Genomic DNA, 72,089 nt, shown 5'->3' on the forward strand with positions numbered 1-72,089 from the left:
AGTTATCTCTAGGAGTGACCTAGTAGAAGTGACCAAGGCTTCTAAGAAGCCTAGAAAGGTCCTTAGGAAGGTATCTAGGGAAGTCATCCCTAGTGAGTACCTAGAGCATCCAAGGAGTACCAATAGGTTTTGGGTTCCTATGAGCATATTCTCTACACCCTAGATGGGTCTAGAGAGTGTCAACTCTAATTAGAAGGATAGTGAACCCAACCTTGATGAAGTTGGCACTTGAAGAGCATTTTCAAGGTTTTACTAACCTTTGAAAATGAGAAGGATTAAGGGTTACTCTTTGAAAGAGTAATATATGTGTCAAAATTTGAAGAGTTGAACTTAATCTAAATTGACACACTTAAGAAAAGTATAAGAAAAATCAAGTTAGAATTTTGATACTTTCTTAAGGAATTAAGAGAAAACTCATGCGTTAATTAAACGTGATTAAGCCTTGAAGAGTAACATGTGCCAAACAAAATTTTGAGGATTTAATTCTTAATCTCAATTGGCATAAATAGGAAAGGATAAACGACATGTCAAGTTGGGTTTTGGCATTTCTTCAAGAAATAGACAATCTAGGATTAGAATTTAAAGGCTTAGCTAAGGGATTAAGGATACTTAGATAGTCTATCTAGGTATATTTTATCTATGCTAAAGTGCCTTGATTGATTGCCTATCACATGTCATGGCATCATATGTTGCATTCATTTTTATTATGAAAAACACAAAAATACCATGTCATGTCATACATACATCATGTAGCAGTAGCATGTCTTTCTTTTGAAAAATTACTCATCTTGATGTATGCCATTTAACATAATGCATTATGTTAATTTCCTTGTAATTAAGGACAAAAAATATTTATCATGAATGGTAAATATCTCAACAAGTGGGATGACACCAAGTGACATCCAGGTGGATGATCACAAGTTTCATAATGTCTAGATAGTTATGCATGATCCCTTAGTTTAGGGCAAAATCAAATATACATCTCACAAAGAATCATAAGGTGACTCGTATGTGTTTTAGTACACATTAGATACAAGTGAGATGTTAAGATGGTGAACAAAACTCAAGATGTTGATTTAGTGCATCTTGTTGAGTTTTAGGTTCATCAAAAAACATAGTTATGTGTTTTCCAATCATTGGGAAACCTAATGTACAAGTCATGTGCATTGAGCCCAAAGAACATGATTGGATATTGGTTTTTAAAATGTTTTTAAAATCCTTTTGAAAACCTTGGTGAAGACTATCTTTTGATAGTATTCATCATTGAAAAGTTAGACACAAACTAAGAGAAAACATTGAAGTTTTCAAGAGTTTTTAAATTTGTGTCAATCTTTGAAAATAGAAAGTATTTTCATAGAAAACTATTTTTTCTTGATAGAATATATCCTAAATAATGTCTACATGAATTTTCATGATTTTTAGAATTTTTGGAGAGTTTTTGAATTTCGCTGAAATTGAATTTCAGGAAATTAGAAACCCAATCGATTAGTCGATCGATTGGGAAGCTAATTCCCGCAAATAGAAGGTCAGTGAATTGATTAGCCGATCGATTGACCTAGGCTGGATCGATCAATCGATCAATTCAGAGGGAATTTTTGCGAGCAGTAGCTTGTGGAATCGATCAATGGATCGATTGAAGTAGCTTAAATCAATTGAGTCCCAACTTCAATCGATTGGGAAGTCTAATTATGGCTGGAAAAGCCTGATTTCAACACATTAAGCCACTTCAAGTTCCAATAACCATATCAAATCCCTTGGAATATATTTGTATACATTTAGGGGGAGTTTTCTTGATGAAAACAGGTATGGTTTGGTTAAGATAAATCAAAGTGAAGTTTAGGATGGGGTTTAGTTTCAATTCCGAATTTTGGAACCTCAAAACTTCAAGTTTTGGTTTCAATGGCCATTAATCATTCCTAACCCTTTGGAATACACTTGTATATATTTAGGGGGAGCTTTCATGCTGAAAACAAGTATGTATTGGTTAAGGTAGAGTTAGGTGAAGTTTAGGTTGGGATTTAGTTTCATTATTGAATTTTGAACCTCAAAACTTCAAGTTTTGATTTTTCTAATTGTTTAGGAACTCCAAGTCATTGTTGGTGCAATGACAGAAGTTTGACCATGTTTTTAGGGGGAGCTACTCCTTGAATGCATGAAAATTTATCTTCAAGGACCTTGGAAGGGGGTTAAACCTTCGTGATGGATAATACTCAGGGTCGAGTATTGGGAGACAATGGAAGATTGGTTATCTTCATTGCTAGGATGATAAATGCTCTCGGATGAGCATTGTGGAGTAGGTTACTGCTCAAGGGGGAGTATTGGATTAATGAAGGGGATCGGACCTTCATTGGTAAAGTGAAAAATGCTCTTGGATGAGTATTGTGAAGACGATTACTGCTCAAGGGGGAGCATTAAATACAATGAACGGGAGTTTCATTGGGAAGTTGATGTATGCTCTAGGATGAGCATTGTGAAGTGAAGTAGAGCTCAAGGGGGAGCTTTGGCGGCAATGAATAATATGAGATCTTCATTGTAGGGTTGTTAACAACATATGAGGTTGTAAACAACGTAGAGTTTAACTCTTATGGAGAAGAGTTTGTTTTCTGGTTTGATGTGTGACAAAGGGAGAGAATGAAAGGTTAAGTTAGGCATTCATCCCAAGTAGGGGAGTTTGCCCTCTAGGAAAGGGAGAGAATGAAGGAAACCTTCATTCATGCCTTATCATGAAAGGGTTAAGGCTATGAGATTTAGCCTTGTGATAAAGAAGATGTTAAGACTATGAGATTTAGCCTTGTGATAAAGAAGAAGTTAAGACTATGAGATTTATCCTTGGTGTAAAGAAGATGTTAAGCCTATGAGATTTAGCCTTAGTGTAAAGAAGCGATTAAGGCTATGGGATTTAGCCTTGTGATGAAGAGGACGTTAAGGCTATGAAATTTAGCCTAACTTAGAGGTATTGTCAAACATCAAAAAGGGGGAGATTGTTGGGGTAATTTCCCTAGGTCAAGGTTGACCAGTTTGACTAAGCTTGAGTTGAGTCAAGCTTGAGTCAGGATTTGAGTTTTGATGTTTGACAATACAAGGAGATTGCTGGAGCAATCGCTCGGTTATGGAGATGGTCAAAAGGTTGACCAGGTTGATGAGAATACAAGTCAAGTAGGTCAAGATTGACAGGAGACTTGACTGGGAAAGTCCTAACTAGATGTTAGGCATTTGAAAAGTCCTGGTGAGGAGCCAGGCAAGGAAAGTCCTGGTGAGGAGCCAAGTAGTTGGAAAGTACAAGTGTGATCTTGGCAAAGGAGAAAGTCCTGGTGAGGAGCCAGGCAATTAGAAAGTCCAAGTGTGATCTTAACAAAGGATGTAAGTCCAAGCATGTGGTCTTGGCAAGGTAAGTCCTGGTATGATTTGGCAAGGAAGCCCCAACAACTAGGATGAGGCCGAAGGAAGCTCCTGAAGGCAAGGCGTGAAGGATGGAGAGATATCCGAGGGACGCAATGCTGATAGAGGAGGTTGGAAGGCTAGTTCGAGGTTGGTCGGGTGTGGCCAAATGCTAGGCATGGAGACCTAACAGGTCACGGTTGACCGAAAGTTGGGTTTGGGACTTTGGACTTGAGTTTGAGTCAAGTTCAGAGTGTTCAATCGATCGGGCGATCTATTGAACAGGGTTCAAATCGATCGGTCGATCAATTTGGACTGTGCTGCGATTGTGGGAAGGCCCAATCGATCGACTGATCGATTGGGATGTGAAATCGTGAGCACAGAGACTTTCCCAATCGATCGGGCGATCGATTGGGAGCTGCCAATCAATCGGTCGATCGATTGGGCAGCAGAAGTTCTCGCGCAATCGCGAGAGCACAGAAAGGCGCTGAATCGATCGGCCGATCGATTCATGCAGTCCCAATCGATCGGTCAATCGATTGGGAAGTGACCGTTGCGCAGGATGCAGGTGATGGACGACTGCGATGGAGCGGTGTTGACGTGGCAATCGATTGGGGATGAATTCGATCGATTGGGAGCACTGTTTAAAGCCTGGGCGGAGCGTTTTCTCGGCAGAACTTTGCGTTCTTTCCTGCAATTTCTCTCCGACTTTCACAGCGATTTCTCCAGATCTTCACAGCCAATTCTTGAAGGCTCTTGGGTTACATCCCCAAGGTTCAAGAGACTACTACAAGCAACAAGTAAGCTTGAGGAAGAGTGTATTGATTTGTATTTGTCTTTCTTCTTTTTGTGGAAGTGTTGTGTTATAGTGTGAGTTTGTACGAGGCTTCTCCGCCTCTGGCTGCAACCGAGAAGGAGTGTTTCATTAGTGGAGATAACGTCGTGTGTGGATTCTTGGATTAGTCACCTCTTCTTGAGGTGGATACCAAGTAAATCCTAGGTGTTAGCGTTGTGTGAGTCTTGTATTTTATTTCCGCTGCATATCATCATCAAGACGAAGCAAACCGACGCAAGTGCGATGAAATGCTATTCACCCCCCTCTAGCGGGCACATCGGTCCCAACATGAGTATCCACCGACCAAATTCAGAAGTCAAAATCGACGATTCCAAAGTCATTGGTTTAAAAAAAAATTACTTGGTTAGAGTATTCTCCTTTGAAAGATGCTACATTTTTTTTCCATGCTTCTTGATTGATCATAAGCATCCTCGTAATCCTGCATTTACAATTGATGGATTCAAATATTACAAGTGAGTAAATGATGGTGATAGATGTGCATTTTTTATGCATATAGGATGCAATACTTCACCACAAAATAATGCTATGGAATATTTTGATAATTTGATGAATATACCTCATCATATTGATAAAGTGATGAATGCACAATCTTCAGAAGAAAAGAAGAAGAACAAATTGTTGCTTATAGTAACTATTGAATGCATTCGATGGCTCACTTAATAAGCATGCGCATTTAGAGGGCATGATGAATCTCTATCTTCTAATAATCACGAAAATTTTATTGAGATGATAAAATTTATGAGAAAAATGAATGAGAATATTGGAGGCATCGTCTTAGAGAAAGCTCCAAAAAAAATATAAAGTATACTTCACTAGATATTTAGAAAGATATTTTGAATATTCTTGCCAATCAAGTGAGAACTAAGATTCGTAAAGAAATCGAGGATACAAAATTCTATATTTTAGTTGATGAAGCAAGAGATATATCTAACAAAAAGCAAATGGTTATTATATTATGAGAGTGGTTCTTTGCCATTGTACATGTGACTGATACAACGGCTGCAACACTTAAGAAAGAAATATCTGATAGTCTTGGTTGTTATGACTTGCATATCCACAGCATACCTGGACAAGGATATGATGGTGCTAGCAATATACGTGGCTCTTGGAATGGATTACAAGCTCTTTTCTTAAAAGATTGTTTATGTGCATATTATGTACATTATTTTGCTCATCGACTTCAACTAGCATTAACTGTAACAGCTGAAAAAGAGGTATCCATTTGGTTATTCTTTTCAAAATTGAATTCCATTTGTAATCTCTTTAATGCATCTCCTAAACGTCATGTTAAGTTACTTTCCGCTCAAAGAGTTGAAGTTGTGCATATGGTAGCTATTGGTGAATGTGATACTAGTAGAGGATGTAATCAAATTAGAAATTTACTACGTCCTGGAAAGACTCATTGGAGTTCTAATTGTTGGGCTGATTAGGCCGGCTGGAGAGAGTTGAGTTACCTGAAACACTAAAACAAAAACTCCTTTCTTGTCTTTCGACTTAGATTAACAAAGCAATTAAAATATAAATAATAACTTAAATAAAATAAGTAAAAGGCCAAGAATTATTTGGTTACAACCTAGATGATTGTTAATCCAAGGTAGATGAAAGTTCACTAAGAAACTCCTTCGTTGAAGGCGGAGAAGCCTTTTACACATAATGAAAGCTCAGAAAAGACTAGGAAAGTGAATACAAAAGTTGTTACATTTTTTCTAGGTCCAGGGGTCTTTTTATAGTCCCTGAAAAAATTTATCCGCGGGCTGAAGGTGCCTTCCATAGGGCTAGAAGGCACCTCCAGCGAGGCCAAAGGATAAAACTTTATCCTTTTCACAAACAACCAAATTACCTGATCGAAGGCGCTTTCCATGGCTGGTTGAAGACACTTTCAGCCATTGAAGGCGCCTTCTACCTGAAGGTCATGGAGGCGCCTTCAACTCCTGTTGAAGGCACCTCTAGTAGCTCCATAGCTCCATTTTAGCTCTTCCGCTGCTTCGATCATCTGGGTGATTTTGATCAATCGAAATAGGGCTCATCCGAATCCAATTTTGGTCTTCTCCTCGAGCATTCTCCCCCCCTGATTTCTCATCCCTCGGACTGTCTCATGTGTTCTTCTTGTCCATCGGTGTACTCTTCTACAGCACCTCGTCCCTCAGATGCACCGAGTCTGTCAGCTCTCTCCCGTGTCGTTCTTATCGCTAGTTGCGTCTTCCGCTCGATTTTCTGTGCTCCTAAGCTCTTGCACACTTAGACACAGGGATCAAAACATAATAGGATCTAACCTAACTTGGTTGATCACACCAAAAATAATCTTAGGGTTCCAACAATCTCCCCATTTTTTGATGTGAGCAACCCAAGTTAAGTTACGGTAAACTAATCATAAAGTAAAGATAATAAAATTACAATACCAAGTAAAGATAATAAAATTATAATTATGCAATAAAGTGTAAAAATATTTTCAAATTTAAAATAAGCCAGAAGATGGGTTCAGCTGAGCCCAATTTTAGATGAACGGAATCACCCAGGTGATCGAAGCAATGGAAGAGCCAAAGGGGAGCTACGGAGCTGCTAGAGGCACCCTCAATGTGGCTGAAGGCACCTCCGTACCTTTCTATGGGAAGGCGCCTTCAACCCTGTTGAAGGTGCTTTCAACCATCCATGGAAGACACCTTCAACCTTTTGAAGGTACCTTAGAATGGGCAAAATGCAACCGTTGGTGAAGATAAAACTTTATTTTCGCTTACCTCGCTGGAGGCGCCTTCCAACTTATTGGAGGCATCTTCCAGCCTCAGATAAGATTTTTCAGGGGCTATAAAAAGACCCTTGGACTTAATATAATTGATCACAGGGAAGGTTATGTGCCTCACTTATCATATCGGACTCGTAGTTCGATGCTTGCCCTTCATCGTTGCTCTTAATGATCATCTCGGACGAGCTTTCCTTGTCTTCTTCTTGATGACTTGCATTAGTACGTAGACCTCGATCTCGGACTCTGATAATAACTCGCCCCATATAACTTTTAGATTCTTGTGCTTCATCGTCTTGACTCTTTGTCCTTTTCTTTCTTCTTTCTTTTCAATTTCAGGTAGTTATCCTTAATGTGCCCTTCTTTTTGGCAATTGTATCATCTAACTTTCCTTTTTCTCAGGAGAACCTTATTGGTATGTTTCTTATCAAAATTGTTAGACTTAAAGAACTTTAAAAAATTTCTTACCATATAACTTTTTTCATTTTCGTTGAGCGATGATTCTGACTCCATCTTGATCTTCTTAGCTTTAAGTGCTAGGTTCTAAGTTGACTTCTCTTCTTTATTTCTTAAACATGTACATCTCGACTCGTGTAATTTAAAAGTAGAAAATAAATTTTCTAAACTACTTACCTTGAGATCCTTAGAAATGTAATAGGATCGAGTCCACTATAGACATCGATTCAGGTATTCTCAAGAAAGCATTTAAAGTATATCTTTGCGAATCCCGATTTGTCATCGTTTCTCTAAGGTTCATGAGTTTAATGATCAACTTCTTAATCCTTGCGTGTAGATGAGCTACCATTTCTTCCTTTTCCATCCGGAGGTTACTGATTTGGTTTCGGAGCAAGGCCCATCTTGTGAGTTTTGCCTCTGAGGTTCCTTCATGTAGTTCTTGGAATTTCTTCTAGAGCTCTTTAGCAGAGTTATAGGCGTCGATCCTATTGACTTCTTGCGGTGGTAGAATACTTAGCATATAAAATTCTGCTTTGTCATTGGCCACAAAATCAACAGAATCCTTTTTCATCCATGGATGCTCTTCTTTTTCTTCTTCGTGCTGATCTCTGGGGACACAAAACCATATTTAATAGTTAGTAAAATTTTAAAATTAGTTTAAAAAAGTACCTCTATTTCCATTTTCCATATCACAAAATCTCTTTCGAATTTCAGTGGATGAATGTTTGATCCGACCATCGTATTATTGTTTTAATAGGTGGTTAATCCTTCTGAAGTGGTTAGAGTCTAATACCAATTGCATGCCCTCGTAGGCCGGCTAGAGGGGGGTGAATGAGGCAAATCAAGTTAGAATTTTTCTCTTACTATCGATCTTAGTAAGGACACACTTAATTAGTTAAAAACAATAAAAACATTAATTAAAGGAAAAGGCAAATATTTACTTGGTTTACAACTGGGGAGATTGCTAATCTAAGGCAGTGAAAACTCCAAAAAAAGATCTCCTTCGAAACAGCCAGATTAGTCTCTTTATAGATGTTTTTTTTCGTTACAACATGTCTTTACAAACGTTGAAAGCTAGAACAACAAAAACATAATTACAAAATGAAAGTATAAGTTGTGTTATACAAACTTCAAGCACTAGAACTCTATTTATTGTTCACTGGTTGCAACTAGCAGTTTGCTGACGTGGTGCTTCCCAAGTGTTTGGACCCAGTCCGGGTGCCTAGACTTGGCCGACTTGATCCACTCTACAATACCTTCTTTCCAATAGATCAAGGCTTCTCGAGCGCTTGGAGTTGGTCCGGGCACTTTGAGTCGGCTGACTTGGACTCTGTGTTGATCCTCTTCGACCAACGACTCGTTAACATGACTAAACACTCCAAGCGCCTAGATCCAGTCAGGGCGCCTAGACACGATCAACTCCAAAGTTGACTATTTTCTTGTCCGATTATTGGGTGATACTCTGGCCGTCTAGAGTTGAGCTCACCTGAACCCAACTCTAGCCTTCTCCTCAAGCAGTCTTCTTCCCCGACTTCTTGTCCCTCAGAATACCGCGTGAATCCTTCTTATCCACTGGTATATTCTTTCATCTCTCGGATGCATTGATCTTATCAACTCGCTTCCCGTGTCATCATTCTCGTTCTTTGTATCTTCCGCTCAACTTCTTATGTTCTTAATGTTGGGTAGCCCGATGCGCATGCATGCTAAAACACATTTTGTAAACATGCGCAGCGGAAAATAAAAATAATAATAATTCCTAATTATTACATCACACACATCACATGCATACAAGGATACAACATGTCAGACATGATTGCATAATTAAAATTTTACGAAAAGTAAATTTACACTAAGTATACCTGACGGATGATGCGTAGAAGATTCCATCGGATGATCTGGAGTGAGAAGGAGATCAACCAAGAGAGACTTGGAAGCCTCACCTCTACTCGTATCCACACAGAGCTATCTTCAAAATGACTTCAATAAGTCCAAGTCGTGTCTCCGCTTCGGTACTAGTCGAAAGTGGGAGACGGTTCGATCTGAGAGAGGGATCACGGTCCGATTTGTATCCGACAGCAATTGCAACCAAGCGGCAGAAATCAACTAGTGATAACAACCATTATTACCATTGTTCGGAAGCAAAACCCCACTGCCTAAAATGGGAAAGTGGGTCCGGCATCAGCTCTATTCCGGAAGTAATAGTTGTTGGTTGAAACGGTGCTTCCGGCGAGGAGCGGCAATTCTGGTTGGCTAAACAAATTTCATCCTTTGCTGGAATTTTCGGCAGCAACTATTACTGATCCAGTAACCCCACATCAAGTCCAGTAGAAACTCTTCAAGTCTGGTAGCAGCAGCCTCTGCTAGGCGGCGGAGCAGATCCATAGCCAATGGGAGCATAGAGGAGTAGCAACCTTTGATGTCCCCTTTGGCGGGAAAGGTTGCAAGTGCCGATGAGGCTAGGTAGAAACCACGGATCCGACGACGTTAGAGCTGCCAGCAGCATGCGGGAAGCAATGGCGTCGTGTGGCAGCAAACAGGTTCAATCGGCGTCAGGGCGCCTGGTGGTTTGCTGGAAGCCGCTAGCTGGCATCGGACATTAACCGGCGGAGTTGAGCGGCAGCAGCGACGCATAAAGGCAAAATCTTCCCTTTTGTCGGCGGCAATATATATATATATATATATATATCGAATCTTCTTATCAGATTTAGATCAAATCCAAACCCGTATCCTTTAACTCGCAATCCATACCAATAGCCTTTAGTTTGGTTCAAGACTAAACCATCTTAGTTCAAAACCAAACCTCTTTTAATTAAAGAACCAAACCAATTTAGTTCATTAATTAAACTAAAGAGTGTTCAACTAGTCTACAAAAGACGTGGTTCATCTGCACTTCTGTTGCACTATTCTGATTTCATATTTGCCCTTCGTCTGGTCCAACAAGACTTAATCTCTCTCGATCTGAAAATCTAATTTTCAAACTCATTTTATGTCTTTTAGATAAACTCATAGTGTGTGTGACCTTATAGGTTCCCAGTTATGTTGGTTGTCTATAATTAACCATTAATTATGGAACGATCATGAGCGACACCTAGTAGTACATCATGATCCCCAATTAACCATAAAATTATAGGTTGATCTCAGAATCACTTCCAAACCTTTCAGCAGCTACAATAAGTCGTGTCTCATTTTTTTCACTCGTCTTATACCCACTTGGTTCAGGACATGGTCTATGTGTCAGTCCCCACTAGGCTAACTATGTCACACCTAACCCAAGTAATATTTCCTCGTTCTGCGGATTCAAATTACTCTGACATGTGTCTAAGACTTGTACTCTTAACATGTAATGCTTTGGCCAAAGATTTTGAGTAATAATCCTAACAAGGGGCCATAGGGTATATGCCTCCTCGCAAGGAGTGATGAATCCTCTGTGGGTTATCCAAACACCTTCGGACATTTTGACTTATACTCAATCATCCCGGGTCTACATCTCCAAGGAGATTCTTACTTAAGATGTAAAAGTATAAACCTCTATAACTAAGGTGACTTGTATACCTTAAGTTGAATGAAACTTGCACTCGAGCTGTAAAGAGAGCTTCATTGACATATCTATATATGTAGAGAAACATATGAAGTCTTACAGTAGGTCACTCTAATGAACTAGTTACCATAACTAGCATCCACGTTTAACTTTTGACATCCCAATGTCTCTAGCTTAGTAGCTTGTGAGAAAATAGCTGCTTGGCCGAACCAAGGAGTATAACCTGTGTCAGTCTATCAGAATTGATGATGTCTGAACTCATCAATTCATCGACTAGGGAATATTTCAATACATTCATAATTTTACATGTAGAGATACTCACAAGTTGTGATCCAATCACAAGTTCTCTTATGCTATGAATCGTATCGTGGATATTCAATGCGCGAGTTTAAAATCCAATCATACACATAGAGAATGTGCACCCAAATAGTGAATTTATATTTATTAAATAAATAGTAAAAACTATCAGGTGATTGCCTTAGGACATCCTTTAAAATCTAACACCTAAGTCCTTGCACACTTTGACACAAAGGATCAAAATCATAGAGCCTAACTTAACTTGGTTGATCACATCAAAACTAATCTGGGGTACTTACACAAAATGTATCGTGGGGTCACTTGACCTCCCATGTAAAGGGTCACTATGTTGGGTGAAGCCTCTCGTAATTTACCTCCCTTTAGATTGCATGAGGCAGTTCTATATGTTGGGGTTTCAAGGTTACAAATATAGTTTCACATTGAAAATACATAGGAAAGATTATGAGTTTATAAGAAAAAAATATCTCCATTGGTATGAGGTATTTTGGGAAGAGATCAAGAGCAAAACTATGAGAGCTTAGGCCCAAAGTGGACAGTATCATGCTATTATGGAGATATCTAAAATCTTTTAGTCCTAATACTATAGGGGCCACCGAGGTGAGGTTTATTACCTTTTACTGCAATTATATATTATATTATTGCCCTAGGAAATTATGTAGTAGTAGGGTGTCTTTTCAGTTTCCCAAGCATCTAAGGATCAAGTCTCAGGTTTGACAAATTAATGGATGAATTTTATTTAATGAGTGGTTGACCTAAAACACTAGGTTGATGGGTAGTCCACTGTCAATGTTTCTCGATTTACCTTGGTGGCCAGTTTTACTCTCAAGGCTTAACTTAGTCCTGGTCTACTCTAAGATCAGACCCAACGTAGTCATAGATTCCAAGAGACCAAGCCTAAGCATGCTAGCTAAAAGTTAGCGTAATATTGAAGCACCTCTATGTTGGAGTGTATACTGAAAGCCTAAGCTTTGTAAACATTCATTATGAATAAAGAATCACATTTGGTCTAATTATCTACATTTGTTTGTAGTTGTTCATTTAATTTATATTGTAGATAACATAGTATGTGGTGTCACATACAGAAGATGATGTTATCAGTACCTTATAAATTATAAACAGTAGCTCACGACCAGAATGGAAAGGAACAAACCATTAGAAGGTCGTAGTGTAATTAGGTATTAGTTTATCTTGACTATATAATTACACTAGTACACTCAGAGTGTATTGAGTAGGACCATTTGAGGTCGTTTCTTTTATACTGACTTTATAAAGGAACAAAGACCTCGGTTATTATGGAAGTGTGTGCTCTTAATCCTAATATAATAACAAGCACATATATTTGATATTTATTTCTTTAATTTATCAATGGGTGAGATTTAGTTCGATGAATCAATAAGCCCGATAAATTGGGAAATGATATCACTTATAGTGTGTGTTGTTGATTATAGAAGGAAACTGTGTCCTAGAGATACTAGGTTGATAATGTCCCCAAGAGGAGCTCATAAGGATTGTCATGTTAAACCCTGCAGGTGGACTTAGTCCGACATGACGATAAGGTTGAGTGGTACTACTCTTGGACTTAGACATCAATTAAATAAGTTGTCAGTAACTCACTTAATTAGTGGACATTCGATATCTTAAACACAGGGAGATTAACACACTCATAATAAGAAGGAGCCCAAAAATGTAATTTGGGATTGGTGCGGTAGTTCAATGATAGTTCTCTAGTGGAATGAATTATCATTGATAAAATTAAGTTGTGTGTTAGGGCGAACACGGGATGCTTAATTTTATCGGAGACCAAAACCAATTCCTCCTCTCGGTCCCTATCGTAGCCTCTTATTTATAGAGTTCTATACCCACCTATACCCACCTTCTATACCCACCCATAGGGGGCCGCCAAGCTAGCTTGGGAACAAGCTAGGGCCGGCCTAGGTATAAGGCCGGCCCTAGCTTGAACCCAAGCTAGTAGGGCCGGCCAAATAAATTAAAAAAGAAATTTAATTTTAATTTTAATTATTATGTGGAAGATATATTTTAAAGAGAATTAAAATTAAAATATCTCTCTTGTAAAAGATCTACAAAGATTAAAGAAAGAGATTAGATCTCTTTCCTTATTTGTAGATTGGAGAGATGTTTTATTTTTCTTTAAAAATTATTCACATGTTGATAAAATTAAAATTATAGAAATTTCCTTTTATCAACCATGAAGAGATTTTAAAGAGAAATTTTATTTTTAAAATTTCGGAAACAAATTAGGAAGTTTTAATTGTTGATTAAAACTTGTCCTCTTTTTTTCCAATGATGTGGCCGGCCACTTGAAATTAATTGGGAAATTTTATTTTATTTCTCTCAATTAAATCATGTCAAGGAAATTAAGGAAAATTTATTGTAATTAAATTTCCTAATTTGCCTAGGCCAAGGAATATAAAAGAAGGGTGAGGGTGCCTTCACAAGACACAACATCTATTATTCCTCTCCCTCTTTTGTTCCTTGGTGTGGCCGGCCAACCTCTCCTTCTCTTCCTCTTGTGGTGGCCGAACCCTCCCTTCTATTAGAGCTCTTGTGGTGGCGGATACTACTCGGAGAAGAAGAAGAAGAAGGAGAGAAAGCTAGCATCTCTTGGAGCTTGGTTAGTATTTTGTTTTTCTTCCTTGGTGAAGCTTCATCTTTGTTGGCCGAACCTAGCTAGGAGGAGAAGAAGGTGATTGGTGGTTTCTCGTCTCGGAAGATCGTTGCCCACACAACGTCCGAGGTTAGAAGAGGAATACGGTAGAAGATCAAGAGGTTTTTCTACAAGGTATAACTAGTAATTTCTATTTCCGCATCATGCTAGTTATTTATGGAAATAATACCAAATACAAGAGGCTTACGTTCTAGAATTTCGAATATGTTTTTCGAAGTTGTGTTCTTTTGTTTCTTTCTTTTCCTTGTGATTTGATTGTTCCTTTTGGTTAACCTAAAGTTATTTTAGGAAATTAAATATTAGCTTTCTATTAAAGGTTTTGTCTAGTCGGTGGTGGTTGCTCCCATATCCAAGAAGGCCATGTGCCTCGCCACGTCAGTACTGGGAACCTTTTATGGAAATTAATATTTAATGGAATTAATAACTTAAGGTGACTTGGGTCGAACGTGTTAAGTTCCGCAGGAGATCCAAGTCAAAACCTAAAAGAACAAATAGATTAAGTTTTGGATCAAACGTGTTAAGTTCCGCAGGCGATCCAAAATTTAATTTAAAAGAACACATGGTAGCTAGGAAAAGGTTCAGACCTTTGTACAAAATTTTTGTACAGTGGAACCTATAGGTTTTCCGAGTAGCAACCAACACTCTAAGGAGCTCAAAATAAGTAATGGAGGATACCTTTTGGACTTCTTGCGACCTTAGAAATCCACAAGACCTAAAATGAGTGCAATATGAGCTTTCTAGGTCGATTGGTGGGCTTTGACCGAAACTCACTGATGGACCTAAGTTATTTGGATTTCTGTAAACTTGCACTAGTCGGATAGAGTTGAGTGATAGGAAGGTAGATATAGTATAAAATCTTTGTTTTGATTAAGAAACACTATGGGTCTGGTGCTTGGATGCCAAGCCCAACTTAGTCCCGGTCTGCTCCTAGAGACCAAGACCATGTTGTGCTTATATGGAAGGATCAAGATCAAGTTGGGTCTAATCTCTCCACACCAGACCCATAGTGTTCCTTGATCAGAGCTAAAGTGTAACTGTTAGTATTGGCCCTAGTACCAATTATGAGATGATTGTAAAGAGCTCATATTGTATCATATATCATTATTAATAAAAGGCAAAAGTTGGTTATTATATTTATTGCAGTTCAGTGCCGATTGAATAAATATAATAATGTCCAAGGGTAGTAGGTTCTTATCTACAGTATATCAATTGATTGAATTGATAGTGAGATATTGTAGAGAACACTACTCTTAACTATTCCTAGTCGAGCATTAATATACAAGGACAATATTAATGCATTAAGACTAGCATGTAGGTCAATGGATGACTTGATCTCACAAGTCATGGATATGAGATATCAGGTTGGTACATGAGTATATATTAGAGAATATATGTTGAATGACCCGCCATGAGAATGTTTCATGGATCGTCGTATGAGTGTCATAAACATTCTCATGTGACTATTGGTATGAATAGTTCTTATACCTGAAGTCACTACGATTTCCTACATAAGGAGTTGTATATTTTGGTATCGTCAAACGCCACCCGTAACAGGGTGGACTATAAAGTCGATCACTGGGTATGCAATGAATTATACGGAGGGATGTGAGTGATGTAGATGGGATCTATCCCTTTCATATGACAGAAGCGATATCTGTGGGCCCCTTGATTAGTAGGACACAAAAAAGCATGACCATGCGTAAATAAGTCAATATGAGATATTGAGCTTATTTGATAAGTGTGTCTACTTGGAGATCAAGAAACACAAAGATTGATAAGAGAATGACACGGTCTATGCCTCATTGATCAATCTAGATATTAAGGATAGAGGGACCAAGTCATACATGATGATATCCACGGACAGGTTAGGTCGGATCTCGATTTTCTCGTCACTTGGGTAGCAATGATGCCTTGCTAAATGTCACTCATTGTTTATGTATCGGAAATGTTGATTTGGGTACATTGCCAACGTTACGAGAGTCTATAGGGTCACACGCAAAGAACAAGTTGATATGGAGATGAGTTCATGTTATGAATCAATGGATTAAGTGTAATCCGAATTTGACTCATTGAGTTAGACTCAAAGGGATCCAATTGTTGGATTGAGTCGAGTTGCTTGAGAATCAATGGGTTGGACTCATTGGGTGAACTTGAGTTCACCAAGGAAGTTGAATGGTCAAAATTGAACCATTGGATTGAATGGTTGATTTTGAACCATTAGATTAGAAGATGAAAGGGTGGAGACTCTTGGTATACCATGGGATGGTTATAAATATCATTTGGATGATAATTTGAGTTAAAGGAACAAGTGTTGAGACCCTTGACATTCTTCTTCTTCCTCCTTCCCTTTCTTGGCCGAAATCACCATTGTGGTTGCTAGTACAACCTTGTGATTTCTTCTCCGTCTTATTGTGTTTGTGAGACAAGCGAAGACAAGGCTTGTTCGTGTGGATACCGTAGAGGCGCGGACGCTTGAACGCGCTGAGATCTGCATCTAAAGAAAGGTTGCTGTCGGGATTGCGAAGGGCACGCAACAAAGGTATAATCCTATCATGTAGCTTAGTATAGATTATGAATACAAACAGTTTCTTCCCTTCGCATGGATCTGCTGGATAGAGGATCTAGTATTTTTCCGTTGTGTTTTCGCATCTTTGGCGCGCTAGATCCCAACAGTAACATCATATCTACCTTCCTCTCACTCAATCCTACAGGATGGGTGCAAGTTTACAAAAATTCAAATAATCTAAATCTATCAATGTGTTTTAATTAAAACTTACTGATCAACCTAAAGAGCTCAGGTTGTATCCACTTTAGGTCCTGTGAGTTTCTGGGTTGTATCCACTTTAGGTCCTGTGAGTTTCTGCGATTATAAAGAGTCTAAAGGTGTCCTTCATTACTTATTGTGGGTGGCTCAGAGGTGCTCCAGTATTGTGTTAATTTTCAATTAGAATGCTTGGGTCTGGTCTCCCCAAGTGTTCTAATTGAAGACTTTTTTTTCTCCTTGGTACTTCTAGGGAAGCTGAAACATAGGAAAAGAAGTGCACATTTGGACTCCTAGACACTTCAGAAACACACAAAACTTGGAATGAATGCAATCAAATTTCTCTAATTCGATTAGTGAATTTTGATCAAAGTCCGTTGATGAATCTAGACTATTTAAATTTCTATAAATTTACAACCACATAAAAAAGTAGAGTTTGGAGAAGTTAGATTTGATGTCAAATTTTGATTTTGATTTTAGTAGATAAATTTTAAAAAATAAATCTGAGTGGTATAAATCGACATGTGAGAGGAAGGAATAAAGAGATTTGCTTTCCATGAGTAGAGAGAGAGAGAAAGACGTTAATGTTGTATACATTCAAACCATCAAAATTATTTTAAAATTTAAACGTTTCAAATGTAACTTAGATGCATGGAAAATTGATATATGAAAATCTAATGTTGGCGGGAGGAATAGAACGGGAAGACCACTCAAGTTTGTATGCCTTTTGGTTATTCTCAAAATATGATATGTGATTTAGGAATTTTTTAAATCTACATACAACTTTCATTAATTCACAAATAATTATGCATTGTTCCCAATTGAATAGAGGATGACCGATTTATTATAATGAGACAGAGATTAATTCCTGGTGGTACGCATATCTTCAGAACAAAATTCTTACTATTTTCAAATCACTTAATGCTCGATTATAAATTGATTTTATAATTTATTTTTTTTACATAATCTAAGAATGAATCGTAAAAAATGCTTGAGTTGATCGTAATCGTTTTATGTTGCTATCGAATAGTCCTGCATTGCTACAATCAAATAGTTTTGCATTGACTAAATAATTATTATAACGTATGCATGTTTTAAAATAACAAAAATTATAAATTTTGTACCTCTAACCTCTAATGCAACTCATTGCTCAGTAAACAAATAAATAGTAATAAAAATAATATTTTAATTAAAACTGGCTATAGAATAATTTACATACTTATAGTTTCCACCGTCCGATTGCTTTAATATATTAAAATGTATTATTTATTTTATGTTAGGTCAAAAGCTATGCAGTGGTAATTTATCAAAATTTAAATAGTCTAGATGTATGCGTGATTTATGAAATTTCTAAATCTATATGCGCCTTTCATAAATTTTCAAATATCTGTGCATTGCCTCTGCGTATAATAAGATAGAAATCAATTTTCGATAAATTCCTTCCAACCCTAGTTATATAAGTTAACCATATAATCACTTCCTTTCGCATGACCTGACAATTAAAAATTAAAATATTATAAATTTTGTACATCTAAAGCAAGTCGCTGTTCAGCAAATAAATAAATATTAATAAAAATAATAATTTAATTAAAACTGGCTATAGAATAATTTATATACTTATGCACTGTCTGATTACTTTAACAAATTAAAATGTATTATTTATTTATTTTTGGTCAAAAGATATACAATGAATTAAAAGAGGATGATAAGTTTAGTAATTTATCGTATATTTTACGGTTGGTTCCATGTTCTCGATCTTCAGCTGGGCACACTGAAAGGTCAAGCCATGGTCGATTGCTGTGGGTGTGATCGTCGCAATCAGGTTCGCAAGCGGGGCGTGGAAGCAATGCCATGAAAGTCGGCTGGCGAAGGAGATTAGCAACTAGGGCCTGCGAGATCTTCCTGCCCTCATCCCCATGGCGCCGTGCAATTCGCTCCCCGAGGGCAAGCCCATCTTCTTAGCAATCTACACCGCCGTCGTTGCCGGAATCGTCTTCTCTGCCCTGGTCATACTCTCCTCCCTCTCCGGCGATGGGGGGAACGGAAAGCCGTTCTACTTCTCCGGCACCTGGCTCTTTCCTTCTGCGTCGTCTGCGCCACTCTCATCCCTTCCTCCTCTTTCTCCTCCGCCAGGTAGTTTGTAAAATCACTTATATTTCTTGTTATTTATAAGTTTATAACGGTTTAATTTTTTAACTGAATGAGATAGAACCTGTGCTGTTGTGTTCTGCAGTACCAAAAAACTTTTTGACTTCATATGTCGTTCATGAGATTTTACAGTTTTTTTTTATGTTAATGTCTTGGATAGATCTTAATCTTACAGTTACTAGAACGCCAAAGCAACGAATTGAGCCTCCTAGCATGTTCACAAGAGCTATCTGGGATCTGCCACTTGATACTAAAATGCCGGACATGAAGTTGTTTCAGCTAACTAAGGATATGGTGAAGCATCGTGCAAAAGATAACATTATTATTGTGACATTTGGAAATCATGCATTCATGGATTTTATCGTGAATTGGGTCAAACACTTAACAGATCTAGATATCAGTAACCTTCTTGTTGGTGAGTTAGCTACCTTATAAAATTTCTAGTATGTTTTTGAGAATAATTTTATAATAATTGACTTTGTCTTTTCGGAACAGGTGCTATGGACATCAAACTACTGGAATCTCTTTATTGGAAAGGCATTCCTGTCTTTGACATGGGTAGTAAAATGGCAACAATTGATGTTGGCTGGGGTTCCCCTACATTCCATAAAATGGGAAGGGAAAAAGTGTTGTTGATAAATGCTCTCCTACCTTTTGGCTATGAGATACTAATGTGCGATACAGATATGGTTTGGTTAAAGGTATCTGTTTTACCATTTGTAATTTTTTATTTGCTAGGGTTTGGATGTAGCATGCTTGCAGAATTATGAAACTAGAATAAGTTAATAACGGATCAATACTTGAACTCTTCATCTACCCCAATGATACGTGCCAGATGTTCAATATCCCTATTGCCACAATGTGTAAGATCTTTTAGAAATAGCTGTCAAAGACACTTGAATGTTCACTCTTGTTGGAAATTTGCACACAAGTTTGAGTGACATAACCAATACATTAGACGAATTACATCACCAGAATGTGGCCAGTAGTCGCTCTAAAAGATAAAAAAGAGTCTGGTCTATCTTACTTTAGCTGAAAACATAGTAACCTTCCCTTTTGATCTTTTGTACAAATGTGGCAATAGAGCTAGAAATTTAAATGTAGTTAGGAAATTGGTATAAGATTTGCGGAATACTGCAGAAGCTTCTTCTTCCTGGATTTTTGCCGAGGTAAATGAAGGAGAGGCACCTGAAAACTGTGCTCTTCTCTCCTCTCCTTTCCACTAGAATACAACCTAATTTAGTGAAATGTATATTTAATCAATTTTATCATGAGATAGTAATCTCATGATGTTACACACAGTTTTATGCTTATATACTGGTTGTGCCATTTTTATATTAATCTGTACCTCCAATTGTAATCTCAATTTTGTATTAATCTCATTATGTTCTATATTGCTCATATTGAATTTCGTATGGCTTCTTATACAAATCTTAGGTACTGCCCCTATTCTTCCCTTGTACCAATCATGACATATTCTTGGAAGTTGGAACATAATTTCTCTTTTGTCTCTGTTGATAAGAAACATTTTAAATTTGTGGTTGTTGTTCATTGAAGGCATATTTTTTTTGGTTTTCTTCTCCTATTATAAACATTGTAGTATTTTCGTTCTTCATGGAACAGAATCCACTTCCATATATTGCTCGTTTTCCTGAAGCTGATATCTTAACATCAAGTGATCAGATTGTACCAACAGTCACCGATGATAGTTTGGAAGTCTGGCAGGAAGGTATGTTCTTCTAATATCAAACCAAATTCTAATTGTACCGTCTTGGACAAAACCTTGCTTTGACAACAAATGAGATGCTATACAGTGGCAAAGATAAGATTCTAGGTTGGTGGGGGCACAATTATATTTATGTCTGGTGCTATAATATTTTTCTTCACTTTATATGTATATAAATATATAAACAACTGCTATTTATAATGAAAATCTAACTTGTAAAATGATTATGCCCAACTAACATTGAATAGGTTAATTAAGCAATAAAATTCAAGGCTACTGCTATTTAAGATGAAAATCTTAACTTTTAGAAGGTCATATTAAAACAAACTTCTAACAAGCTGAATAGAGTGTTCAGTTGAAAAGAAAGCCATTGTACCTATTGGGCATTACCTAGATCAACTTATGCCCTCGTTATTTATTATTTAATTTATTCTTTAAGTCTGTTCATTTATTACTATTCTTGGTACACATAAATGCTATTTGAAGTTTGACTAGGTTTCCTTAGTCGTGGCCCATCTGCATTTAAAGTTTATGATCCCAGTAGCAAAATCAACATATGCTAGACACAATTTGATAGTTTTTTTAATATATATATATATATAATATATATGAGAAAATGAATATATGACCACCATTTCACAATTGCATTAGTCTAGTGGGAACTTATTGCAGTTGTGAAAATGTGTTTTAAAAAATATGTTGTATTTGTTCTCTAGATGTTCATGAGAAAGGTCCTCTTACGATTTTAAACGGTCATTCTGATGTCAAATTCTAACAAGAGAACTTTATAGTAACCATAAAAAGTCCGATCTGATATATACAAGGACTTGGCACCACATTGTGATTGGATAATAAAACCAGCATTTATTGTGGTGTCATGCAAAGTGTTGGTTGCTACTCGGAAAACCTAGAGGTTCCACTGTACAAAAATTTTGTACAAAGGTCTGAACCTTTTCCTAGCTACCATGTGTTCTTTTAAATTAAATTTTGGATCGCCTGCGGAACTTAACACGTTTGATCCAAAACTTAATCTATTTGTTCTTTTAGGTTTAGACTTGGATCTCCTGCGGAACTTAACACGTTCGACCCAAATCACCTTAAGTTATTAATTCCATTAAATATTAATTTCCATAATTGGTTCCCAGTACTGACGTGGCGAGGTACATGACCTTCTTGGATATGGGAGCAACCACCACCGACTAGACAAAACCTTTTATGGAAAGCTAATATTTAATTTCCTAAAATAACTTTAGGTTAACCGAAAAGAACAATCAAATCACAAGGAAAAGAAAAACAAAAGAACACTATATCGAAAACAAATTCGAAATACTAGAATCGTATGCCTCTTGTATTTAGTATTATTTCCAAAAATAACTAGTATGATGCGGAAAGAAAAATACTAGTTATACCTTTTAGAAAAACCTCTTGATCTTCTACCGTATTCCTCTTCTAATCTCGGACGTTGTGTGGGCAACGATCTTCCAAGATGAGAACCACCAAGCACCTTCTTCTTCCTTGTAAGTTTCGGCCATCAAAACTTCTTCTAGGATGAAGAGGTTCGGCCACCACCACCATGCTCCAAGGGATGCTAGAAAAGAGACTTCTTTTCTCTCCTTCTTCTCCTTCTTGGTCCACCAAAGCTATCTCCACCGAGAGAGTTTGAAGGAGAGGAGAGAAAGAAAAGGGCCGTACCGAAGAAGAAGAGGAGAAAAATAATGAGAGGCATGTGAAGTCTCCTCACCCCTCTTTTATAATCCTTGGTCTTGCGAATAAGGAAAATTTAATAAAACTTCCTTAATTCTTTTGCCGTTGAAAAGGAAAATTTATTTAATTAAAATAATTTTCTTTTCATCATGTTAATGGCCGGCCACCTTAATCCCTTTAATCGAAATTTTAATTCACACAAAATTAAAACTTCCTAATTGCTTCCAATTTATAAAAAAATTCTCAAATAATTTTTCCCTTCACGGTGGTTAATAAAAGAAAATTTTATAAATTAAAATATTTCTTTTAAACACGTGGATAAAAAAAGTTATCTCTAAAATTAAAATCTCTTTTAATCTGAATAAGGAAAGATATCAAATCTTTTCTTAATCTTTTATAGAAACTTATAAAAGAGAATATTTAATTTTAAACTCTCTTTAAATCATGAACATGATTAAAATTAAAGTTTTCTTAAAATTTAAAATCCTCCTTTAATCAACAAATAAGGAAAGATTTAATTTTAAACTCTCTTTAAACATATAGATGATAAATGATAAGGAAAGTTTTACGAAAATTAAAACCATCCTTTTAAACTACAAATAAGGAAAGAGATTAATCTCTTCTCTTAATCTTTTGTAGAAAGTTATAAAAGGAAATTTTAATTTTTAAACTCTCTTTAAAATCATGATATCCACATAAGAAATAATTTTAATAAAATCCTTTTAATATTCTAGTGGTAGGCCACCCAAGCTTGGGACCCAAGCTTTGGCCCACCTCCAACTTGGCTCATCCACTTGGGTTCCAAGCTAGCTTGGTCAACCCTTGGATGGGTAAGAAGGTGGGTATCGGTGGGTATAAATCTCTATATACTAGAGGCTACGATAGGGATGAGAGGAGGAATTGGTTTTGGTCTCCTGAAAAAATCCGTGTTCGCCCCGAACACAACTTAATTTCATCATAATAATTCATTCCACTAAAGAACTATTATTGAACTATCGCACGATCCCAATTACATTTGGGCTCCTTCTTATTATGAGTGTGTTAGTCTCCTTATGTTTAAGATAACGAATGTTAATTAAGTAACTGACAACTCACTTAATTAATATCTAGCTCTAAGAGTAGTACCACTCAACTTCATCGTTATGTCGGACTCCTGCAAACCAATCCTTATGAGCTCCTCTTGGGACATTCTCAACCTATCACTAGGACACGGTTTCCTTCTATAATCAACAACACACTATAAGTGATATCGTTTCTAACTTATCGGGCTTATTGATTCATCGAACTAAATCTCACTCGTTGATAAATTAAAGAAATAAATATCAAATATATGCTTGTTATTATATTAGGATTAAAGCACACTTCCATAATAAGCGAGGTCTTTGTTTCTTTATAAAGTCAAGTATAAAAGAACGACCTCAAATGACTCTACTCAATACACTCTTAGTGTAATTATATAGTTAAGATAAACTAATACCTAATTACACTCGACCTTCCAATGGTTTGTTCTTTCCGTTATGGTGGTGAAATCATTTATAATTTATAAAGTGCGATAACGTGATCTTACATGTGTGACACCACGTTATCTGATATAAATTAATTGAACAACTTCATTTATCATAAATGTAGACATTTGACCATGTGATTCTTATTCTAGATAAATGTTTATACAAAAGCTAGGTTTTAGTATACACTCTAACAATCTCCCACTTATACTAAAAGACTAATTAGCATATTCTGCCATACATCCGATTCCCAACCCTTCGTCCATCAAAAGCTCTCGCCTTAAGGACCTTGAGTGAAAAGATCTATAGGTCATCCTCTGATCTTGGCGAGAACAACTTCTCCTCGTTTATCGATTTCTCGTATTGGGTGGTACTTGCGCTCTTGTGTTTACTTGCCTTTATAGACTTATGGTTTCTTGAGTTTGCACCAATATTATTACAATAAATTGTAATAATCTTTGAACCAGAATCATATCTAAGTCTATCTTGAGGTCGTTAGTCGTTCGACTTTTATGGCTACCTCGAGGCTTGCCGTATACTAAACTTCATGGTGGAGTCGGAAAAACACATGCTTATCACTCTTCCATAGTTATGACTTTACCTCTAAAGTAAACACAAAAACCCGAGGTTGACTTATTATTGTCCTATCCGGTTGGAAGTCGAAATCCATACGACCCAGGACCAATTAAGCGCCTTGTAGCTAGTATATTCTCTAGTGCCTCTGGGTACTTGATATACGCTTTCTGCAATCCATTGTCAGGTTACTTTGATATCTGCTAACTATGCCTTGGCAAAACAGATTTCATTAGGCTACCAACAGCCGAAGCATAAAGAACCGCCTTTATTTCCTTTATCTCCTTTGATGTCTGAGGCATATCTTTAGATAAAGTTACTCCATCCCGAAAAGTTAAGAAACCTTTCTTGGAATTTTCGTGGCAAAACGAGGATTTTTTCGATATGAAGCTTGGGATAAGTAAAATATTCTTTTCTTGCGATCACTTATTACTGATCTCAAGAATATATACATTCTCCCAAGTCCTTTATATCGAATTATTTGGACAACCATACCCTTACGACAACATTTTGATATTGTTTCCAACTACCAAAATCATATACGTATAGTACAAGAAATACCACCACGCTCCCATCACACCTTTTGTATACAAGACTTATCCGGTTACTAAATCCATAGACTTTGATAAACCGGATGTTACAAGACTGAAGCTTTGCCTCATCCATGGGCGATGAGCTGCATACTCTTGGTCCTTCGATGAACCCTTCGGTTGCTTTATATGGATGCTTTCTTGAAGACTTCCATTAAGGAATCTTTGTCTTGACATCCACTTGCCGAATAGATAAAAGAATCCGGATAGACTTAAGCGTGGCTACCGGTGAAAAAGTTTCCTTTTCATCAGCCTCGCTTTGAAAGTTACTACCTTCCCATCTACCTCTTTCCCTATTATAGACCTTTTACACCCAACGGCTTTTACACCATTTGGTGATTCTACAAGCTTCCGATTTTATTAGAATACATATATTTTAATTCATTATTCATTACTTTGCCAAGACGTTGCGTCTTTATCTTGGAGTGCTTCGTTATATATCGGAGATCGTGTTCTACGTCCTCAGGGATCGAGTCCAAAAATTCTCCCAAACATGAACTATTTAGGTTGCTAACAACCTCCCACTACAACAAGGCACTTTACGTAATTGTGTATCATTTGTGATCGTGTTGCAGTTTCTTGTGATCTCATCTTGTATAATTGGTACTAGATTAGACATATCTTTTATTATTTCCTTAAGAACAAATTTTCTTATGGGCACATAGTTTATTCATAGTCCTTTTTAAAAAAGCGGTCGTTGATGCTATCATGACCTTCGATTTAAGACTATAAATCTACTTTCATTTCTAGGATAACCCACAAACAAGTGAATTCTGTCCAACTTATCATTGTCTCTTGCGTATATGTTTGGATTATCTAGAATCGAATATGCTTGAAATAAACTACGCCTATTCAATGATTCTTTATGAGTAGAGTTACGTCTTTGGAAGGTCTTATATTCACTGGTTTCGAATATATCCTTAAAATGATTTTGGTAATATTCTAAATAACTCATCAATCTACTTATTTCCATAAGAGTCCTATACCTTCCTTTTCTACACCATTCTGTTGGGGTGTACCAGGTGCGATTAGTTGGGATTGAATCCTACTTTTGATAAGTGACTCTAAATTCTCCCAAGAGGTACTGCCACTACGATCTTACCATAGTGACTTTTACTTTAACATTTCTCCATCAACCTTGTACTCTTTGAACTAATCAAGTACTTAGTCTTACGGTACATTAAGTAAATTTATTTGTATCTTGAATAGTTATCAATAAAAGAAAAAATATTCAATACTACCTCTTGTCGGATAGTCATAGGATCACACAAATCGAATGAACCGATTTCAACATATCTTTGACTCCATACCCCTTGGACTTAAAAGCTTCTTGGTTATTTTCCTTCCAAGTAAGACTCGCAGTTGGAAAGATTTCCACTACCAATGAACCCAAAAGTTCATCGACTACCAATAAATCCTACTCAAGTATAACCTAGCTTTAGATGCGAAGATATAATTGGTTCATTTCAAGGTTGCTTTCTCTTAAAATTAGAAGATGTTACTAATTTCCATTTGTTGCATCGTGGGAGTTATTGGATTATAAATTGTCAACCATCATACCGAATAGATAACTTCCTATTTTTCTTGATAACAACTTTGTTCAAAATAGAAATAATATCTATAATAGTTTAGAAACTGAAATCGAGTTATTTCTAAACTTGGTACGTAAAGATAATTACTTAAAATTCATATTTTATTCTTATCGAAGGATAAACATCTCCCATTGCAGCTACCACTTTTACAGTAGTGCCCATGTGGACGATGATTTACCTTTCATTTAGTTGTCGGGTTTCCTGGAACCCTACAATGAATCGCAGACATGATTAATGGCATCTTGTATCTACACTCCGGGTTCCGGTAGATAACACCACTAGACGTGTTTCACTAATGAATTAAATACACTAAATTGTTCTTAGTTCTAAAGGCATACCACCTTAATGTCCAAGTCCTATTTCCAATCATTACAATTGGGACTCTTAAGTCTTTTCTATAGTATGACTACTGGGATTGAAAACATCCTAAGAATCACAAAATATTTGGTCAAGATCAACTTAACATCTCCATGAATTTTGTGTATACAAAATCGAAGAGAGATTTTATTCATTAATTTTATTATCTCGTCAACTTTACTTTATGACGAATAAAATTAATAGTTGATCTGTCTTTGATCAAATATTTGGTCAAAACTTTAATTTAAAATAACATTGATTCCTCAAACAATATTATTTAAATTCACCAACACCTCAAACACCGTGAATTTTGCATGTTAGTGTGGACGTATACAAATTCATCATTTGTAAGAGGAGGGTTTTACCGTTGACTATCTTGTCGATATAACTTTTGAATAAAATTACCTCAAACATCATGAATCTTGTATGCCGCGTTAGTGTGGACGTAAATTGAACATTTGTAAGAGGGTTTTATTAATTTTATTATGTTGCCAATCTAGTTTTAAATCGATAGTTGGTTTCCTTTGGTGCAAGTGATAGTAGTGACTCGGTTGGGAGGATACTATTAAATAAGTGTATACCATTACTTGACCTTAAGTCCATTAATAAGATTATGCCCCTTGGTTGGGGAAGATCACACGCTCTTAATTAACTTCCATAGTCATCCAAAATGTCTATTCTAGTGATCCATAAACAAGCTCGTTATGGAGGAAGGCACTCGAGCCAAAGCTTGTTTGCATCACTTACAAACCAAGATAATGGAGACCATGGGATTTACTTAAAATCCTCTCCCACTTAGTTATTTATAAATGAGGAATTTTAACTACGCTAGCCTACTAAATATGTAAACCAACATGCACACACAGATAAAAGCAATAAATAGAAAATCTAATTTTCAACTATTATGACTTTTATCTCTGGTTGTCCTCCGTGTGTTGTCATCCCATGTCCACCGCTACCGGGTCTAGTTGTCGATCCATCTTGCTCCTTGTTCCTTGCCTCTGGTCCTCAAAGGTTCCACGCCTGATCCACGACATAAATAGAATTTTACATTTTCGATCCTATATTCCTCGAAGGAATATACGTATCTAGATCAAAAATAAAATCTAATAAAACTAAATACAGCTCTATATTTTATAATACAATCATACACACAATAAAATGCCCTCGGCATGTCGGGTCCAATCACACATAATAACTATAAGCCATAATAGTTGGATCTTGCATCCACAAAGTTAGGACATCCTACTATTAACCTGCCTAAATTATGTATGGCATATGCATAATTAAACTAATACCAAATACACGGAGGGAATACCTAGCTCGATACCAATTGTTGGTTCTACTCGGAAAACCTAGAGGTTCCCACAAAAATTTTGTCAAAGGTCCGAACCTTTCCTAGCTACCATGTGTTCTTTTAAATTAAATTTTGGATCGCTTGAACTTAACACGTTTGATCCAAAACTTAATCTATTTGTTCTTTTAGGTTTAGACTTGGATCTCCTGCGGAACTTAACACGTTCGACCAAATCACCTTAAGTTATTAATTCCATTAAATATTAATTCATGTACTGATGTGGCGAGGCACGTGACCTTCTTGGATATGGGAGCAACCACCACCGACTAGACAAAACCTTTATGGAAAGCTAATATTTAATTTCCTAAAATAACTTTAGGTTAACCGAAAAGAACAATCAAATCACAAGGAAAGAAAAACAAAAGAACACTATATCGAAAACAAATTGAAATACTAGAATCGTATGCCTCTTGTATTTAGTATTATTTCCAAAATAACTAGTATGATGCGGAAAGAAAATACTAGTTATACCTTTAGAAAAACCTCTTGATCTTCTACCATATTCTCTAATCTCGGACGTTGTGTAACGATCTTCCAAGATGAGAACCACCAAGCACCTTCTTCTTCCTTGTAAGTTTCGCCATCAAACTTCTTCCAGGATGAAGAGGTTCGCCACCACCACCACGCTCTCCAAGGGATGCTAGAAAGAGACTTCTTTTCTCTCCTTCTCCTTCTTGATCCGGCCACCAAAGCTATCTCCACCGTGAGAGAGTTTCGCCACACAAAGGAGAGGAGAGAAAAGAAAAGGGCCGACCATACCCAAGGAGAAGAATAGAGATGTACACAATGAAGTCTCCTCTACCCCTCTTTTATAATCCTTGGTCTTGGCGAATAAGGAAAATTTAATAAAAACTTCCTTAATTCTTTTGCCGTTGAAAAGGAAAATTTATTTAATTAAAATAATTTTCTTTTCATCATGTTAATGGCCGACCACCTTAATCCCTTTAATCAAGGAAATTTTAATTCACACAAGAATTAAAACTTCCTAATTGCTTCAAATTAATAAAAATTCTCAAATAATTTTTCCCTTCATGGTGGTTAATAAAAGAAAATTTTATAAATTAAAATATTTCTTTTAAACACGTGGATAAAAAAGTTATCTCTAAAATTAAAATCTCTTTTAATCTGAATAAGGAAAGATATCAAATCTTTTCTTAATCTTTAGAAACTTATAAAAGAGAATATTTAATTTTAAACTCTCTTTAAATCATGAACATGATTAAAATTAAAGTTTTCTTAAAATTTAAAATCCTCCTTTAATCAACAAATAAGGAAAGATTTAATTTTAAACTCTCTTTAAACATATAGATGATTTACAAATAAGGAAAGTTTTTACAAAATTAAAACCATCCTTTTAAACTACAAATAAGGAAAGAGATTAATCTCTTCTCTTAATCTTTTGTAGAAAGTTATAAAGGAAATTTTAATTTTTAAACTCTCTTTAAAATCATGATATCCACATAAGAAATAATTTTAATAAAATCCTTTTAATATTCTAGTGGCCACCCAAGCTTGGGACCCAAGCTTTGGCCGACCACCTAATCTTGGTCGGGCCTAGCTTGGGTTCCAAGCTAGCTTAGCCGGCCCTGGATGGTAAGAAGGTGGTATGCGGTGGGTATAAATCTCCATATACTAGAGGCTACGATAGGGATGAGAGGAGGAATTGGTTTTGGTCTCCCGATGAAATTAAGCATCCCGTGTTCGCCCCGAACACACAACTTAATTTCATCAATAATAATTCATTCCACTAAAGAACTATTATTGAACTACCGCACCAATCCCAAATTACATTTTGGGCTCCTTCTTATTATGAGTGTGTTAGTCTCCTTATGTTTAAGATAACAAATGTCCACTAATTAAGTAAGTTACTGACAACTCACTTAATTAATATCTAGCTCTAAGAGTAGTACCACTCAACTTCATCGTCATGTCGGACTAAGTCCACCTGCAGGGTTTAACATGACAATCCTTATGAGCTCCTCTTGGGGACATTCTCAACCTAGATCACTAGGACACAGTTTCCTTCTATAATCAACAACACACACTATAAGTGATATCATTTCCTAACTTATCGGGCTTATTGATTCATCGAACTAAATCTCACTCATTGATAAATTAAAGAAATAAATATCAAATATATGTGCTTGTTATTATATTAGGATTAAGAGCACACACTTCCATAATAACTGAGGTCTTTGTTTCTTTATAAAGTCAGTATAAAAGAAACGACCTCTAATGGTCCTACTCAATACACTCTCAGTGTACTAGTGTAATTATATAGTTAAGATAAACTAATACCTAATTACACTACGACCTTCCAATGGTTTGTTCTTTTCCATTATGGTCGTGAGCTACTGTTTATAATTTATAAGGTACTGATAACATGATCTTCTGTGACACCACACACCATGTTATCTACAATATAAATTAATTGAACAACTTCATTTATCATAAATGTAGACATTTGACCAATGTGATTCTTATTCCTAGATAAATGTTTATACCAAAAGCTAGGTTTTTAGTATACACTCTAACACAAAGTGCACGGTAATAAGATGGCAGGAGGTCAGGTTTTCTTGGTGATATTCATGTTCATAATTGCTTCTCTAACCTGATTTCATTAACCAGTAGTCAGATTTGGGGTGGATAGAGAAGTAATTACCCTAGTTGGTTTCTTTAACCCAGTTTAGGGTTGAGGTTGGTGAAACTGGCGTTTGCTTGCAACATGGCTGCCCTTGAATCAGGATGTAGCAGATTTTGAAGTGCTTTTGAATATTTTTTTGATTGTTTATTAGATATTGTGTCAGCTCTGTGTTAGTGAAATTTGGGTGCTGGTTTAGGTCAAAATTGTGTGAGCCCAACCAATTGACATTCATTTGTTGTGCAATACACTATATTGCATGGAACAAGATGTGAACACAATTTTTAAGTCATAATTTAACTTTTATAATTCCAGGATTAATTATCTAAAAGTCACCTCTCTTATCATTGGTAGTAACTGGGGCCTATAATGTTGGAATTTTCCATTGGCGTCCTACTGTTCCTGCAAAAAAGCTAGCAAAGGACTGGAAAGATTTGCTTTTAAATGATGAAAATATATGGGACCAGGCCGGCTTTAATAATCTCGTTCACAAAGTTTTAGGTCCATCTGTTGAAGGATCAAACGGCCTGGTATATGCTTTTGATGGGTCCCTAAAGCTGGGTATACTACCAGCCAGTATTTTCTGCAGTGGCCACACATACTTTGTCCAGGTAACTCATTGCTGCTTATTCAAATTTGGCATTATATCTTATACTGCTAATTTACATAATAACCATCTTTTCCTCTGCAACAATTCTTTCAAATGTATTAGTAGGCTCTTCACCAGCAGCTTAGGTTAGAGCCATATGCAGTTCACACCACCTTCCAGTATGCTGGTACTGAAGGAAAGCGCCATAGATTGCGGGAGGCTATGCTTTTCTATGACCAACCTGCATACTATGATTCTGCAGGTATTCCTTTTTCCTGTATAACAAGATTCTTCTTCTTCATTCTATGTTAGATGTTCCATCTCAACTGTTCTTAAGCATTTGTTTTTGATTTTTACTGCACCAACTAAAAAGTGTTTGTGCACTGATAGTTGAGTGCCGACCTAAAATCATGTTGTGCACAACCAAGTCTTTTGGAAAACAATTAATTTCTAAAGGATTTGAAAGTAACTATGCTGCTAATGCTTTTTAGAAGGAAAAATTTTCATATCGTATCCAATTTTCTTGTGTATGCTTATTTTTTAGTTGGTAAATGTATAAATGTGAGGTAAATGTATAAATGTGAGATAAATATCTTGATATTTCAAATGTAACTATTTTTACTTTTGTGTCAACTTTTTAACACAAATCTTCTTTTAACAAGGTTCAATTTTAGCTTGCCATCAGCTGGTTAAATCAATGTTGATTTTTTTCTTATGGACATGCCAAATGCTAAGTTATCCTAATTGGACGGACTACTGATGTAAAATTCTTATCCTTCTGCATTGCTGATGAAGTGACTCTATCAGTGTCCCAGTTAGCAATTGAGACAGATAATACCACATGGATTACAGGAGTTAATTCAAATATATTCTTTTTTGTTTATGTATTAATTTGTTCATTAATTTTTAAATCTATTTCAGTTGTGGGTTACAGTTAGTCTGAAGTGAGGAAGCTATTATCACATGTCAAGTATGCCTATTTGAATATCTCACATAGATATTAATTGAAACACTTTGGAATCATGTTGTGCGGAATGCAACAATAACTGTGGCAGTCAATATACTGAAATGTCATGCATCTTATATATCATCAATATCAAAGTTTAAAGTTTTTTCTGATCCAAGGTATCTGTCGTTTGTCGGAATTAGATGTGCTGATACCCAAGTAAGAAGAACTATGGATGCAAAAAAGAAAGAACTATGGCTGGGGGAGTGGATGCTCACTGTGAGGAAACCTCGATAGAGCTAGTAGAAGGAGATTGCCTTGCTGGGTCTCAATGCAGCTGAGGAAGAGAATTTCGTTGGATCTGGAGATGCTCATAAGTTTGGAGGAGCTGTTCCATCATTGTCAATGAGTTGGTGGTGTTAATAGGAAAGAAGAATCAGCCTTGTGTCTTGATGAACTATGAGATTCTAGTTGTGGTGAAGAAAATGACGTTCACAAAAAGGGCATGTGTGAAGATAACTTGCTTAAACAGCTGGAGACAATGCCATTCATGATTTGAAATCTTATACTGATTTGGTGAAATGATTGAAACATATCATTCCGATAAATTATTGAACTCAAAATATTACTTGGCATAGGAAATGTCTCCTATGTTATTGTGTCTCCACATACTAGTTGGCTAGTGGAACAAGATGGTTTAGCTATTTCAGTCTGCAAGGAATGGGTTTTTAACTGTGGTTGATATATCCAACATCATCATCAAATTTTCTAGTTGAATAAGTGACATGGCTAGTCTTAACTAACAATAACAAAGAGGAGTGACATAGTATTTGTATATGTCAGTGGAGGAACCGTGTGTTTTGACCGTGTCGACTGCTATCAAGCAGCGCTGAAATCATGGTGTTATCTTGGTCATTTAGTTGCGTGGTATGTGTAACTCGGCTGACCCAGCAGTTTCACCATTTTACCTTGAATGTCTGGTATCTTTAAATTAATATACCAACTCAATCAAGGGAGACTGCTACTCTGTGTGATGGAGTTTTTTGGTTAGTTTAATGTTTTTTTATCATCAATGAGACTGATAGGATATCTGCAGTGATTTGAGTGAGTCATTATTTGTTTACATTCATTATCCTTTGATTTCCTGGGTTTTGCAGGAGGTTTCTTATCATTTAACCCAGGTCTTCCTAAGACTTTGTTGCTGAATGGTCCGCATACCCTACATTCTCACTTCTCACTCATGAATTACCAGGTAAAATCTCAATTCTAAATTATGATGATTAGTGTTGGTTCTTGTCTATTTGATGTTTCAAAGTGATCAAGTAGGCCAGTGAATCTTCTGTATTATTTCAGATGAAGCTGATAAGGACTGCATTTGCTGTTGCCTCTTTATTGAATAGAACACTGGTGAGGTTTCACACCATCAATAGAAATGAATTTGTACCTAAAGCTTTTGCACGTATATACACGCAAGTATCTGCTGTTGAAGTAGATTTCCTTTCAATTTTTCTGTTAATTTAACCCGTGTTATAAAAGACTTACCTACATAATTTTTTTCTCCTTTTATTAACCTGATAAGCGATACTATAAAGTGTACTCATTGACTACTATCAGTTAAAGCATTCTTAGCTTTTAGTTCAGTGTAATGTTCATGTTTTTTTATTCTTTCATCATTTTATACTTTAAAATTTTATTTTGTTTCATTTTTTAATATTGATATTTTCCAATGCAACATAGTTGATACCTAGATTTTTTGGTAATTGATTTTGAATGTCACTCGGCATGATACTAGATTTTAAATCATGCCTATTTCTATGCGCACTTTCATTCTAAAGATTTAGATGATAAGATATTTTTTCTAGGTATTGAAGTTATTCAGGAGAAGACATTATGTACAGCAGAAAAATATATTCTTGATGCTGGTGTGTTAAGCAAACCTATTAACACTTTTGCCAAATATCAGATAATATTAGGTCTGTGAACTATTATCTGATCCAAATATCTCATATGTAGATCTGACATCTCATTCCTGTGAAATTAGTTTGCCAATTTATTAACTTTGTGTCAAGGTCTTTGGAAGGCAGTTTTCAGGATACTTTGGAATCTCAATTGTCCCCTAACAAAGCTTGTTTATATTGTAGCTGAGGACACCTTCAAATAACAAGATTCATTGATATAGATTAAGCAGTTTCTCGCTGCCAATAGATGATCTAGATCAGGCTACTGAGTTCTTCTAGGAGAGAATCTGAGATCTCAAAAAATAAGCAAGTTGTAATGGTTAGATAGGCAAAACACAAGGTTATGATCTTTGCCACATATGAGCTTGTTTTATTTAAACTGTTATTAATTTAGGTTTTGGTCCTGATGAATCAATAAACATGTATTGGGGTCATCAAGTTGTCATGCTCATTACCTCCAATCTAGTTTTTGATGAGGGCATAAAACAAATAGTTAGATTATCATTTTCCTATAGCAAAGATTTCATTTTTCTTATTTCCAAAGACGAGTTAGTGTGATTTCCCAAAATTCAGTATATCTATAACAAGATGGGGCTTTATGATATTGAAACTAGCTTGAGAGGGAGTGCTGAGGGCCAATTTGCAATAATGTAAGTATACAAGGGTTTTTTTTTTGTGAATTTGTATTATATTATTTTTTTATATAGGTAATGGAGGATTGCAGGCATTGATGGGATTTTTTTTGTTATATTAAGATTAATTATTATTTGTTATAACTCTTAAATTTAACATAATTATACAGATTAGTCTAACTTATAGTCCTTGTCTATGTCTAGGTAATGCCTCCATTATGGTGCAGGTTTGACAGAATATGGTTTGGACATCCTGGAATTCTTGAAGGCACACTGACCAGGCAACCTTTTCTTTGCCCCATGGACCACTTGTTTGAGGTATTTATAGGCTATTTTTTTTCATAAACATAACTATGTTTTGATCGGCCACTTTTACGTTTGGTTGATCAAAATTGCCTGAGATAGACGAGGTCAACCCAAGTTAGCAAAAGTTATTTTGGTCGACTGAATCCAAAGTTTGGCTGACCTAAGTTCAAAAACATAAAATTAGTGATTTTATAAAATTCCATAAAATGATATTCACAGTAGCTTAGTCCTAATCTTTTAAATTAAGACTACACTGTTGATGCCTTTCTTACCCTCTACTAATTTTCACTCAGTGACAAATGTATGTGTTCCTCTCTGCAGATCAATGTCATGCTCAATGACCTTTCTGAAGCAGAATTTGGTCCACAAATAGACTTCAGGGAGTATTCGTTCCTGCAGAATCCTTTAGTGCCCAAACATGTAATGTTTAATTTATCAAGATCTGTCAATAAGAAGTTAATTACAATTTATGAATTTCTTAAGTAGCCATATATTTTCTTCAAATTGAATGAACATTTTTTTTCGCTTGATTAATTCAGGTGAAGGAGTCAGTTCTTGATGTTCAAATGTGCGATCCTCATTCCAGTGGATGTGATATTTCAAACAGATCAACTAACCATGGATTCATACGATTTCCAAGGAACAGCACAGAACAAATGGTACAGATTTTTTACTTTAATTTTTTAGTTCCTTTTCATAAGGATCATTTCCCGTAAAATGTCCAGTAAACAAAGGATGTAATGTTACATTGTTTTTGCTGTGAATGCAAACTAGATACAAGAGTGACCCTTGCATCTAATGCATGTACATGTCTCTAGTCACTAGATTGATGACTCTTTTCTAAGAGACATGACCAGTAACATAATTAATGCTACAACATTTAATTATCAACAAAAATTAAATCCCTACCAAATTCACTTAACAATTCATATGACATCTCTCAATTTGATACATGTGTCCGGCACCAGGCACCATGAACTTTAATTAGTTTACACACATTTTAGTTTTGGATTACGCTATCTGTATCATTTATCTCTACCTTGAAATTACTTGATATGGGTAAAGGAAATTTAAAAAAACGATGTTTGCTCAGTAGAAGCTCTAAAGACCCTATCTTCATGTTGTTGACATTTGCAAACTATTCATTTGCTTGTAGTCAGGCGGCAACATCTGGCAAGTCCCTAATTTTTTGTTCACTGAACCACTTGGAAAACAAAGAACTACAAGAGCTTTTGAAAATTTTGTGCGAGAGTTAGAAGCTTATTTAAATGGTTTTCTTGCAGTATATACAAACATTCTCCCAATACAAGGATGTGAAAGTTTTGCGCTTTTCATCCATGGAGGACACCTTCCAAGGGTTCAGTAGCACTGTAAGCTAACAAAAACATTTTCACTCGTGATTTAACATTTCTTTTCATTTTTATTTGCAATATAATGTTACAAGTTTGCTCAGGAAAGGGAAGCAAAATTCAGAAATCGCGTGAAGCGGTACGTGGGGTTATGGTGTTGTGTGGAGAATCGCAGCCCTGGTCACATATATTATGACATGTACTGGAACGAGAAGCCTGGATGGACACCAGAACCACCTCAAACTAGAAATGATGATCATCCACCATGGCAAACCGATTGAGCTAACTTTATAAGCATGTTCTGTGGATAATAGATGATAATCCATATGATTTTTGTATCTCTTTTTCCCATTTTCAAAGAGATATACCATTGTGGCTTAGTTGTAGATCCATCAGAAGAATCAAATATCCCAGGATGCAAAAATTTTGTAGTCCAAGATCGTCATTATACGAAGCCAATTTGGATTTGGAATGCTATTGGTGATTGGATGGGCGGAGAGAAAACAGGGCATTAAAATAAGAACAGTGCGTCTCTGCTTTCGTTTGTTGGCTGGTGTCACATGTGTTGTGTCTCGTAGCGCTCGCACCAGTGCCCGCTCTGTACCTTTGCGGTGCTGGTGCTGCAGTTGTAGCTTTGGAATTGGACTGAGCATTTAATTAAAATTGAATCGATTCGAATTGAACTGGATAGATCGAGTTGATAAAATATTAATTAATTTGATTTTTATTAAATTAATTAAAATTTTAAAAATTTTAATTTTACGAAATAAGATTTTATTTAATTAATTATATTTTTAAATAAAAATTAAATTAATATGATTATTCTATTTAACTGAATTATAAAATTTAAAATTAAATAAAAAAATAAAAATCAAATTAAAATTTTTAAATTTGAATTGATTTGAAACGATTAATTTAATTTTATCAAATTTTTACTCCACCCTACTTAGAACCTGTCAAACTAATGAAGTGATTGATTGATAAAATCAGACGTGTGTTGCTCTCTGCGTCTCAATTAAATAAAATTTGGTCGATTTGAGAACAGTGTTTCTTTTCAGTTTTCAGACAAAAGAGAAATCCCAAAGTTTTGGCCGAGGATAAGAACCTCATCGAATAAAAGGTCCAGGGAGACTCGTGTGTTCACAACATGTTAAATTGCCTGTCTGCTAAATGACACGCCCAAGCCTCCAACTCGTTAATGAAGGACAAAATTTAAAACACTAGAGAGGCGAGGAGAGGTCATTAAATTGATGGCTTCATCTTTTACCAAAAATAAAAATATTAATTTTTAAAATAGATTACACACGCGTAGAGGACACTTTTTAAAATCAGTAAAAAAAAACGAAAAAGGCATTTTTGCCCGTTAACCAACCATAGTGGAGCAGTCACCCACGAATGTCTCCCGAGGCCCATAATTGACTTTTCCCGGCCCAATATCGGTCAGTCTGGCGCCGAAAAACAAGTGGTCGACCACATAAAACGGTCACCTGCGCCGCTTTTGTCGTTTCGACGACCGACGCTGCAGACCGAGCCAGCCCTGGCTCGCCGGCCGAATTTCCGGACCAGCTTTTTCCAAACCACGAGCCACTAGGCCCCGGAAGCGGCCAGGCACTGGCGTCTGGGGAGTCGCGTCGTCCCAATTTAAAATAGGAAATAGAGCCGTAGACCCTTAAATCAAGGAGAGAGGAGGAAGCGTCAGATCCATCCAACTCCCCGCCAATCAATATATTAAAATAAATAAATAAAATAAAATTATTGACAGAGAAATGACAGATTAGCGTCAGCCGTCGGATGGCGGCCGATGCCAAATGGGTCAGATCAACAGAACAAGAACAGGAAGCGGAGCACGAGTTCTGACACGAAACAGGGCAGCCGTTTGGCGGGATTTAAAATAGAAGGGAATCGATGGACAGTAGCAGCCCGCAGGCTCAACGGCTACGACCTCGAACATGGCGGGAGGGAGAACGCGTGCGAAGCACGTGCTAGTCAATTTGACCGCGCCAACAACTAATTTTGCGGGGAAAAAAAAAGAAAAACCAAGAATTGAGAAAAATGACGAAAAAGGAAAAAAAAAATCGGTCAGGCGGGAGAAGGCTGGGAAGTGGGGTCGGCGGAGGAAGCGAGGTCGGGGCCGACGCGGCAGCCCTCGAGCATGAAGACGATGTCGGCCATCGACGGCCGGTCGAGCGGGTCGGGGGCGGTGCAGAGAAGGCCGACCTTCACGCCCAGAAGGAACTCTTCCCACTCCGACGACTCCGGGTCCAGCTCCAGCAGACCTGGTTCGAGCAGCTCCGCCACCTGGCCCCGCTGCAGCTGGCGCTTCACCCACTTCACGATGTCCTCCTCTTCTTCGCCCGCGAAGGTCCCTGGCCGTCTTCCCGTCAGAAGCTCCAGCAGCACGATGCCGAAGCTGTACACGTCCCCCTCTCGCGTCGCCTGTCCCGCCGCGGCGGCGTCGGGGGCGACGTAGCCCAGGGAGCCCACTGGCGTCGCGGACGTGGATGCGGCTGCGGCAGCCGCGGCTGCTCCTGCAGTCACCACGATCGGCTCCAGGCCGAAATCAGAGAGGTGGGGCTCGAAATCGGCGTCGAAGAGGATGTTCTGCGGCTTGACGTCCCCGTGGATTACCCCGGAGGCGTGGAGGAAGGCGAGACCGCGGGCAACGCCGAGGGCAATGAGATGGCGCATCGGCCAGTTGAGAACGTGGCCGTCCTGGTGGGACGCCTCCTGCAGCAGAGTGGCTAGGTTGCCGTTCGGCATGTAATCGTAGACTAGCAATCGAACATCCGGTGGGGGTCCGGCGTAGTAACCGCGAAGCACGGTAAGATTCCGGTGCTTCACCTTCCCCAGCGACTCCGCCTCCTTGCGGAACGCCGCCTCCTCAATCACGATGGCGCCGTCTGCGGACGTCGATGGCAGGCGCAGGATGGACAGCACAGTACCATCGTTGTAGCACGCCTTGAACAGCAGTCCATGGCGACCGCGACTCAGGACATTTTCTTCGTCGTACTGACGCGTAGCCTCCACGGTATCGGCGTAAGTGTTCCTGTTGTTGAACATCACCAGCTTCGGCCCGCCGTTGGTCTCTCCTCCGCTTTCTTGGCTCGATCCGCTGCCCCTCCCAGGGCTCCGTTTCTTTACCCCGGCCCGGCTATCTAAGAAGCGCCTCCGCCACCGCAGCAGAGTGTAAGCAAAGCAGCAGCACAGCAGGACAAGAATGAAGGCCGCCGCCGCCGCGAGGCCGATCACTAGGATGAGATAGCTCCTTTTGCTTCTCCGACACGACTTCTCCAATGGCTGGCCGCAGAGTTCTGGGTTCCCAGCAAATAATGACGGGTCGCTGAAACGGGCACCGAGCACCTCTGGGATCGCTCCGCTGAGGTTATTATCCGACACATTAAAGTACACCAAGCCGGAGATACGGGCGAGAGATGAGGGAAGGAGGTTAGAGAACTCGTTGTCAGAGAGGTCGAGCTCCTGGAGCTTGGAAAGATTCGAGATCGAGCCGGGAATGTCGCCTGAGAGATGATTACCGTCCAATTTGAGGCTCACCAATGCTGAGCAATTGGATAGTTCCAGCGGGATATCGCCGGAGAGATTGTTCTGACCGAGGTCGAGCTCCGTGAGTATGGAGAGACGAGAAAGGTCCTTCGGAATGGATCCGGACAAATGGTTGGAGCGAATCTGGAGAACAGTGAGATTGGAGCAGTTGGCGAGCTCAGCTGGAATCTCGCCGGTGATGTTGTTGTAGGAGACTGACAGAACTTTAAGCAACTGGAGGTAGCCGTAGGTCGTCGGGATTGTACCAGAGAAAGCATTGCCTGTGAGGTTGAGAACCTGCAAGCTCCATAGGCTGCTGAAACCTTCGGGGACTTGGCCAGAAAATGAATTATCTGCGAGCGATATCACCTGAAGGCTGGGCAGTCCGAAGAGCTCAGGAGGAAGATCGCCGGAAAGGTTCTGACCACTGAGGTCGAGAGACCTAAGGTTTAGAAGCCTACCGATGCTCGCTGGAATGGCGCCAGAGAGGCAGTTTTTGCTCAGATTTACCACCTGCAGGCCAAGGAGCTCCCCGATCGAGGACAGAATCTCGCCAGAGATGCCATTGCCGGCGAGGTCGAGCGTAGTGAGATTGGTGAGCTGCGTCAGTTCCTGCGGGAGAATGCCGGAAATGTGGTTTGAATGGAGGGATAATGTCTCCAGTTTCGAGAGGTTTAGCAGATTCAGTGGAATCCGACCGGAGAAGAAGTTGTCACCCATGTATAGATCCCTCAGGCGGCCGAGGCTCCCAAGAGAATCCGGTATGTGGCCCGAGAACCTGTTCTTCTCGAGATCAAGAACTTGTATTGCACCACACAAGCCGATCTCCCTGGGAAGTTGACCGGTCATTAAGTTCCGTCCCAACCGGAGCTCCTGCAGCGACGCAAGCCTTCCAATACCCAGCGGAAGGGAGCCGGTGAGAGCATTGCCTGTGAGATCCAAGACAGTTAGCCCAGAGGCATTGGCAAGCCACGCAGGGAATGGCCCGACGAGCTTATTCTCCTTGATTTCCAGAACTTGTAGCGAAGCAGAGAGGCGCTGGTCCGTAGGCGGGATAGCCAGTTCTGTGAACTCATTGAGGCCGAGCTGCACGATCCGGAGGGAGGAGCTACCAGTGAGGGTGGAATTGTAGAAGATGGAGGCCGGCACTGCGCCGGAGAGGTGATTCCGAGCGAGAGCAAGCACTTGAAGGTTGGGCATCTCCGCGATGGCCGAAGGTACGATGCCCCGGAGGTTGTTTCCCTGTATGCTTAGGTGAACGAGGGAGGAGCAGTTGGCGAGCACCGCCGGGAGGGTGCCTTCGAGAAGGTTGCCGTCGAGGTAGAGGAAAGAAAGCGCGGGGAGACGGCCGAGGTCTCCGGGGATGATTCCGCGGAGGCGGTTGTAGGAGAGGTCGAGGAACTGGAGCTGCGTGGTGGCGGAAGAGAGGTTGGCCGGGACAAGGCCGGCGAATGCATTAGAAGAGAGGTCGAGGTAGCGGATACCCGGAGGAAAGGCGGCGGGCACAGAGCCAATGAGGAGGTTACCGGCAAAGCTGAGGACTTGGAGGGAGGAGAGGTTGGAGAGTGGGAAGGCGCGGATGGGACCGGAGAGGGCATTGGACTGGAGGAAGAGGGAGCGGAGGTTGCCAAGAGAGGCCAATGCCGGCGGAATAGACCCGTAGAACTGGTTCGACCGGAGGCTCAGACGCTGCAGGAGCCGGAGGTCAGCAAGCCGAGGAGAGATGAGGCCGGAGAGGCGAAGGCGAGGGAGTCGGAGCTCGACGACGCGGGCGGCGTTCGGCTCGCACACGACGCCGCGCCAGTCGCAAGGCGCGGAGAGAGACGCCTCGTCCCAGCCGTCGAGCGCGCCGAGAGGGTCACGGAGCGCGAGCCTAAACGCTGTAAGCGCGTCGATCTCCCCCTGGGTTTCCCGGCTGCGCCCCGCCGGCGTAAGAGGCGGCGGCGGCGGAGACGGAGGCGGGGTGGCGGAAACAAGTAAGGGAAACAGCAGCAGAAGCGTGAAGAAGTGCATTGTGGCCACGGGAGCAGCAGCAGGGGCTGAAGGAGGAAGACGAACACAACAACGAGCGTCTCTGTCCCTTTTTTGACCGCTTTCCTTTCTTGTTTTTCCTTCCTTCCGCTCTCGTTTTGAAAAGCAGAGAGAGAGAGAGAGAGAGAGAGAGAGAGGAGGAGGAGCCCTGAAGCGGCGGTTCCTTATCCTCGCTGGGAGTGAGGGAATCAAGTAATTGAATATCATTTACGGGTCCGGCTGAGTTAACCGTTGGTCGATGTCGCTTTATCTTTCGGTTTATCGACCAAAAACACTGGATCGCCAAGTTGGACGAGCTTTGCCATCATTCCTGCCACTCGTTTTCACTTTACCGTCCCGGGGCCACGCCTCGGCCTAGCCAAGTACTGTAGCGTGGGGGCAACCAACTGTGCTGCGAATCGCATTCATGGCCGTCTCTGATTCGATTCCGATGGGGAAGGAAGGGGTAAAAAGGCATAATTGTAGCGTATGTGTGTGCGCCTACCCACCCGCCAGCCCACCATCGCATTGTCATTTATGGCTCGTGGGGTGAGCCGGATCAGGCAGGGAGTCGAACCGGGGTAAAGCTTTGTTTAACCTTTGTGGATGGACTGATTGCATGTGCATTCGAATGAATGCAAATTATTGCGTGGCCAATTTGATCGGTACGAGTTGAGGGGACTCCTCGATGCGGCCAAACTTTTAGCCAGGATGAATTGGTTGGGAGATGTATTCGGTTGGTTACTGTTGCGAGTAGAATGATAAGACGGCCGCAGTTTTGTTGCTGCGGAATCTTATGGTATTGGACTAGACCAAGATTGAGACTTTAGCAAAATTATTGTACATTGTAACAAAAGATTATATTTTCTCACACATTATATAAATGGGCAAAACAATAATTCGCATGGTAAAAAGATGATTCGTTTGTCCTAGTATTTTGTCAATCTATTTTTGAGTTAATACAAAGAACATAAATTACATATGACTACCAATAATTACATATACTATACTAATTATTGACAAAATACTAGGGCTTGTATGTTTTAACTCAAAGATGGGTTGACAAAATACTAGGACAAACAGAATCATCTTTTTACCATGCGAATTATTGTTTTGCCCATTTATATAATGTGTGAGAAAATATAATCTTTTGTTGGATCAATATATAGGGAGAAACTCTCTTAAGTGTGGGTGTATAGGAGATGTAAATCAAGGGTTTGAATTATATTGAATAAGTTAACTAGTGTACGAGTATGATCTACACTCATCAAATGTCATGTCACCAATGCTTAGTGGTGATCATGATTTGTCATTGGATCATGAGAAATAGACGATCCACGATAACCTTTAAGCACTATTGTTGGTGGGGCAAATATGTTTTAAGGATACTGTGTTAAACGCAAGCCTCGACCTCATTTTCAGATTGGGTACAACAACCTACTCAAACTCGATCAACACTCGATAGTCGGGGACGCTTCTTTCTAATTTAGAGAGTCGGGAGATTCCACTCCTAACTTGGCTGCGACATCAACTTGAGAATATTTTCACGAATACTCAACCTTCGTTCCCGACTTATTATCTTCCTTTCCTAACTCGGCAATCTGCTCGAGTAATTTGCATACGACAACATTTGACATCCGCTTGGAAAAACTAGCTTTCATTTGGAAGAGTTTTGCTAGTCCTTTGGAGCACTCGGCCGATTTGGCACTCAGGGCATTTGGTGATTCGAACAAGTCAAATAAGTAATCAGATAACTTCCGAACTCAGACTTGACACTTTTCTCAAATTACCAAAAGCTTAGTAGAATCAGTCCCGTTAATAACTTCAGATTATCAGTTCAGACCATCTAACAAATAAGTTTATTTTTGATTGTGTAATTTCAAATTCAAATTTTCTCATGAAATCTACCAACATATTATGCATTACAGTAGGATTCAAAGAGTAGAATTGGTAGGAAAACAGCCGAAACATGGTATATCATAAATGCTACGAGGGAATATATTTTGATTACGACTCTCACCACATAAAGACAGTTCACGCAGCAGGCATTTTGCTATATCATCTCTGCTTCATGCACAAGACAATGCTCCATTTAAAAGAATTAAGTTATTATTTTATACCGAGATCCCTCTGAAATCAAGGGCATAATACCAATCAGCAGATCTTTGAATTTAAGAAAATAGGAGATTGAGTTTCAAGGTCGGAAAACATGGGGCCTGTTCCTGAAGAATTCAAGGAAGATTTCTCCAAGCCAGCCAACATTCCCATCCCCCTTCACTTATTTGTTGTTTTTTTTCCCCCTTTTAATATGCAATCGGGAGCAGACTCATTAGTGTCCTAAAGCCCTAAATATACTCTCGTTGATGGTCATGTCCATTGTCCACTCCTGCTTGGCTTGCCTTTCATGATCACTTGAAAGCTCAGCCGAGCGTCCGCCGTCATGATGGTCTGGTCTTCAGTGGCTTTCCGCCATGCTTTTGTAGCCTGCATTAAATATGCCAAAAGGCCTTCCTGCACTGTTGTCTGCTTCGTTTTGGTGCCGTAGGCCAGCGTGGCCGAAAAGAAAACGCAGATAAAGACGTCAACAGATTTTATAAGGGGCCATGTGCTTTGCCCACGCATGCCACTTAGCAGGAGGCCCAATGATTCTCCTGAGCCCAAGACACACAGCGGGAAATGAAAGTAGGAAACAAAATATGAGAATTTCCCCCCTTTACTAACAAAATAAACAGTTTGTAACATTATACCATCTTACTATTTTATTAAAAATCTCTTCACTTTACTAATTAAATTTGGTAAAATCTAAAATGAATTTACGTTAATATCTTTTTTTTTATTCACACTAAAAATAATTCCAAGATTTATTAGTAATTTCATGAGCGAAACAATCAGTAATCTAAAATTCGACACTCAGTTATGACATATTATTATGAATTTTTCTCATCATTAATTTTCTCTGATTGTTTTATATAAAAAAATATAGTTCTCTTTAGTCCCACATTTTAAAATTGACAACACTATGATCAAAGAAGTTTCTATAAATATTTTAGGCCGACAATATTAAAAAATATACTTTTCTTAGTTTTTTTTACTAAGATAAGTATAATATTAAATTAAATTAATTTTTGTCATAAGGAAGCCGTAAGTGTAACATTTGAAAAATCCAAACAATTACGATTTTCAAAGACTACTTTATCCTAATGACACTACTTTAGTATTTTAATGCTAAAATACTTTAATTAATATAATTTCATTATAAAATATCAATGTGATTTCAATGTATTATATTACACACGCGACGCATGTGCACGATCACTAGTATACATGTATCATCAAGATTCAAGACGATAAGTGCATTGCATTTTTAAAGGAAAATGGAAAAAAAAAAACATAAAAGAGAGTAAGTTTTTCCAAGCATCCATAGCTCCACTCGTCTCGGGCATTCTAACATCAACCATGAGCCCTCTATCCTTCTCTATCCTCCTACTCTTAGATGAAATAGATGGACATCTATAGTTTGTTCCAAAAAAAATTAAAATATATGGACATCTATCACCAAAAAAACAGGGTTTTTTTTTAAATATCACATAAGCATCTTTCTTTTATTATTATTGTTTATTAAAAGAGCGTTCCATCTAGAGCAGTTAAACGAATTAATCTATGACTGTGAATCGATGCATCATAAACTCATCATATGATAGGGTGAAATGAGTCAGCTTGCCTCCTTGACTGGTTGAGAAATCTCCTATCCAAGGGGTTAAGAGTTAGGCGACCGTGTTGATTTTAAATGCATGAAGAATACAAAAATATAAAATCCGTAAAACTTATAATGGTAATTCGTACTAAATCTTGATCTTTGCTTTTCGTACAAAATAGAAAATTCACAGCGATACTCAGAAAAGAAGATCGGAGAATATATCAAAAAATAATTTATCATCGAAAAAATGATCACGAACGAATCGGAAAGCTCTTCAAGATTCTACAAGTCAAATCTCTCTTTACTAGATGTTCTCCTTGCCGATTACTTGCTCACCACCTCTTACCCTTTCGATTCCTTGGACACCTCATATATAAAGGTGAGGAAAATGAAAGGTCGCTCATAAAGGAGGAAGGTGAAGGGGAAGGACACCCTTTCATCTTCACAACTCTTACATCTCTTACTCATTCAAGTCAATCCATAAAGGTCATCTAGTTACAAAGACTATGTAAATCACATAGACTATATTATAATCAAGTCACAAAAACTAGAGCAAAACACTAATTAGTCACAGAGACTAAATGAGAACATTCAATCCATACTTTAGGGAAAATAGTTCGTGCGACAACAAGTACACTAAGTAATTATTGCTAAGAAAATTATTATACCATACATAGATGCTCTACAGAACGAATCAGAGACATCAATAACTTGTCTTAACCCCGGATTAATCATTTATATCAATATGAACATTTCTAATTCCTCATAATGACTATTATGTCAAGAGCATATTCAACATCTCTAATATTTGCAATCATTTCTATAAAAATAGAAATGGGTCGACCAGTGAATAACATCAAAGATCTATTCATTCTAATCAGTCGCTTTCCTAGTTATGCTACATAGATCGAATCATCTATAGCTAATAGGAAGCATGCTAAAGTAGCAAATACTGATTAGAACTTCAAGTAGATAGCTAAATAGACACTTAGGGTAAGACTGAGATCAACTTATAATCTCAAGGGTCTCATATAATAGAGAAGCAGAGATCTATTCTCCTATTATACTTATTGTCGTAATAGCGCATGTGGTATGAATCACATGCTACGATATTATTCTCTTTACTAGAAAGAGCGCATATTTTTCTCAAATTTTAACATCGCACAATTTTTGATCTTGACATACTTAATGTCTAATCCTGAGTTTAACATATGAATTCCAATATAGCCTTAAGCAGCTTCAGTAAATTATAGATTTACTTACGCCGATCATTACATAAATGATCTCATCTTGACACAATTATCAAGATGACCTAAACTTATGAGATTGTCTCTATTCACAACTACATAGGTTGTCCCATAAGTAACGGTCTTACCTCTATTTATACTTAACAAATAGAAATGATTGTCCATGTGAGTATACCAATCTCAACATGCTAACATGCTCATTGAGATTTCAATACAAAATGTAATAACATATACACTGAATAGATCATAACATTTTACAAAATCACAAAGACTTCTCATATCCTTGAAATAACTTTTTTATCAATGGTTTAGTAAAATAATCTGCAAGCATATTACATGTAGGGATGTACTCAAGAACTATGTTTTTCTTGTCAACAATATCCCTTACAAAATTATATTTAGTTTTTATAGCTTGCCTTTGCTGTGATATTTGGGATCTTTAGAAAAAGTTATAGTAACTTAATTATCACAGTACACTCACTACAAGAAATTTGGGATTCAACCATACCTAATATATAATGATTTTTCAAAAAACTGTTATTTTTTTATTTAACAACGATTTTATTAAAAACTATTGTTGTTGGCTATTTTTTCTTGAAAAAAGATAACAATTTTTAAAAAACTGTTGTGTTATATATGTCAAAGATAACAGTTTTTTAAAACTGTTGTATAGCTTTTTTATTTAGTCTATAACAACAATTTTAATCAACCATTGTCTATTAATGTTGCTTATATGGTAATAGATAACAATTGTATTAAACTGTTGTCTATGTGCATGTTTTAGGTCTAGACAATAGTGTTATTTTTAAAATTTGCTTTTGTTGGGGTTGCAAGGTTGCAAACATAATCCCATATTGGAAACACATGGGAAAGATCATGGGTTTATAAGAGAAAAGATATCTCCATTGGCGTGAGGCCTTTTGGGGAGAGCCCAAGAGCAAAGCCATGAGGGTCTAGGCCCAAAGTGGACAATATCATGCTATTGTGGAGATATCTAAATTCTTTTCGATCCTACAATTGGTATCAGAGCCCGGACTGCCAGAAGGTTTAATCGCCGACTGGGCACAAGAGCTATGGTCTGATTGAGCCATGTGGGTACAATATTGACCTCGAACAAAGAAAATGGGGGCTCCTATGTCTGGATCAAGAGGACCAGACACCAGGCAGGAAGTCCTAGTTGCGACTAGGCAAGGAAGTCCTAGTAGGTCGGGTGGACCGAGGGGCAGGAAGACCTAGTGGGTCGAGGATCGGACATGGGAAGCCTATGGTCCTTTGTTTGAGGGGGGGATTGTTGGGGTTGCAAGGTTGCAAACATAGTCCCATATTGGAAACACATGGGAAAGATCATGGGTTTATAAGAGAAAAGATATCTCCATTGGCGTGAGGCCTTTTGGGGAGAGCCCAAGAGCAAAGCCATGAGGGTCTAGGCCCAAAGTGGACAATATCATGCTATTGTGGAGATATCTAAATTCTTTTCGATCCTACAGCTTTATAACCATAACCTATTTTTCCCAACTCCTCACTCTTTCCCAGAAGTTTAGCAAAGCCATAGCCGCCCTTGCTAACCTCCGCTCCACCATCTCCTAAATGCTTCATCGGAATGGCCGCGGTAATTACCGTAAACTCTACCATTCCAATGCCAATATTATTTCACAGAACGGTCGCGACGTGGATATATATAATTTTTTGTTGAGTTTACTTGACTAAACCTAATTAAAATATAATCTATTTAAATTTATTTAGATAAATAATAATAAATAAGAAAATAAATTTTTATGATTATATAAAATTCTTTAGATTTTTTAAATTTTAAAATAAAATTTTATTATATTTTAATAAAATGAATCGTGGGACCTTAAAAATCTATTTGAACTATAACACTATATTTATTAATTAAAATCTAAGTTTGGCTTAGAAACTCTATCCTGTTCTAAATCACCGCCGCCTGCTGCCTCTCATGCTTCCCACCATTGTCGTCCCCACGCTCGTGAACAACCCAATCAGGCCACGTCAGAGAGCGCCTCCGATGCCTTTCTTCATCCTCCATTTTTTAAAATCATTTTCTATGAGCTTATTTTTTGGCATACGACAATAATTTTAATCAACCGTTGTCTAGTTATACTCTTTTTTAGGACTACGATAACGATTTTTGAAACCGTTGTGCATTTTTTTTTTTTGGAATTTTCTCCCTTTTGTAGTTTCTTTTTTCCGCCGCATTTCTCTTTTCCTCTGCCTCCCTGACATTTTTATGCCAAAACCCTAAACGCCCTCTCCGCCTACGATCTCCTCTGCGTTGTCTGTGACCTAGCCTCCTCCACCACAATGACCTAGCTTCCTTCGCCACTCTGCTTGTCACCTAGCCTCCTCTACCACTTCTCCATGCTGCCAGCGACCTAGAATGCGTCCAACTGTGCCTTTTGAATCAGAGCTTCTTCATGCCCTAACTAAAACCCTTTTCTCCTTCATCCTCTTCATTTGCTTCTCCAACATTCTCATGGCGGTTCTGCAATCCATTGCCTGTCCATCATACCCCTCCTCTTCCTCGGAGTTCCTCCACCATGGCGCCCATCACGCCCGCAGAAGACTGCATCCTTCCTTCTTTCTGTTGCTTCTAGCTGTTGCCCCAAATGTTGAGGTTTCTTGGAACGGTGTAAGCGAGGAGATAGAGTGAGAATGATTGTTTTTTTTTTTGCTTCATTCTATTCTATTTTTCATGTTTCTTTCATCGTCGGTTGAGGTTCTGGAGCAAGCTGATTTTGAAAAGAGTTGGTTGCTCTTTTTTGTGTATCAGATATTTGTCTAGTGCTTGCTAACGGGGTTACTATACTCATTGAAGTTTCTTCGTTTAGCGCTCATCAAAAAGATTGTTTTGTTTGGTTGATTTTGTTCTTAACGTTACATTGCAGAAGCTTCAAATTTACTGTAGAACCTGTCTTTGGATCCTCCATTAAAGTCTAAAGATAATGTTGAAGCCAACAAGCAGGTGATAGTTCTATTCATTTTAAGTTTTTCTTGCAGAAACTATGTCTGGATGTTATAGCTGGTGTTAATAAATAATTATTTTGAAATTTAGGTTTCTCCCATCCATATTGAAACGAGTAATGCCGATGCGTCAAAGGTATTAGTTTTCTTCAGAGTGTTTGCCTGTTCCATGAATGGTGGCAACTATTATGTACCCGCTTGTTATGCACCCCCAACCTATTTCTATGGAGGTGGTAAATTATACTTAATATTACTTAGCTATTGCACTTATTTGCTATCTTTTTGTTCCTATCTATATGATTGTTATTTGTGTTGCATTCTTCAGGATATGATCATGCTTTCAAAGAGTGGAATGGTTACTCCACATGCATGAATCAAGATGGCATGCAGGTGTGACATATAACTTACACTAAAATATGCACAATGTTTATCTACTTCATAACTGATATGTGCAAATGTTGTAAATCAAATTAGCTTGTTCATAAACATTAGTATGTTCTCCTAACTTTGCATATTATATTTTGTCTAGATTTTTAGAATCATCTTTGGAGTCATCCTCTGTGAGACAGTTTTTTTAAGCTCTTCCATAGAGCTATTTTGGATGCTATGCTTGTTAGAGAGAAAAAAAATGCTTCTCGTATGTAATCATTTAGAGTAACTTGGTTCTTCTATTTCCATTGCGCTTCACTAATCAAATTATTTTTCTCATGTATTGGAAGCGAGTTAAGTTCTCACTATTTATGCTCGAGCTAGTAGTAAAGCAAACATGTCCTGTTGCTGTTAGACACTAAGTGTGTTTGTCTTCATGCATTATAAATAAATGTTTCCATATTGGTAATAGGGAGTCTATGGAGACATGTATCAAGGTTACGAATATCTTGTATATAGTGCTTATTCTTCTAATGGGACAGTAGCTTCATCAATGGGATATGATAGAAAAGTTTATGACCAGCAGCAACATCAATATCCACTTCCCCTTTTCTAGACACATCAGAAAACTAGTTCAAGTCATTAGGGAGACCCTTTTGTCTCTGTTGCCTCTAACCAGCTCTCAATCCTAGTAGATACACATACAAATGGTGATATCACTGAAAATACAAATAATGGGCTAGGAACCATGAGGTCTATGGCCACCAAAATTTACAAAATGCCTCATAAGGGATGGAGGTTCTCAAGACTCTTGGTATAGTTATGATGAAATTGGGTCAACTAAAGTATGGTATGATTATCTACTAATATGTACATTTCTTATTGAATTATTATGATAATTTGATTATCAATATGATGCATTATTAATGAATTAAGTCTACTTTATGAGATTTCAAATTTTCTATTATTCATAGGCATTTAGTTCAGATCAAGTGACCTTTCTTTATCTTCTTCTTACAGGTGGAGTTTAAACGGTCCACTTCGATCTAAGTATAATGCAAACATGGCAAGGATAAAGAAGATGAAGAATTAGGAGAATTAAGAAGCAATTTTTTATTACTCTTCTAGTGTTGTACATGGCAAAAGTAGTTCGAATGATCCAACTTTTCAAAATTGGATATCAGGATTAGGATGTTGTGTTACTCTTCTAGGATTAGGATGTTGTGTTGCTCTACCTTTGTTTTAATAATATCATTAGTTATCATTTTGTTGGTCGCTTATGAAATTTCTTCATAATGTTGTAAATATTATTTTTGAATATTAGAAACTTGTATATTGAAGACGAAGGATTAGGAGAATTAAGAAGCAGTTTTTTATTACTCTTCTAGTGTTGTACATGGCAAAAGTAGTAATTGAATGATCCAACTCTTCAAAATTGGATATCAGGATTACGATGTTGTGTTACTCTTCTAGGATTAGGATATTGTGTTGCTCTACCTTTGTTTTAATAATATTGTTAGTTGTCACTTTGTTGATTGCTTATGAAATTTCTTCATAATGCTGCAAATATTATTTTTGAATATTAGAAACTTGTATATTAAATTTTATTTTCAAATTTAGTATTTTAAATGATTTATAATATTAGAAAATTATATATTAAATTTTAATATATTTTTTATTTTTATTAAAAAAAGATAATGATTTTTCATCATTGTTATAGGCAGTTTAAAACTGTTATTGAATGTCTTGTTATTAAAGGCACACGCTCAAAGACAACAGTGAAAAACTATTATCTTTGAAGGAAAAGATAACAATTTTTCACTATTGTAAAATTGTTGTCATACCTTCAAAGATAACGGTTAAAAATTATTGTCTTTAACCATCTCCTTTAACAACACGACATTTAACAACAGTTCTAAAGGGGCTACGACAAAAGTGAAAAACTATTGTTGTTAGGATCTTTTTTTCTTATAGTGATTGTAACAGGACTTCCACTATCCTCAACAATCTTTAGATGCTTTGGGAACTTTCTAAACTAGATAGCTTTTTGCACATCAGCTGTATGAATCACACAGGTTCAATTATCGACAAGGCTACACAAGCACAACCATATAGCTTCTATTATCGACAAGGCTATATAAGCCAAGCCACACAACTTTCATTGTCAACAAGGCTCTATAAGCCTGCTTTTTGCTATTCCATGAATGTTAGTTAGAGCCCTAGAGCCAATCATTTTTGATGATTGTATGGACTCATGTATATCATATTCTTGTATATTAATAAAGGCATTTGTTTGGTTATTATACTTATTTGTATTAGTGCCAAATAGACTAAGTATAATAGCGTCCTTGAGTAGAAGGTTCATACCTATATCAATCGATTAGTTGAATCGACAGTGAGATGATATAGGGAACACTACTCTAAATCATTCCTAGTCGAGTATTAACATTCAGGGACAATGTTAATGCAATAAGACTAGCATGTAGGTCAGTTCGATGACTTGATCTCACAAGTCATGGATATAGAGATATCAAGCTGACACATGGGTATATATTGGAGAATGTATACTGAATGACCCGCCATGAGAAAGTATCATGGATCGTTATATGAGTGTCATATACTTTCTCATGTGGCTATTAGTATGACTATTAGTCCTTGGACCTGAAGTCACCATGGATCCCTACATAAGGAGTTATGTACTTTGGTTTCGTCAAACGTCACCCGTAACTGGGTGGACTATAAAGGTGATTACTGGGTATGTAACGAATTATGCAGAGGGATGTGAGTGATGTAGATGGGATCTATCCCTCCCATATGACGGGAGCGACATCGCTATTCTTGATAGAGTGAGACCACTAAGTGCATGACCATGCCCAAATGAGTCAACATTAGATGTTGAGCTCATTTGATCGAGTGAGTCTACTTGGAGTTCAAGATTTAGATTGATTAGAGGATGACACGGTCTATGCCTCACATTGATCAATCTAGATGTCTAGGATAGAAGGACAATGTCATATATTTTGTGAGGAGTCACAATTGGTAGTCACAAGGTGATGTCGGATCTCGACATTCTTGTAACTTGGGTAATAATGATGTGTTGCTAGATACCGCTCATTACTTATACTCCTAAATGGGTTTAGGGCATTGCCAACGTTACAAGAACCTATAGGGTCACACACTAAGAACAATTAGATGGAGATTTGGTTCATATGATGAACCAAGAGGATTAGATTCATTTGATGAATCATATTGGATTAAGAGTAATCCAAATTGGGCTAATTGAGTTGGACTTAAGTTGATTCATGTATTTAATGAGTCTAATTTAGATTATGACTCATTAAATCAACTTAATTTAATGAATTAGATTCATTATATTAAGTTGGCTTGAATCATATGGTTGGATTAGATCAACCATGAGAGAGATTTGATCAAGTTTGACTTGATTTGAGAGGAAGAGAAAAAGTCATGTTTGACTTGACTTTTTGTCACATCACTAGTGAGTTGGCAAGATGTGGACCAATAGGATTGCTCCACATCATCAATGTGTGCCACCTCATGGAGGTTACAAGCCTCCATAGCATTTAATGTGGCCGACCCACATTAAATGAGGAGGTTACACTTGTTGCCATGTCATTTAGTGAGGTGGCAAGATGTGGACCAATAGTGTTGATCCACATCATCCTAGAGTGCCACCTCATGGGGGTTACAACTCTTAATGGTCTCCACATTAATTGGAATTAATGTGGAGAGTTACACCTCCAAGATGTGGCCGGCCACTCTAGTGGGGAATGAAAATATTCATTTTTCATTCAAGTGTGATTAAGTCATCTTCTTCCTCTAGAGCTCTCTCTTCTCCCTCTCCTCCTCTCTTGGCCGAACAAGACAAGGTGCTAGCACACCTTTGTTTGGTCTTCTCCATCAAGGATTGTTCGTGTGGATACTTCTAGAAGACCGTACACTTGACGGTCTAGAGATCCGGCACCTTGGACGAGCGGGAACGCGAAGGGCTTCGCTACAAGGGTAATGATCTTAACTTTAGTGTAGATCTAAAGTTTTTACAAACTCGTACAAGAAAAAGGTTTTTCGAAAAGTTTTGTTTACGAATCTTTGCACGAGATCCATGGCTTTTGGGTGACTCGGGGTTTCCGCGACGCGAAAAAGCGGTTTTCGCGGCCCGATGAACTCAACAGTGGTATCAGAGCCACGTGCAAAGACTTGTACGAGTTCGTTTGTATTTTTATGAAAAATATACCTTCTGTGATTTTCTGTAAAAATTGAGTTTTTAGAGTTTTTATGAGTAATTTTTCCGTAGAAGCGAAGCACAAGTGTCTCGGCACTTGTAGGCTTCGGCTACCAGAAAGTTTTCTTTTAAACGGCTTCGTTTTGTCCCAAATCCGTTTGGGACAGCGGGGTCGGGTGCCATTAGATCGCAAAGGAGCAACTCACGATGGTTAGATCGTGGGTAGGGGCATTGCCCCTAACCCCGCAAGGGAATTTGCTCCGCGATTGCACCCGAAATCTCTAAAAACGAACCCACCGGGAAGATTTTTTCGAAACGACAATGTCTCGACCCAAATCGTTTTGGGACAGCGGGTTTAGGCGCTGTTGGATCGCAAAGGAACCCTCGCGATGGTTAGATCGCGGGTAGGGGCGCTGCCCCTGGGCCCCGCAAGGGGATCCGTTCCGCGATTGCGCCCGAAACCGCTAAACGGGACCGCCGGGAAATTTTACTTATAAAAATTGTAAAAATTATTTTTAAAATTACAGAAAAATTATAAAAATATATAATTTTGAATTATATATTAATTTGTGATAGTCATGACCCAAAATACCCAATAAGATTGGATTTGTGTTGTAATTCATAATATGGCCTGCGTATGATTGTGTGTGCTGTATTTTTATTTTTTCCCACGGCTTGCGCGTCGTGTCTTTCTCTTATTCTGGTTGTAAATTAGATTTAGACTCGAATGTAACTCGAGTTTCAAATTGTAATGTACAAATTGGAGCGGTGGAGGGTCCACACGAGACGGAGTTCCGAGGCGGGCACGAGCAACACAAGGTGGTCAAAGGGAGGAGCTTGGAGAAGCTGTTGACCCTAGGTTGACCAATCGATCTTCTCATTGGCTTGAGAAGATCGTAGTAGGGCCATGACTAAATCACAAATAGATTAATTAATTAATTGTTATGTATCTGATGCATGTTTAATAATTAATTAATTAATTAGTGTCTTAACGATTAGATTAGATCTAAGTCGTGCACATGATGCACCATTGCGATTAGATTAGATCTAAGTCGTGCACAAGATGCATCCTTCTCGATTAGATTAGATCTAGATCGAATCAACTCTAAATGCCTAACCGTGCCGTGATACCTATCACTACCTCGATCACATGTATTGTTGAATCTGCCAAAGCAGAGCAATACATATTATCTTGGTAGGGTACGGAGGGACAATCTTGGTCCCGCCTATCAACGCATGGGTGAATACAAACTCAATTAGATTGAGTATTCCTAGTTACTCGGTTGGATCGAGTCAACTATATGCATTATTCCAACGGTTGGAAAAGATAGGTCAAAATCACATCTATATTAACTCTCGGGCGTATTAGCTAAAGCTAACTCGAGTTTTAATATAAATGCAGATATTGATTCTATAAACAAGAGTTGCATAGAGATGTAATTGGTAATCGTTACCTACCGATCATACTAAGCCTTGGGCGTATTAGCCAAAGCTAACTCAAGGGTTAGTATGATGTGGATCTTGTCCCACAAGAATTATATAATTCAGTGGGAGCATCATTTAATTAAAGGCCTAATTAAATGATTTTAAAAGAATATGATATTTATTTCTGCAAATTTTTTGTTGTAGATAACCATGATGTCGAATACGAACTCTTTCTCCCTGCGTTCTGTCCTTGAGAAGGACAAGCTCAACGGAGCAAATTTCCTGGACTGGTACAGGAACCTGAGAATAGTTCTCACTCAAGAACGTAAACTGTACGTTCTGGAGCAGCCCATTCCGGAGGCTCCTCCTGCCACTGCCACGCGAGCAGACCGAGATGCTTACAAGAAGCATCAAGACGACGCATTAGATGTGTCCTGTCTAATGCTCGCAACTATGAACTCTGAGCTTCAGAAGCAACATGAGTTGATGGGTGCTTATGACATGGTTGCACATCTTCGTCAACTATATCAAGGACAAGCAGGGCACTGGAAGAAGAACTTCACAGAATACCTGGAAGATCTTAAGAAGAAGAGAAATAAGATTTCTACTTCAGGTATTAGAAGTCAACCTCTCTATTTCTTCGTCGTGGGTATTAGATACCGGATGTGCTTCGCACATTTGTACTAATGTACAAGCACTGAGAAATAGCAGAGCATTGACAAAGGGCGAGATAGACCTACGAGTAGGCAATGAAGCACGGGTTGCTGCTGTTGCTGTAGGGACTTATTTTCTATCTCTGCCCTCTGGGCTTGTACTAGAGTTAGACAATTGTTGTTATGTGCCTGCATTGACTAAGAACATTATATCAGTTTCTTGTTTGGACAAGAAAGGATTTTCGTTTATAATAAAGAACAAATGTTGTTCTGTCTATTTAAACGATATGTTCTATTGTAGTGCACCTCTAATGAACGGACTCTATATTCTAGATCTTGAGAGCCCTATCTATAACGTTAGTACCAAGAGGTTCAAATCGAACGATATGAACCACACCTATCTCTGGCACTGTCGCTTAGGTCATATAAATGACAAGCGCTTATCCCAGCTCCATAAGGATGGTTTGCTGGACTCATTTGATTTTGAATCATATGAGATATGCGAGTCATGCCTACGAGGCAAGATGACTAAGACTCCCTTTAGTGGGCACAGCGAGAGAGCGACTGATTTGTTAGGACTCATACATAGTGATGTATGTGGCCCTTTCAATGTTGCTGCTAGAGGCGGTTATAGATACTTCATCACATTTACTGATGACTTCAGTAGATATGGTTATGTGTATTTGATGACACATAAGTCTGAATCCTTTGAAAAGTTCAAAGAATTCAAGAATGAAGTACAGAACCAGCTTGGCAAGAGTATTAAGATACTTCGATCTGACCGAGGTGGAGAATACCTTAGCCATGAGTTTCGTGACTACCTAGCTGAGTGTGGGATTCTATCCCAACTCACTCCTCTTGGAACACCACAGTGGAATGGTGTATCCGAAAGGAGGAATCATACCCTATTAGATATGGTACGATCTATGATGAGTCACACAGATCTTCCGACATATCTATGGGGATATGCTCTAGACACGGCAGCTTTCATTCTCAACCGAGTTCCATCCAAGGCCATGATAAAGACACCATATAGGATATGGACTGGGAGAGATGCCCAGGTGTCTTTCATGAGGATTTGGGGTTGTGAGGCTTACGTACGACGTCAAGTCTCAGACAAATTATGACCCAAATCCGACAAGTGCTATTTCATTGCAAGGAAACTAAGGGATATTACTTCTACATTCCAGTCAGAACAAGGTAGTTGTGGCAAAGACTGGGTCTTTCTAGAAAGGGACTTTATTTCTAGAAAGACTAGTGGGAGTGCTTCGATCTTGAAGAAGTTCAAGATGCGAACAATAGCACTGATGCCTCGATGGAAGTTGAATGGAACCACAAAGTGTTGTGGATGATGTTGTTCCACAAAGAGTTGAGGAATAACAACCAGTTCAAGTAGACATACCTCTTCGCAGTCCGATAGGGCGTCGTCAGCCCAAGAGATACTCATTTCTCTTGTCGACCATGATGACGTTGTGCTCAGAGGATGAGCCTACCACCTATCGAAGCTGTGATGAGACGATCCCGAGAAATGGCTAGAAGTCATGAGATCCGAAATGAATTCCATGTACACCAACCAAGTATGGACTTTGGTTGATCCACAAGGGTAAAACCCATTAGGTGTAAGTGGGTCTTTAAGAGAAAGACCGATGGATGGACTTATCTATAAGGGTCGCTTGGTAGCTAAAGGTTTTAAGCAAATTCATGGTATTGACTATGATGAAACCTTTTCTCCAGTAGCGATGTTTAAGTCTATTCGGATCATGCTTGCTATTGCAGCCTACCATGACTATGAGATATGGCAGATGGATGTCAAAACCGCGTTTCTGAATGGAAACCTACTCGAGGATGTGTACATGACACAACCTGAGGGTTTTGTAGATCCACAGCATACTAGCAGAGTATGCAAGCTGCATAGGTCCATTTATGGACTAAAGCAAGCTTCTCGGAGCTGGAATCTTCGATTCGATGATGCAATCAAACAGTTTGGTTTCTTCAAGAACGAAGATGAGCCTTATGTCTACAAGAAGGTTGTAGGGGATATAGTTGTCTTCCTCATATTGTATGTGGATGACATACTACTCATTGGGAAGGGCATCCCTATGCTTCAGTCGACACGGCTAGGGAGTTGCTTCTCAATGAAGGACTTAGTGAGGCATCCCGCATTTTAGGGATTCGATCTATAGAGATAGATCTAAGAGATTGCTTGCCTAAGTCGAGTACATACATCGACAAGGTACTCCTTCGGTTTGCCATGCGAAACTCCAAGAGGATTTCTGCCGATGTCACATGGCATGAGTCTTCAAGACTCAAGGTCCCTCTTCTAGAGAGAGAGAGACCACATGGATCGGATCCCTTGCTCGTCCGTAGGATCGATCATACGCCATGCTATGTACTGACCTAATGTCTCGTATGCTTTGAGCACGACGAGCAGATACCAGTCCGGTGAAAGTCACCGGATAGCGGTCAAGAATATTCTTAAGTACTTAAGAAGGACTAAAGAATATTTCTTGATATATGGAGGCAATGATGAGCTAACTGTAAAGGGTTACAGTGATGCCAGCTTCCAGACCGATCAGGATGATTACCGATCGCAGTCAGGGTTCGTGTTTTGCTTAAATGGTGGTGCTGTGAGCTGGAAGAGTTTGAAGCAGGACACAGTTACTAATTCTACAACAGAGGCCAAGTATATTGCTGCATCAGAGGCAGCAAAGGAGGCAGTTTGGATCCGCAAGTTCATCACTGAACTTGGGGTGGTTCCTAGCATCGCTGACCCAGTTGAGCTCTATTGTGACAACAATGGAGCTATAGCACAGGCAAAGGAACCTCGCTCACACCAGCGGACCAAGCACATACTACGGCGCTTCCATCTCATTCGAGAGATTATCGATAGAGGAGATGTGAAGATTTGCAGAGTACCTACAGAGGCTAACATCGCAGATCCCTTGACCAAGGCTTTGGCACAGAGGAAGCATGATGGTCACACTAGGTCTTTAGGCCTTAGAGCCTATACTGATTGGCACTAGTGCTAGTGGGAGATTGTTAGTTAGAGCCCTAGAGCCAATCATTTTGATGATTGTATGGACTCATGTATATCATATTCTTGTATATTAATAAAGGCATTTGTTTGGTTATTATACTTATTTGTATTAGTGCCAAATAGACTAAGTATAATAGCGTCCTTGAGTAGAAGGTTCATACCTATATCAATCGATTAGTTGAATCGATAGTGAGATGATATAGGGAACACTACTCTAAATCATTCCTAGTCGAGTATTAACATTCAGGCATAATGTTAATGCAATAAGACTAGCATGTAGGTCATTCGATGACTTGATCTCACAAGTCGTGGATATAGAGATATCAGTTGACACATGGGTATACATTGGAGAATGTATATTGAATGACCCGCCACGAGAAAGTATCATGGATCGTTATATGAGTGTCATATACTTTCTCATGTGGCTATTAGTATGACTATTAGTCCTTGGACCTGAAGTCACCATGGATCCCTACATAAGGAGTTATGTACTTTGGTTTCGTCAAACGTCACCCGTAACTGGGTGGACTATAAAGGCGATTACTGGGTATGTAACGAATTATGCAGAGGGATGTGAGTGATGTAGATGGGATCTATCCCTCCCATATGACGGGAGCGACATCGCTATTCTTGATAGAGTGAGACCACTAAGTGCATGACCATGCCCAAATGAGTCAACATTAGATGTTGAGCTCATTTGATCGAGTGAGTCTACTTGGAGTTCAAGATTTAGATTGATTAGAGGATGACACGGTCTATGCCTCACATTGATCAATCTAGATGTCTAGGATAGAAGGACAATGTCATATATTTTGTGAGGAGTCACAATTGGTAGTCACAAGGTAATGTCGGATCTCGACATTCTTGTAACTTGGGTAGTAATGATGTGTTGCTAGATACCGCTCATTACTTATGCTCCTAAATGGGTTTAGGGCATTGCCAACGTTACAAGAACCTATAGGGTCACATGCTAAGGACAATTAGATGGAGATTTGGTTCATATGATGAACCAAGAGGATTAGATTCATTTGATGAATCATATTGGATTAAGAGTAATCCAAATTGGGCTAATTGAGTTGGACTCAAGTTGATTCATGTATTTAATGAGTCTAATTTAGATTATGACTTATTAAATCAACTTAATTTAATGAATTAGATTCATTATATTAAGTTGGCTTGAATCATATGGTTGGATTAGATCAACCATGAGAGAGATTTGATCAAGTTTGACTTGATTTGAGAGGAAGAGAAAAAGTCATGTTTGACTTGACTTTTTGTCACATCACTAGTGAGTTGGCAAGATGTGGACCAATAGGATTGCTCCACATCATCAATGTGTGCCACCTCATGGAGGTTACAAGCCTCCATAGCATTTAATGTGGTCGGCCCACATTAAATGAGGAGGTTACACTTGTTGCCATGTCATTTAGTGAGGTGGCAAGATGTGGACCAATAGTGTTGATCCACATCATCCTAGAGTGCCACCTCATGGGGGTTACAACTCTTAATGGTCTCCACATTAATTGGAATTAATGTGGGGAGTTAGACCTCCAAGATGTGGCCGGCCACTCTAGTGGGGAATGAAAATATTCATTTTTCATTCAAGTGTGATTAAGTCATCTTCTTCCTCTAGAGCTCTCTCTTCTCCCTCTCCTCCTCTCTTGGCCGAACAAGACAAGGTGCTAGCACACCTTTGCTTGGTCTTCTCCATCAAGGATTGTTTGTGTGGATACTTCTAGAGGACCGTACACTTGACGGTCTAGAGATCCGGCACCTTGGACGAGCGGGAACGGGAAGGGCTTCGCTACAAGGGTAATGATCTTAACTTTAGTGTAGATCTAAAGTTTTTACAAACTCGTACAAGAAAAAGGTTTTTCGAAAAGTTTTGTTTACGAATCTTTGCACGAGATCCATGGCTTTGGGTGACTCGGGGTTTCCGCGATGCGAAAAAGCGGTTTTCGCGACGCGAAAAAGCGGTTTTCGCGGCCCGATGAACTCAACAATGAAATGGTGCCACCATTTATTAAGAAGTCAGATGTGAATTTTCTATCATCTAAGTCTCTCTCTCAATTTACATCTGTATAGTCCTTCAAGCTCATCTTAGATCATTGGAAATAGATATAATAATATGTTATCCTTTTGAGGTATTTTAATATCCTCTTCACTCCTTTTTAATGTCTTAATCCTGGGTTTAACTGGAAATGCCAAACTAAGACAACAACATAGATTATATCAAGACGAGTATGCAACATAATGTATATTAAACTACCAATAGCACTGACATATATTTTTTCTTCATTTTGACTATTTTTCAGGAGTCTTGTGATACAATGTTGCAATCTGACAGATTAAAGTGTTGTAGCATCTTAGTGATATAAGTCTGTTGAGACAAACCAAAAAACATTTTTGATCGATCTTTTATGAAAATCGATCCAGTCACAAAGACTAGAGCAAAATACTTAATTTTTTTTAACAAAAACTTAGCTAAACTTAAGCTTTGAAAATAATTGATTTTGAAAAAGAGTTAGAGAAAAACTTAGCTCTAACAGGATTTTGATAAACACTTAGGTTTGAAAAAGATTTTAATAAAACATTTAACTTTAAAAAGAATTCCTTGTAAAAAAAATACTTAGCTAAGAAGATGAATTCTTTTAAAAAGAAAATTTATCAAATACTTAGCTTTATCAAAACTTAGTTAAGTACTTTGCTTTTTAAAAAAAATGATAAAAAGCTTAGTTAAGTACTTAGCTTAAAAAAAGATTATGGTAAAAGCTTAGTTTTAAAAAATTTGATCAAAACTTAGTTAAATACTTAGGTTTAAAAAGATGTTGATAAAAGCTCAATTAAGTACTTAGATTAAAAAGGATTTTTATAAATAGTTTAATTAAGTACTTAGCTAAAAAAATTGATAAAAAACTTAGTTAAGTACTTAACTTAAAAATAATTTTGATAAGAAGCTTAGTTAAGTACCCCTTTTTTGAAAATCTTATTTTTCTAGACACAAAAATATTTAAACTTACTTTTCTAAATAAAATATTTAAGGATTATTTAAAAAAAATAGTTAAACAAGAAAACTGAATTTCCTTTTAAAAAAAACTTTAACTTTTCAAAGAGTAAAAAGAAAAGTTTAATTTTAAAATTTTGAAAAAGAATATTTTAACTTTTCAAAAAAAAAAAAAAACTTAATTTGACTTCCTTCACTCCCCCTTGATTAATGTCTTAAAAATATTTTGAGAATCCTAGAGTCCAAGCATGTATAAGATAAAAGAAATTATCTATTTTTCTAATTTTCCAAGGTAGTTTCCTATTTTTATGATTTTCCATCTCACCCTTTCAAAGTTATTAAATATATAAAACTTATGAGTTTGTGTGAGACTAAGTTAATTTTATTTTAATTTTATCAATATTCAAAAATATTGAAATTGAGATTTTTGAATTTTCAATGAGTTTGAATTTCAAATTTTGAAATAAATTTAAATTTTGAATTTGAATTTTTGGAATATAAGTTTGAATTTATAATTAAAATTTGAGGATTAATTGAACATTTGAAAATAATTAAGATTAAAATCATTTGAGTTTTGTAATTAATTAAGCTTTTGAAATTAATGTTTGAAAATTAACTATCATGTAAAAATTAAGATCTGAAAGTTAATTAATATTTGAAAATTAGTAAGATTTGAAGTTAATTAAAATTTTAAAATTAATTATACTTATGAAATTAATTAGATTTTGAATTTAATTAATATTTTTGAAATTAATTAATATCTTTGAAATTAATTAGATTTTAAAATTTATTATATTTTAAATTTAATTGAATTTTAATTGAGTTAACTTGCTTGAATTGAGTTTAATTAATTTAGGTTTGGTTAACTACTTTAAACCTAGGTCCATCTCACCCTTTTCTAGATTTTCAATCAGGGAACTTTAATAGTTTTGTGAGATGGTTAATTTAATCTTCAATTTTAGATTACAATCTAAGGATTGATTTACAATTGAGTTAGACTAAGATTTTACAATTAGTCAATTAAATATTTATTTCAATGATTGATTTTCAGATTGTGACGAGATACTAGGCCTTCTTGGGTATGAGATCATCCACCACTTCTAGACAAAGCCTTTCAAAGAAATTGGATATTTATTTTCCTTTCTGAAACTCCTCGGTCTAACTAATCAAGTGTGAATCAAGCCAAGATTCTTATCTATCCTAGTCTAAGCATGTATAGTGAAAGCAGTAAAGCAAGCATCAAACAAATCTATCTATCGATAAAAATGGTCTTTCTATCGGCTCCCCCTGGATCATAGCCTCAATAGGGTCTATCAAGATAGTGGATTTGATCCTTGGGGACCCAATATTAACCAAGTCCAACTTAATTAATCAAGTTCAAACATGCTTGGACTAATTTTCTATTTACAAGTGATAAGTAAGATCTGTATTTTTGTTTAGCCTTAAATCCAAGTTCGAACCGATTGTAAACGACTCTTTGTTTTCAAAGAATCAGATCAAGATTCTTCGAACCCAAGGTGAACCGTTCCAACGTATCCTTAAGTCCTTTAACTTGAGTTTTCAAATTGAAATTTTCTTCCTTAAGTTGTTGAACTTGGGTTGAACTTTCATTTTGAACTGGCTCAGTCAAAGGACTTAGGTTAATTTCCTCCTTAAGGATTGTTACTATTGGACCGCTGGGCCGGCTAGAAGGAGGGTTGAATAGCCTGAAAATAAAAAAAAATCTTTCTCGATCTTTCAACAAAACACTTGCATAAATTATAACTTAAACAGTAAAACAGAAAGGACGAGGCACACCGAGATTTACTTGGTTACAACCGGGGAGGTTATTAATCCAAGGAAAATGATCGCACTAAAAACTCCTTCAGGCGGAGAAGCCTCGTACAACGATGAAGCGCAGAAAACAGAAGCTCAACTCTAAATCAAAGCCTACAAGTGTTGGAAATGAATTGCTTGTGATCGATGAAAAGCTTCTTGACTAAGGCTGTATTTATAGCCTTGGTCGGGGCGCCCTGGGAGGATAAAACTTTATCCCTCAACGTTCAGACCGTGATTGATGCGATTTGATCAAAAAGTCAACTCCGGGCGCCCAGAAGGGTTCCAGGTGCCCCGGTTGGAAAAGTCAACCCTGTTTACTTTTTTCAGCTCGGGTCTTCTGCTCTGGCTCCGTTCGCCTCATACCGAGTTTTCCGCTCGCTTGGGTGATCTTTGCCATCCGAAATAGGGCTCACCCGAACCCAACTTCCGGTCTTCTCGAGCAGGCTTCCGCTCCAGCTTCTCATCCCTCGGAATCGCCGCGTGCTTCCTTCTCGTCTGCCAACGTAGTCATCCGCAGTCTTCGTCCCTTGGCCGCACCCCGTGCCGACCTTCTCGCTAGCTGCGTCTGTTGCTCTTCGAGCAGTCTTCCTCTCCGGCTTCTCGTCCCTCGGAACCACCGAACACTTCGTTCTCGTCCGCCGGTGTACTCTTCCGTAGCGCCTCGCCCCTCGGACGCACCGCGTGCCGTCCTTCTCGCTAGTTGCGTCTTACGCTCGACTACCTGTGCTCCTAAGCTCCTGCACACTTAGACACAAGGTTAAAAACACACAGGACCTAACTTAACTTGTTGATTACACCAAAACAACCTTGGGGTTCCAACAGTTACCTCCTTTTGGAGTGACTTAACTCGGAGGTTGGATTTTGCCAACTTTCTTAAAAAATATGAAACTAAATTTTGTAATTCATCAATTTTAATACCAGAAATTAGGGAACTTACAATATTGTTTGGCCCTCCGGAAATGAATACGGATCCGTGACTTCTTTCAGACTCAGTTTTTGATTCGGCTTCGATTTCATTCGGACTCTGTTTCGACAACATATGCTTGTACTAGTAGAGTAAGGAAGCTTGCTTGCTCGTGTTCTTCGTCGGAATCTTTAGAGAATCAGAGGACACGGACCACGTTGCTTTCAAGGCCTTCCTTCTTCTTTGCTTCTGGTTCGGACACTCCAGCTTATAGTGTCCCTTCTGGTTGCAGTCGTAGTAGGTAACTCCAGACTTGACCTTCTTATTCAATTGAGTCACCTTCTTCTTTTTGCACATTTTTCATACCAGTTTTACGAGCTCAGCTGTAATTTCATCGTCGTCATCTTTTGAGTCTGATTCATCTTCGGACTCGGGTTCGATTCTGCACTTTGCTTTTGATTCCTGCATTCTGCTTGTTCCTGCAAACAAAGCAATACCTTTCTCGATCTGAGTAGTATTAGTTTGTTCATGAAGTTCAAATTCAGAAAAAAGCTCATCTAGTCTAATTAAAGAAAGGTCCTTGGATACTTTATAAGCATCCACCATTGATACCCACAAGGTATTCCTCGGAAATGCATTGAGTACATACCTGATGATATCGCGATTTTCCACCTTCTGACCGATTGCATGAAGGTCGTTCAACAGGTCCTGAATCCGCGCGTGAAGTTAGCTTACCGACTCACCTTTCTGCATTTTTATATTGTATAGTTTATTTAAAATTAAATAACGTTTGGTTACCTTCGTGTCTGAAGTTCCCTCGTGCAGCTCGATCAACTTCTCTCATAGTTCTTTTGTGCTTGAAAATGGGTCGACTCGGTTCAGCTCTTCTTTAGTTAGGCCGCATTAAAGAGTGCATGTTGTTTTGGCGTCGGCCTCAATTTTCTTCATTAAGGTTGTGTCCTAGTTCTGGCATGATATTGACTTTCCAGCGTCGTCGAGTGGGAGTTCGAGACCAGTTTGGATGATTATCCACATCTTGACTTGCTTCTTGAGGTGATACTCCATTCAGCTCTTCCAGTAGCCGAAGTCTTCACCAGAGAAGAGAGGAGGGCATGTAGTGCTATACCCTTTTGGTGAGCCATTAAAGAAGAATCTCGCACAAAAAAAAAATAATAATAATAACAAATGTTCCAAGACTTGGTATTGGATTAGTAGTGCGAGAGAAAGATAAAAATAAAAATGTACTAATTTCGAAAAAAAAAATATTATTTCAAATTTTGTTAAATGTGATATTTTGTCAATACTAATAAATGGTGAAGAGATGAAAATAAATTTTTCAAAAACAATTTTGGAGAAAAAATGAAAGGCATAAGAATCTTTTCTAAGAAAAAAGGAGATGTAATTTTGTTTTTGAAAAAGGAACCCCTTGCTCGATTGGTGATTTCACCAAATCAAAGCAACCTCGATCTGATACCAATTGTAAGATTGTAAAGCGCTAGGGGGGGGGGGGGATAGCACTCATGGCTAATTCGTTCATTTTAAAAGAATCGAGTAAATGTAGCGGAATAAGAACAATTAAAGAAAACAATGACACAAGTTGATTTTACTTGGTTCAGAGCCTATGACGATGAGTGTTTAATTTGGGCAATTCATTATCAGTCCGAAATATTACAAACAGAGTATAAGAATTAAAGTGTTACCAAATATTATACTGATAACAATGATGTTTGAAATTGAGAGCTTCTGGTCGTCGGAGTAGTGTTATGACTTTGTCAGATCGTTTTGTTAGCAGCACACGGAAGAAAGATTGCTAGCTTTGATTGCTACTTTTTGTTTGCTCGAACCAGGCTTAAGTAAGCCATTGTGGGTGCCTCTAACCTCCATAGGAGGCGCCTTCAGCGGGGATACTTATCCCGATTTCGCAGCATCGATAAGCTCCACGACGTCCGCTGCTTATCCACTTGAAGATGCCTCCAAGCTCCATGAAGGGCGCCCTCCATCTAGCGTTTAAGGCGTCTTCCATCTCCTTGGAAGGCACATTCGCGCCTTGTTGCCTGAGGCATTCAACCAAGGCACCCGAGGTGCCTCCAAGCTCTATGGAGGATGCCTCAGGAATTGTTCATCCAAGGCTTTTAAGTCCTTTCTCTCCCTGCAAGATGCGTTAATTCAAAATATAAAACATATCTTGCAAAATAGAGTTAGCACAATAAAATATGAAATAATAAGTTATTTTGTTCGGTTTCGACTTCGAATTTTACCTCCGGAAACCCTAGGTCGAATCGACACCTACTGTTCCCTCACCAGGGAACGTGTCCTCACCTACTCCTCTCAGGAGAGTTTACTTGTTGGCAGATTGGTCTTCCAGACTGACTGAACTTTTGCTCAATGTCCGAGGCTTCAGGTCTTCATGTTGGACGTCTGCTCCACGACCCGTCCAGACTTCCACTCGGTTCGTGACCACCAAGATTTCAACCTAGAGTCTCTGACTCTAGGATTTTGCCCGAAGCGCTCGACTCGCCAAGACTTTCCGCCTAGCGTTACCACCCATAGGACCTAGGGTTACCACCCCCTAAGGTTTTCCACTTGCCTAACCGCAGTTAGGACTTTTCATCACCTAGGGTTACAACCTCCTAGGACCTAGAGTTACCACCCCCTAGGGTTTTCTACTTGCCTAGAATCTACTAGGACTTCTGCCTAAGAACACTTAGGACTTTTCCTACAAGTTCAATCAACCTTGTTAGATCACAAGACAACTTAACTTTGGACCATTTGACATAATCAAAACATAACTTCGATCGTCTGGTGCTTCCCGCACCAATAGTGGAGATCCCTAGCTAGACCCTCCGACGCTTAAGTCAGTTTCTCTCTCAAGGGTGGAAGAAGAAGAAGAAGAAGAAGAATAACTAAAGTATTTTGAAACAGAGTTTAGATGTTAGAACTTGCGTACCTTGCCAATGGAGAGGAGCCCCCTTTTTATACTACCTCATGTGGCCTCTGTAGTCGTTAAGTAGTCTCCGGTTCATTAAGGTTTGTTAGGAGATGAAGTCATCTCCCGAGCTTCGTGCAATAATCCTTTTAAGAAATCTTTTCTGTACCCCAGATGTACTTCTTTTTGTCGTTTGTGACTCATATTTATGATGAGATATGCATATGAACAGTCATTATAACTGTAAAAGCTTCTAGAAGGTATTTTCCGCCAAGTTTGTCGGATTGTCATACTCATATACTTCTGTTAAGCATGTTTCGACCAATCGTTCAAGCCGGTCGTACATATATTGAAAATATCTCCTGTTAAGTATGTTTCAGCCGAGAATGTTTATGAACTTTAGGAGGCTAAGTGCTCTTATGCTCGGTCAAACTTTATCCAATCGAACGCATACTGCCTATAAGCTGCCAACCGATAATATACCATAAGCTACTATAAAGTTAAGTACCTTTACACTTGGTCGGGCTTTGCCTGACCAAGCGCGTTTAGGCACACATTGGTGTCCGCTTGACCTTCCTTCGGCCGATAATATACTAAGAGTTTCCATAAGGCTAAATACCTCTATGCTCGGTCGGGCTTTGCCTGACCGAGCGCGTGTAGGCACTCATTAGTGCCCACTCGGCCTTCACTCGGTCGGTAATATACTAAGAGTTTCCATAAGACTAAATGTCTCTACGTTCGTTCGAACTTTACCTGACCGAGTGCATGCAGGCACTCATTGGTGTCCACTCGGCCTTTACTCGACCGGTAATATACTAAGAGTTTTCATAAGGCTAAATGTCTCTACGCTCAGTTAGACTTTGCTGGACCAAGCGCGTGCAGGCACACATTGGTACCCGCTCGGCCTTCACTCTGCCGGTAATATACTAAGAGCTTCTATAAGGCTAAATGCCTCTATGCTCGGTCGGAATTTACCTAATTGAGCGCGTGCAGACACTCATTAGTGCCCACTCGTCCTTTACTCGGCTGGTAATATACTAAGAGCTTCTATAAGGCTAAATGCCTCTACGCTCGGTCAGACTTTGTCTGACCAAGCGCGTGCAGCACTCATTGGTAACCACTCGACCTTCACTCAACCGATAATATATACTAAGAGTTTTCATAAGGCTAAATGGCTCTATGCTTGGTCGGGCTTTACCGGACCAAGTGCGTGCAGGCACACATTGGTACCCGCTCGTCCTTCACTCGGCTGGTAATATACTAAGAGCTTCTGTAAGGCTAAATGCCTCTACACTCGATCGGGCTTTGCCTGACCGAGCGCGTGTAGGCACTCATTGGTGCCCACTCGGCCTTCACTCGGCCGGTAATATACTAAGAGTTTCAATAAGGCTAAATACCTCTACGCTCGGTCGGGCTTTACCTAACCAAGCGCGTATACGCGCATTGGCTCTCGCTCGACCTTCGGTCGGTCAGTAATATGCTAGGAGCTTCTATAAGGCTAAATGCCTTTACGCTCGGTCAGGCTTTGTCGGACCAAGTGCGTGCAAGCACACATTGGTACCTGCTCGGCCTTCACTCGATTGGTAATATACTAAGAGCTTTTATAAAACTAAATGCCTCTATGCTCGATCGGGCTTTGCCTGACCAAGCGTGTATACGTGCACTGGTTTTCAGTCGGCCTTCGATTAGTCAGTCGGTAATATGCTGAGAGCTATTTAGAAGTACTTAAGAGTGATGGAACATAAACTTCATATAAAATGTATGTAGCAACACTAGCTTAGAAAATGAATGCAAACACATCAAATGGATTGATGGCAATATAAATATCAAGCAAACTACACAAATATTTTTAAGGTACTTAAGTGTGTTTATTTTTATAGAAAAGTAGTAAAAATTAGAAAGCAAGAAACCTATATTACTGTGTTTTATTCATTTTTTAATAAGAGTTTATTAATCTCTTGCACATATCTTATTCTAGTGTTCAAATTTACAAATATAATCAATATCTCTCTCAAAACTTCCTGAATGTAAAATATACAATGTAAGCGAAAAAAATATACATATAATAATCCATCACAACATCAATTCTCCAACTCATTTCACCAGTACTGTATAAAATATACATATAATAATCCTACAATCACATAAAATGATTTTGGTTTAATAGGGTAGTCCAGTGGAGAAACAAAGTACCTTCATGTTTAAGTTCCAGAACAAGCTCCTGGAAATCATCGTTGCTTAACAAATCCTCATGAATGAGAAGTGTTTCCTAAAGAAAAGAAGCATGTAATTAGTGATAATGTACTTGTAGCATTGACAAAAAAATAAAGTAAACTTGAATTACCATTGCATTACAGGTAGTTGGATAATCCAACTTTGAGTCCACTATGATATGCCTTGCCATTTCCATCTTCACAAATTTATCAACATAAACATGGAAAATTCCATATATACATAGTATAATAAATCATATGACATGAATCTCCATTGCTTTGTAACTACGAGGTAAAAGGAGTGACAAAACACATATCTGAGCTTTTTATCTGAGAAATAGGTCTATTATTTTCTCTTGGAATCACAATATCTATTACATCATCAAGTTGATGCATAGAATACCAATTTAGATGTTAACAACTTATAAAGTATATTCATCATCAAATTTTTATCCTCACCTTAACAAAATCTAGAATATATTATTTTGAAGTCTTGAATGTAATATGTTTTTCACCAATCGTATTAGGAATGACTGCAGTGATTACCTAAAATAACATAAATCTTTATTTTTAAAGGCAACATAGAGAGACAGACAACAATATTTATATGAATATATGAAATTAATTAAAACCTTATGAAGAATTACATTTGAACACCTAGCTTGTTTTCCTCCTTTCAGAAGCAGATCATTCCCACTTTGAATTGCCAGTGACACTATCTATCAAGTCAAAACATAATCAATATAGTGTGATAAAAGCAACAAGATAGATTTAAATCAAAGCAACAAACCTAGAGCATGTAATGTAACCTAAGCTAATCTATCCTAATTGCATTCAAAGGAAGGGCACAAACATAATGGATTTAACACTAACAAGCAATGCAAACAACTAACTAAAGGAATTACCAAACAAAAGTCTAATTACTCAAGGAAAACATTCCATCAAACACCTTGCAAGCATCATCCAATCAAAACTCACTACATGAAATCCTAATCATGGGAACCAAATCAATTACAAGCATCCAAACATGAATTCATTCTAGCGATCAACACATCAAAGTATTCGGATCAAATCAACTTCAAGTAGTGTTTGGGGAAATTTATCGAACACTTGGTTAGCGTCAAACGATTGAAACTTAATACATGACATCTTAGGCATGAAACATTGGATCTACTACAATGAATCAAATATGGAGATCAACTAACAACCAAATGAAACAAAGCAACACAACGAACAACCAAATCAAAACTTGCCGAAGAAGGGATGTTACGATCCGGATGGATGTGTGAGATGAATCTGCTGTCCAAAACATGTAAGGGCA

At 38.2% G+C, this 72,089-nt stretch overlaps 3 protein-coding genes across 10 annotated transcripts in view; 1 reads left to right on the forward strand and 2 right to left on the reverse strand.

Moving 5' to 3' along the window:
* The first annotated feature begins 18,458 nt into the window (after positions 1-18,458).
* LOC121992152 (arabinosyltransferase XEG113-like) lies at positions 18,459-37,180 on the forward strand. Of its 2 annotated transcripts, none has more exons than XM_042546319.1 (13): positions 18,459-18,863; positions 19,039-19,293; positions 19,374-19,579; positions 20,502-20,607; positions 31,278-31,534; positions 31,639-31,774; positions 33,616-33,710; positions 33,812-33,865; positions 35,253-35,366; positions 35,676-35,774; positions 35,894-36,013; positions 36,638-36,724; positions 36,808-37,180. In XM_042546319.1, the coding sequence occupies exons 1-13, from the start codon at positions 18,647-18,649 to the stop codon at positions 36,982-36,984; spliced, it is 1,923 nt and encodes a 640-aa protein (XP_042402253.1). In that variant the 5' UTR covers positions 18,459-18,646; the 3' UTR covers positions 36,985-37,180. The 2 variants fall into 2 exon arrangements, with proteins under 2 accessions (XP_042402253.1, XP_042402254.1); XM_042546320.1 differs by having other exon boundaries at positions 18,460-18,863; positions 19,054-19,293.
* Positions 37,181-38,554: 1,374 nt separating this feature from the next.
* LOC121992153 (probable inactive leucine-rich repeat receptor kinase XIAO) lies at positions 38,555-42,594 on the reverse strand. The gene has a single exon (XM_042546321.1). It carries the CDS (start codon positions 42,479-42,481, stop codon positions 38,783-38,785), a length of 3,699 nt encoding a protein of 1,232 aa, XP_042402255.1. The 5' UTR covers positions 42,482-42,594; the 3' UTR covers positions 38,555-38,782.
* A 24,538-nt stretch (positions 42,595-67,132) lies between these two features.
* The window catches only part of LOC121992154 (delta-1-pyrroline-5-carboxylate synthase-like), a 5,482-nt gene continuing 525 nt past the window's right edge, over positions 67,133-72,089 (reverse strand). The window contains exons 1-5 of one of the 7 annotated variants that reach the window (XM_042546325.1): positions 72,022-72,089; positions 71,401-71,487; positions 70,900-70,965; positions 70,749-70,824; positions 67,133-67,778 (exon numbers count right to left, since the gene is read on the reverse strand). The exon at positions 72,022-72,089 is cut by the window's right edge and continues 519 nt beyond it. In XM_042546325.1, the coding sequence (XP_042402259.1) occupies positions 67,762-67,778; positions 70,749-70,824; positions 70,900-70,965; positions 71,401-71,487; positions 72,022-72,089 (314 nt within the window). In that variant the 3' untranslated portion in view covers positions 67,133-67,761. Of the gene's footprint in view, positions 67,779-70,597; positions 70,825-70,899 lie in introns of those variants that run through there. The other 6 variants (XM_042546326.1, XM_042546324.1, XM_042546323.1 and 3 more) reach the window with 6 other exon arrangements.

Source organism: Zingiber officinale, chromosome 6B (assembly GCF_018446385.1).
Source record: "Zingiber officinale cultivar Zhangliang chromosome 6B, Zo_v1.1, whole genome shotgun sequence".
NCBI classification, from domain to species: domain Eukaryota; kingdom Viridiplantae; phylum Streptophyta; class Magnoliopsida; order Zingiberales; family Zingiberaceae; genus Zingiber; species Zingiber officinale.

What these genes read in the sequence shown, in the direction of transcription:
- LOC121992152 (XM_042546319.1), top strand. Translation starts at nt 18,647, where the DNA reads ATGGCGCCGTGCAATTCGCTCCCCGAGGGCAAGCCCATCTTCTTAGCA. An exon ending in TGCATACTATGATTCTGCAG is followed by an intron (nt 31,775 to 33,615) that starts GTATTCCTTTTT and finishes TGGGTTTTGCAG; the next exon opens with GAGGTTTCTTATCATTTAAC. An exon ending in TCCAAGGGTTCAGTAGCACT is followed by an intron (nt 36,725 to 36,807) that starts GTAAGCTAACAA and finishes AAGTTTGCTCAG; the next exon opens with GAAAGGGAAGCAAAATTCAG.
- LOC121992153 (XM_042546321.1), bottom strand. Translation starts at nt 42,481, where the DNA reads ATGATATTCAATTACTTGATTCCCTCACTCCCAGCGAGGATAAGGAAC.